The sequence below is a fragment of the Dipodomys spectabilis genome, unplaced genomic scaffold, assembly GCF_019054845.1.
Source record: "Dipodomys spectabilis isolate Male_0828 unplaced genomic scaffold, ASM1905484v1 ptg000379l, whole genome shotgun sequence".
Lineage (NCBI taxonomy): Eukaryota > Metazoa > Chordata > Mammalia > Rodentia > Heteromyidae > Dipodomys > Dipodomys spectabilis.
Genome location: NW_024871056.1, coordinates 893,596 through 963,634, shown reverse-complemented (window position 1 = coordinate 963,634; position 70,039 = coordinate 893,596).

The following is a 70,039-nucleotide window of genomic DNA, read 5'->3' as shown; positions in this document are numbered from 1 at the left end:
CAGATGTCCTGTCATAAACCAAGGGAGCAGACACTGTTACCCGCTATGCCCCGGGGTTCTGAGGGCGCCCCCGGTGGTGGCCGCAGCTGACCTCACCCTGCTTCCATTGTGTGTCTCGGCCTGTGGCCTGGGCCGGGCATCCCCAGGTCTGAGCAGGATAGGGCATCCATCCTCGGGGTGTCTCCACCTGCCAGGCCACAGCTAGAGACCAGCAGGGTGGGCCTCTTTCCCTGGCATCCGTGCCGACATGGGGCTGGGGTCCCTCATGCTCTCTCTCTCTCTCTCTCTCCCTTTGTCTTTTTGGACATCAGAGGGGGTGGGATGGCCGGCCGGCCGGCAGGAATCCACGCTGGCTTGTGGAGCAGCTCCCGGGAAGCCACTGCAGATTAAGCTCTGCCACAGGTCGGGAAGAACCGGCCCTGGGATCCGCACAGCTAAGGAAGTGTTGGGCATCCCCTGCGGGGCTTCCTTCCTGCCCAGGGGCTCTGCGGGCTCTTAGGAACTGGTGGCAGGGGAGGAGAGCCGGGGGCCATGACACAGGAACCGGAGGCAGCCTCTCTCCTCGTTCCTGTTGGGGCGGGACTTGAGGTGGCATCAGGACGGCTGGGCAACATGGCCCAGCCACGTCCTGCAAAGTCTAAGCCTTGAAGCTGCGGGGACTGCCAGGCACTCCTAAGGGGCAGAAGGTTCTAGAATGTGCCTGGTGACCCAGCACAGGAACCATCAGGGCAGTCTCTGCAGGGCCACACCAAGCAGCCACCGCACCCAGTGGCCAGACCTTCCTGGGTGGACAGAACCCAGATGCAGGCCCGATGCAGGCAGACCAAGGAGTAGGAGGTTTCCGGTGGTGCCGTGGATCTTCAGGAAACCACGACAGACTTCCGGGGGTGATCCTGGGATCCACAACGCTGGGGCATTTCAGTGTCCGGTGGCAGAAGACCGCCGGCTCGCGGAGGGGTCGCGGGCAGGGCGAGGTGTGGGCGCCAGAGTCTGTGGAGGAGCCTCTGTGCTCCCTGAGACTGGCCAGAGTCGAAGACAGAGTGGCCCTGGTGCATCCCATGCATGAGCAGCAATGCCCACTCTGCACAGCGCCATCTTCACACCAGGCATGGGTTCTGTCAGCTGATGGCGGTCTGAAAACAGGGAGGGCAATGGGCTCTCTGGGCATGGTCCGTGCCCCTTGTCTGTCCACTTGGCTGGGGCAGGAAGCATGGGCATCGCCGCTGACGGCTCCGCGCTCCGGCGGGCAGCTGGGAGCTGGCCGCCTTGCTGAGTACCAGTCTCACAGCGGGGACTTTCAGCTGCCTGTCCCCTCCTCCCCCCCCACCCCCCCCCCCCACCTCTGCAGGCCATGACAACACTCCCGGTCTGCAGACGAAACAGACTGAGGCTCAGGGTGCGGTCATCTCCTCCGCATCCAGGCAGCGCTTCAAACCATGTCCATCTGTTCACCAAGCTCAGGATCTTTCTGGAACTGCCCTCCCTCCCTCTGACTACCAGGGCAGAGAGAGGACAAAGGGCTCAACGTTGCCATCTGTCCAGCCGCAGGTCCGCAGGACAGCAACAGCGGAGGAGGTGTGCCCCTACTGCCCGGGGCCTCCTCGTGGCCACTGCAAGTTCTCCCGGGCCTGGACTGCCGGATGTCCACACTTATTTTTAAGAACTTTCTTGATATTGCTTTCGTTTCCCAAATGAAGACATTGAGTTGACATATTTACTCTGCCAAAACATATCCTAAGCCCTCATCAATCCTCCAGGACAGCCCTGTCTTTGAGATGGACTATTCACTTCAAGTTGATGCCTGGGCCAGGGTGGCTCATGCCTGTAATCTCTGCTACTCAAGAGGCTGAGATCTAAAGATCCTGGTTCAAAGCCAACCTGAGCAAGAACATTTTATCTCTAATTAACTGCTCAAAAAAAGCCAGAAGTGACGCTGTGACTTGAGTGACAGAGCACCAGCCTTAAAAGAAAGAAGCCAAGGGACAGGATGTTGGCCCTGAGTTCAAGTCTCATCACTGGCTCAAAACTAACAAACAAACAACTAAAGAAGCAAACAAAAACAAGCCCCAATGCCCCAGATGCAAGTCTGTGGGCTTGGAGAATGCACTTCCTCTATACGCACAGAAGTAAGCCAGTGATGTGATTTCACAGAGCAAAATTGTTTGGTTTCAAAGCAGCCATGAAGGTCTGCGGCTCGATCGATGCTCTGGGCATGAACCAGCCAGGTTGCTGAGCCACCGTGGTGCGGGATCGTACTGCGCGATGGGCGGGGCCTGGGCCTGGTGTTGGGGTACTCTTCTTCCCGGCCAGCTTTCGGCTAAGTAACCATCACACTGTGCGTGGGTTCAGGCGGGTACGCTCTCGCCATCTTTCATTCAGAAGGAAAGGAAGCTCCTGAGAGCAGGGAAGGTCCTTCCCTGGGAAGGGGACGTGCGCGTGGGGCCCCGCCGAGGGGGAGGCGTGCGGGCATGGAGGGTCTCCCACACGGTACCCCGTGGCACAGCCGGGTCTCCCCCACCCTGCTCCTGCCCACCTCTGCTGTCTGTCAGCCCTGGGGTGGGTCTGTGTTGTGTCACCAGTGCCTGCCTCAGCACCCCCCCCTTCCCCTCCCCCCCCCCCCGCCCCCGGCTCTCCAAGGCCCCTCCCCCCGCCAGAGCTGCTCAGGTCAGCAATGAACTGTGGAGCATTTGGTCAGCACTATCTCCAAGAACAAATAAAACTGCAAGCCCAATCCCACTCTCCCAGGCCCCCTCCCCTTCCTTCTCCTCCCAGATAGATTTGTCTCAGCAAAGTCCCTGGAACAGCTCAACGATGATCGGATTAATGAGTTGACACGTCCCTTTGCAGTCTAATGGCTTGTTTATTTCCCCGGTGACAGCTCCCTTCGTAATGGCTCTGAGCCCCCAGTGGACGCTGCATGAGCCTGACCAGGTGTAAGAGTAAGCATGTGTACTTAAAAACAGCACTGGCCTGGCACCAGTGGCTCACACCTATAATCCTAGCTACTCAGGAGACTGGGAGATGAGGATTGAGGTTCAAAGCCAGCCTAGGCAGAAAAGTTCATGAGACCCTTGTCTCCAATTAACCAGAAAAATGTTGGAAGTAGAGATGTGGCTCAAGTGATAAAGTAGCAACCTTCTGCATAAAAGCCAGGCAAGAAGCCAGGCGCCAGTGGCTCACACTCGAAACCCTAACTACTCAGGAGGCTGAGATCTGAAGATTGAGGTTCAAAGCCAGCCTGGGCAGGAAAGTCCGTGAGACTCTTATCTCCAACAAATCATTAAAAAAACAGAAGTGGTTCTATGGCTCAAGTGGTAGAGCACTCACCTTGAGCCGAAGAGTTGAGGGACAGCGCCCAGGCCCAGAGTTCAAGCCCCATGACCAACAACAACAACAACAAAAAGCCAGGCAAGAGTAAGTGTCTTGAGTTCAAGACCCAGTCTTAGCACAACACAAACCAAGACAAAAAACTCAGCACTACCCTGGAGACCACTCTGATTTCACGATGTTGGATGTAAACAAAACACTTAAACACACACATACACATACACACACGCATGCACATATACAGATGCACACACACGTATGTAGGCGTGTGCCAGCACCTGGGACCAGTGTCCTGTACTGCAGAGCTGCCCCTTCTCCAGTTTCTGAGCGATGAACCTCCCCCACCCCATCCCTACCCCACCTCCACCCCCTCCACCATACCCCTTCTCTCAGAAAGCGTCCTCCTGCCCAGCGGGCTGGCAGGCAGGCCCAGAGGTCCTTCTTGGCCAGGTTCAAATCCACATCCTGAGCTGGCTGGGAACTGGCTTTCCACAGCAGACTCATCGTGCTGGCTGCAGGCAACCACTGTGGACCTGGCTTTATTGACCAAACACTAGCTGGCCTGGGCGGGGAGCGGGGTGCTGCCGTGACAACTAAGCCCAGCTGCTGTGTGCCATTTGTCTCTCCGCTCCCAATATCTACCAGGCAGCCGCCGCATAGCAAGCATTTGCACTGGCCCCACCTCGGGAGTCTGGACTTGAACTTGGAGGTGGCAGGATGCACAGGCGCAAGTGTTAAGGTGCTGTGGAGGTGGGCAGGTGCAGGCGGTGGCCTCTGTCTGTGGACATTGAGTGTCAGGCTTTGTCCCCATGATACACAACCTGGAGAGGTAGAGGCTCACCTGCCCTGCCTTCTCCCCGTACCCCATCATCCTGCTGTGGCTCTAACTAGGGTTTTGGTCTCAGCTCTACCCTTTAATAATTGAGTTCCCAGAGTGCCCTGGGCCTCTGTTTCTCCAGTGAGGACCGGGTGTGTGTGCCATGTGCTTCAGAGACATTGTGAGCAGGTGAGGAGCTGGACGCCCAGGCAGGCAGCCTCACAGGGCACTCAACCAGGGCTGGGCATGGCCGCCGAGACCCAGGGAGGCTCCCGGTGCTGGTCCTGCCCTGGGGAGGGAGGCGTGGGACCTGTTCTTGCGGGGCTTCATTTCCTCCTCTGTCCCTGGGGGACTGAGCTGGGTGCTGCAAACCCCCTCCTCCTCTGATCAGAGCCAGGCCCAGAGGATGGTGGGCTGCTCTCGGTGCCCTGGGCAGGGCCATGAGGGCTCGGGTAGCAGGACGCTGCCTCGGACTGCCCGTCAGACTGACCCTGAGGGCTGAGGTCCAGCTGGAGTCCAGGCCCAGCCAGCACAGGGGCCGAGCCCACCAGGGTGGGATCTGCAGGCTGGACGTCCCTATGGGCTGGGCGGGGCATGGACCCAGCCTGCCTTCAAACCGGTCTCCTGGGATCAGGGAAGACCGGTAGGCATATGACCATTCCATCCCACAGTGCGAGTCCCGCAGCGGGCACGGGGCCTTGCTGGGGGCCAGGCCTGAGCTTGTCTGAGCGGCGCAGGGGCTCCTCTCTGTCGTGGTGCTGTGTCTGCAGTCCAGAGGGAATGGCAGGACTGGGGGCGTGGCAGGATGGGGGCGTGGCAGGACCCAGAGAGTGGCAGAATGGGGGCGTGGCAGGACCCAGAGAGTGGCAGGATGGGGGCGTGGCAGGACGGGGGCGTGGCATGGCTGGGGCGTGGCAGGACCCAGAGAGTGGCAGGATGGGGGCGTGGCAGGAGGGGGGTGGCATGGCTGGGGCGTGGCAGGACACTTGGGAAGTAGCAGGATGAGGGGGCGTGGCAGGTCTTATGGAGCATGGCAGGGTGAGGGGGCGGGGCAAGAACGGACGTGGCAGGGTGTTGGGGCGTGGCAGGGTGAGGGCGTGGCAGGGCGCAGGGGCGTGGCAGGGCGCGGGGGCGTGGCAGGGCGCGGGGGCGTGGCAGGGCGCGGGGGCGTGGCAGGGCGCGGGGGCGTGGCAGGGTGCGGGGGCGTGGCAAGGCTGGGGGCGTGGTAGGGTGAGGGCGTGGCAGGACGAGGGGGCGTGGCAGGGCACGGGGGCGTGGCAGGGCGCGGGGGCGTGGCAGGGCGCGGGGGCGTGGCAGGGCGCGGGGGGCGTGGCAGGGTGAGGGGCGTGGCAGGGCGCGGGGGCGTGGCAGGGCGCGGGGGGCGTGGCAGGGTGAGGGGCGTGGCAAGGCTGGGGGCGTGGTAGGGTGAGGGCGTGGCAGGATGAGGGCGTGGCAGGGCGCGGGGGCGTGGCAGGGCGCGGGGGCGTGGCAGGGCGCGGGGGCGTGGCAGGGCGCAGGGGCGCCCGGCGGGACGCGCGGCACACGGCTGGGCCGGTCCCAGGAAGCGGGGCTGGGCTGCAGGTCCTGGCGCTGTCCTCACCTTCGACTGGAGCAGGGGGCCATGCCTGCAGCAGCACTGCCTCTTTGTTTTGGGGGTGAGCACCTCTGTATCACCAGGCAGACACCCCTTCATCCTGGAACTCTGCATGCATCGGAGGCCCTGTTTTCCAAGTTGCCCTTCTCATGACTTCACGATCTCTGACCCAGGCTGTAAGCCTCGATTTAGGGCTTAGGAAAAGCGCTCCCCATGGGGCTGTTGGGGTTTCCCCGAGGCAGAAGCTCTCCCCAGAACTCTGCCAAGAGAGCCTCCTCTCCCGTGAGGAGCGGGCTTGGGGACGCCCAAAGACGGTTCGGAGGTGTCTGATTCAGCCCTGGCTTCCTGGAGCCCCCCTCCTGCCTGCCCGCCTCCCCTCACCCTTGGCTAGCAGCTCCTTTTCCCACTGCCAGTCCCGGTGGCAGCCAGCCCCGTGGGGCGCCCCCGGACCCCCGCCCGGCCATGTCCGTTCCCACTTGGCCAGGGAGACGGGGCCGCGGCCCAGGGCAGCCCAGGGCTCCGGGCACCACGGCCCTCTGTGTTCTGATGGCAGAAACTGGCCAGGGTTGATGGATGGTGCTCCTGAGAATTGAATGTGGCAGCGTCTTCAGCTCTAAATTAGTCATGAAGTTGGATCCCACCAGCACAATTAGAACTCTCGGCTAATGATTATTTATGGAGTTTGGAATGTGTGTTAACCCGATTATATTAAATATTAAACTCAGTTGTAATACTTCCATCTGTATTTACAGTGGGGGTGGTACGGGATGAACTGCCACCCCCACCGGAAATCTTTGAAAGGTTCGGGCAGAGCCAGGGAGTCAGGGCCAGCACCGGGCTGTGCACGCAGAGGCGGGGAGAAACAGAGCCCAAGCCCGTGCTCAGGACAGGAGTGCCTGGGGTTCCCCCTGGCTTGTGGGGGACAGGGGCTACATACCAGGAGAGGTGTGCCGGCTGCTCAGCCTTCCTGTGGTCCCTTCTTGAATGTGGTGCCCAGCCTGCCCAGTGTCCTCCTGCTGTCCACAGGCCCTGCAGATAGGAACGAAGCTGGCACTGCCAATAGGAAGCCTAGAAGCCAGGAGAGACAGGCCACCATCCCAGCGGGGTCTGGCGTTGGGTGGGGGTGAGGGGCCTCGGTCACCAGTCAGACGGTGGGGCACAATTGAGAACATCACAGGCTGGTGCCTAGACAGATGGCAAATGGGGGCAGGAAGGTGGGCAGCTTTGTGCAGGGGGGGAGGGTTGGCTGGAAGTGTCCTGTGGCCACCATCGTGAACTCCCACCTAGCATACTCCCGCAGGCCGCAAGCCTGACATCAAGGCGTCGGCCGGGCAGAGCTGTGGTGAAGGAGGCTGACACTCCTTGGCTTGCAGCCTCCTCGCTCTCATCCGCCTCCATCATCGCCTTGCTGGCCTCCCTGTGTGCATCTGTGTGTCTACCTCTGTAGCCACAGCTTCCCTTCTCAGAAAGATGCTCAGCACGGCTCGGCTTCATCGTATCTGTAAAGATGCTATTTCCCAGTCGGGCCACGTCTTGAGTTCTGGGTGGATGTGAGTGGGGAAGACACTGTCCAGCCCAGTGACACATTGAAGCTGGACAAGGACGAGGTGAGGACAAGGACACCGGGGATACTCTGTGCCCAGGAGACCAGCCTGGCCCTCTCCTCCCTGTGGGGGGACACCCGAAGGAGCGCCGTGGGCGGGAGAAAGTGGGGCGTCACCCAGGAGGGAGGGGGAGGGGGAGCCAGAGCCTCATCACCACACCATGGCGGAGGGGGCTGGGACGCACGCCCGGCCTGGTGCTCGTGGGTGGAGAGCTGCCGGGTCAGCAAAGCCAAAGTCAGTTTTAGTTCCCACGGAGACAGCCGTGGATTGGCCTGGTGGGGTGGGTGCCCAGAGGCCCCGCGCTTGGGCGAGCAGCCAGTCCTGAACTTGATGAAGGGCCAGAAAAAACATCCATGAGTTGAACTCGACCTTTGTGGTACAGAGCCCAGCACTCGGGCCAGCGGGGAAATCAGAAGACAAGTCTCCGCCATTCCTTAAAGAACTGTGTAATCAGTGAAGTTTCAGGAATAGAGGAGGGAGGAAGGGGAGGGGAGGGGAGGTGAGCCGGGAAGCCCTGAGGGCCACTGCACAGGCAGTTTGGAGATCAGGGAAGGTTTGGTGGAACAGCCTGTAATCCCTACCAGCCCCCCAGCGCACACATCTGCGCAGAGGCTGAAGAGAACCTGTTTATAACTAGGGGGCAGCTAGAAAACAAAACAGAACAATAAAACAACGTACACATACATATACACACACACACACACACCTACCAGGCTGTCAAGAAAGGGGGAAGCAAAGGTCTAGGAGAGAGGAGACAAAGGGGTAAACAGCCAGAGGCATTCCGACACAAGCAGCCTGAACTCTGTGGCTAGGAAAGCAGGCAGAAGCAGGGGCAGGCAGGAGGAAGGCACTTGGGAGCTCCGTGGGTATATGGAGGCCCCCAGAGGAGGCCATGGGAACCCCCCCCAAGGCTGGCAGCCTCTGGAGGAAGCAGCAGGGAGGCCCCCTCCCTCTTTCTGCATTTTCTGTCCTCACCCATGGACCAAAGCAGCCAGGTCTCCACCCCTCCTCTCCTTCTTCTGTGGCTCAGGGAAGGATGTTCTTCTGTGGTCCAAGGAGTGGGCTCAGCTCAGGTTCTAAGCAGGACTTGGAGCCCCCCGGCACCTTCTTCCGCCGAGTAAACATGAACTGAGGGGTCAGGGTCGCGATATTTCATAACAGAGAGGCTTTGGGCATCATCTGTCCAAACATACCAACATAATGGAACACTTAAGACCCAGAGGCCTGACAGGTCAACGGCAGTGGCTCACGCCTGTAATCACAGCTGCTTAGAGGGAGGAGGCAGATGGATCATAGTTTGAGACCAGCTTGGGCAAAAATGAATGGAGATTCCATCTTAGCCCACAGGCCAGGCATAGTGGTGCATGCTTCTCACCCCAACTACACAGGAAGTACAAATAAGAGGATAAAGGTCCAGGCCACTCTGGGCATAAATGTGATCTTATTGGAAGAATAACTAAAGTGAAGAGGGCCGAGAGGGTATGGTTCAAATGGCAGAGCGTGCCTAGCAAGCACAAGGTCCTGAGTTCAAACACCAGAACAACCAGTATAATTCCATAAGTTAAGTAATTAGCCAAAGCATGGAGCATCCTACACAGGGCCGAGTCTGGATTGCACGGCCACACCCATGCTGCCCGGGTGCAACTTCAGCATGAGCTGCCTGGGGTCGGGCTCAGATTTAGGCAAGAGGTTTTATCCAGTACCAGCCACCAGGCCTGCACAGCCAGGGCTCACTGTCCAGAACACATCACAGGACCCACGGGGGGCAGCGTTGAGCAAGAGGAGAGTCCGAGAGGGTGTGTGCAGAGATGCGGGTGACGCTCACCATGCAGTGGGTGCTCCTGGGACTCGGGGCAAGGGGGCAAGTTAGAGCCAAGCTTCCATCCCCCAGGTATGAACCATCCAACCACCGGCCACACAGGTGAGCTCCAGCCCCGTCCCTTCTTTGGGGCTTCTGGTCTTGGATTCCAACCCTCTGCTTACTGAGCAGCCCACATCCCACAGCCATCTGGTGGCTGTGGGGCACCAGAACTCGGAAGAACAAGAGGCTTGCCAGCTCTGTGCTAGGAGCCGGCTAGCATGCAATCCCCACAGGTCTAGGCCGGCAGCAAGCCCCGGGGCCTGAACGCAGCCAGAAATCCATCTTGTCCATGATAGCAAGGTCTCAGAAAGGTTCAGAGAGAGAGAGAGAGAGCTTGGCTCCCGGAACATTCTAGCGATGCACGGGGCTCACCCCTGGCTGGATAGGCAGGTGTGACACTAGCAGAGGACTCAGAAGCGCAAGGCCCCGGCCCTACAAGGGGCGGGATGTCCTCTAGAGCAGGGGGCCAACGCAGCTGGCATCGGTCTCTACACTGGAAGCTTGTTGGCTCTTTGCATGACAGCTTCTGCATAGATATGGGTGGGGGCAGAGACCTCTCGTGGGTTAGGATAAACACTGAGCTGCGGGGACAGTGGGGACTGGCAGGAAACTGGGAGACCAGGACCCCGGCACAGCCACCAACACCTGCAGTCCTGTCCCGGGCAACGGCTGTCGGGAAAGCCGGCTCTACCTGTGGGTAACAGTGGGACCGCATCTCTGCAGTGCTCAAATGCTGCACAGATTCAACTTCCTGCCCTAACTGATCTAGACATTGAGCCTCAGCCTTCTTGGTTTGAATTGTATGTGTGGGGGGGGGAGGAGAGCAAGGAGGGGGGTCCCCCACCCCAAGCCAGTCCCGAGTCACCTGCTCAAAGTCACCAGGAGCCCCGGGGGGGCTGTCACCGCCGGCCTGAGCCGGCTTTGCCGGCTCTGGGATCTGGGGAAGCAGTTTATAAGCTTACCTGCAAAACCTCAGCCCAGTAAATCTCCAGGATTCACCTAATGGAATTAGAAAGTCTAAAATAGCCGTGAGCTTGAAAGGCATGCGGAAACTAAGCTCTTTCTGGAAATTGGAAGTCACTAATATCAGCCAGGGAGATCCTGGAAATGACAGGCATGTGCCCCGAGGTAACGAGGTCAAACTGCGGCAGCCGGAAAGGAGCCGCAGAATGCTCTAGAAAGCAGCACCGCGCGGGGCCCCGGGGGCCTGGCCGGCATCATTTACCTGACAGCTGAGCCTTCTGGAGAGCGCATGGGGAGAGCAGGGGCAGGGCCTGACCCTGGAGGTGCCCCTCCCCCCGCCCCCACGCACAACTGCCCGAAGTCAGGTAATAAATGCGGAGCCCAGGGCCAGCTGCAGGGTACAGCAGCCATCACATTTTAAAACTTCGTAACTTGGACTCAATTTGCAGCTTTCCTACAGGCCAGAGGGCTTGGGTCTTTGGAGATGTTCGTTCTCTGCTCTCTTTCTTCCTTTCTTTCTTTCTTTTCGTCTTTTCTCGCAAGGGGTCAGGACACTGTCCAGGTCACCACACCAGGCATGGCTGGGCGCCCCAGCGGGTGGCAGGGTGGGCTCAGCTGGGGCCGGTGAAGCACTCACTACTTTCCTGAAGAGTCTACTGCTGTCTTTATCATAGCAATGAACTCTGATGATAGCAGTGAACTCTTCAAGAACTCGGGGCGGGGGGGGCAGTAGGTGACCCCCTAAGCCTCCAAGCTCCCCTGCGCTCCTGGTCAGTACCTTCCACATGAGCCAGAGGCTAAGGAGCAACGCTGCCATCAGAGCCTGTGCCCTGGCAGCGTCGAACCGGGTTCTCCAGCCGGTCTGTACCTGGGGCCCATCTTTGAGAGGGGATCCAGGATGAAACCCAAAGAGAAAAGAGGGGTGAGCAAGAGGAGAGCTGAGCTGCAGACCAGGGGCTTTGGCTGCTACAGCAAACACCCGCAAACTCGGCGGCTGAAATCCAGGGGACTGAGTCCCGTGCAGCTCCGCAGGGATTCACCTGAGGGAATCAGAGCCTGAAATGAAAGTGTTGGCAACGCTGTGCTCACTCCAAAGAGGTGGGGATCCTTCCCCCCTCTTCCGGCTTCACAAGCTCGGGGCATTCCTAGGTTTGTGTTTGGCTCACTCTCGTCTCTTCCTCTGTCTTCTTCGTGCAGCTTCTTCCCTGGATCTCTGCCTCCAATCCCCTCCCTGCCCCCATTTTCTTTCCTTTTTTTTTTTTCCCCCACCTGAAGAGGCCAGTTGTAGATCTCAGGCCATCCTAAATCCAGGATAATCTCGTTTCAAGATCCATCACTTAATCATATCTACAAGGAACCCCTTTTCCAGAAGGGTCATGGTGGCGGATTCCGGGAGCGTGTCCCCTGCGGTCAGTGCCGCTCCCTCCACCTGTGTGCTCGAGTTCATCTCCCACGTCTCCCCGGGGTCCTCCCACATCTCACACCTCTGGGGCCTGCGGCTGCGGTGACCATCCGCGGCCTCCTAGGTCCCAGGGTACTTCAGTTCTAGATAGCATCCAGGTGAGACTTACCTGTCCAACCGAGGAAGCAAAGAGGTGGTCAGCGTGGCCTGGGCGTCTAGCCCCACCCTAGCAGCTGCTCCCAATACGGGATTGCATGGCCCAGCTGGCAGAAACCTGGCCGGGAAAGCGTGTGTGAGTGTCAGTGTCAGCAGAAAACCCACACACTTGTCTGGGGTTCCAAACAAACAACATAAATTCAGAGCGCTACGGAATTTAGAAAGTGCCTATAAAACACCGGCATGCCCGTGAATTGCTTCTGACGGGTGCTGGCCCCCCTCCAAACACCAGACTGGGCTTGTGGAGCAGAAGAGAAAGCAGGGGACAGTTTGCTCTTCTGGAGTTCCTACTCTGGCTGTGACTGTCCGGGGTCCTAACCGTTCCAGAGCCTGGCGGGCCGCAGGGCACCAAGGCGCAGACAGAAGGTGGCCCAGCCAGCCTCGGGCAGTTCAGGAAGGGAGGTGGGGCACAGAGCCCCTCGGGCTGTGGACCGCCTCCATAGCCCCGATGCTCCACGAGACCGAGCTGGAGGCTATGAGCCTGCCCAGCCAAGCGGCCCCACACAGAGGGCCCCAGGGAAGGCTCACCCTGTCCCCAGCCAAGGCAGAAATGAGGGGAGACAGGCAGAGCTCGTGTTCACGATCGAGGAGCACCGAGGGGTTTCTCCTGCCTGGCTGCCCCCTGTGCGTAGTCCAAAGGCATAAAACGGCACCCACCCCTCGGGAAGCCCTGGTTCGACGGGACCGGCCGCCCCTGAGCCCCAGGAAGGGCTGTGCCCCGGCACCGAGGTGGGGGTGGGGAGGAAGCACAGGCCCTGGGCCCTCCCAGGCCAACAGTGGTCACCTGTGGCTTCCCATCCGGCCTAGGACCCCCTGCGCCCCTGGGGGCGTGGCGCAGAGCGTGGCGAAGGGGTCCTGACCCAGAGTACGATCCTGACCGGTTTGCCAGTGCGGTTCATGGACAGCTGTCTATCGATCGTTCAGAGCTCGGGGATGTGCGCAGACCCTGCCCGCGGTGCGGCAGGGAGACCACAGTGAGGGGTTGTGTCTGGGGAGGGTTTGGGGACGCTCCCGGATCACGGCTGGCTCCCAGGCGGGCTTCAGCCACTCCCCGCCTTTCTGGTTGACTGAAGTCCCTCGTGTACCACCCAGCTTGCCCCTGCCTGGTGCTCCACCAGGGTTCTGAGATGGTGGTCTCAGATTGTGGGCATCCTGGGGGGAGGGGGGGCTGAGGGCCGGAGACCCCAGTCTGGGCTCAGCCTGACCCTGCTTAGCCGTGTGCACAAACGTGTCACCGAGGGGGCGGGGTGGGGGGGCTTTGGAGCTGTCATTTTGGTAGAACACAGCATAGGCAGATGCGAAGAATGGCGGTGTAAAGCCAAGTTCTCAGCCCTCAGGGCCGGGGCACTCCCTGCCAGGCTGGGTGTGGGGTACACGGGCCCAGCAGAACCCCACCAGCGCCCCTCTGGCTCTGTCCCTGAGTCCTCCCACTCATTTTCAGACTCCCTAAGAAACTGCCAAGGAGTAGGGAAGGACGCCGTTTTGTGGGGGGCTCTGTGATGGGCCAGGGAAGCGGGGGTGGGGGTGGCAGGCCTTCACCGGGCTGCAGAGGCACTGTGGCGGCCGGGGGAGGGGAGGGGAGGGAGAGTTCTGCTACCTGCTTGCCTGGATTTAGCCCCCATGTGGGGGTGTATTTGGGGTTCAGGGCATGAGCTGCATCAGTCACTGACAGACCCAGGGGGTGCAGAGGGCCAGGCCTCCTGGGGCCTCGCTGGGCTGGGGATGGGGGGGTTCCCACAACTGACCGGGAAGCAGAAACGGTGAGGTGTGAAGAGCTCTCACCGCCATTTCCCCCCCCCTCCCTGCACGGCCTCCTTCTGGGATAAGCCCAGGTGGCCAACAGGCTGGGCCCTGCAGGTGGGCCGGAGGGAGGGCGCCCAGAGTCTGTATGCCCAGCCACCCTCTGGGGCCCACTTCCCCCTGCCCCGTACCCCCGGGGACTCTGGAGGGGGGGGTCCTGCCTCTTCCAGGACCCCAGGCAGAGCCTGGATGGGGCCGGGGCTAGGGCCTTGCTCCAGAGCGCCCTGCACCGCGCCTCTTCTGCTTCCCTCCCCGCCACCACCGTCCAGCCAGAGCTGAGGTCAGGGTCGATCCTGTGGCTCCTTTACCCCCTCCAGCTGGCTCCCCGCATGGCTGGCAGCCTTCCTCCTGCTAACGAGCCCCTCGGAGCTGCGGCCGTTGACCGGATTCTTGTGGGTTGGCCGCGGTGCTGCCCGGCTGGGAAGGTTGAATCCTCCCCCCACCCCCTCCCCGCAAGCCCGCAGCCATTCTGGCAGCTGTCCTATTGACCCTGGGCCCTTGCTTGGGGCAACAGCACTTGGAGAGAGAGAGAGAGAGAGAGAGAGAGAGAGAGAGGCGCCCTGGAGAGCCCAGACTGCCGTGCCAGGTACTAATGAATGTGTCATCACCAGCCTGCTGGGGCTGAGGGGGGGGGCTCATCTCCCATGGGCACCCTGGGCTGTAAGGGTTGGAGCAGCCACCAGCCAGGCCTGTGGATGTGCTAACACGGCCCCCCTGCAGCTGTTCACCCAGTCAGCCAAGGCAAGCCAGCTTCTCCCTGTCCCATCCCATGCATTGCTCCAGGTCTGGCTAACTTGCACCCTGCCTGCTCTGGAGAATGGGGGAGGCCCTTCCTGGACGTTGGCCTGTCTTTGCACCCCTGGCCTGGCCTCCAACTTCCCATGGGACTCTGGGTTTCAAGGTAGCAGCCTGGGCAGCTGAGGGCCTGGACATCGACTAGCTCGCGTGGCAGTTCCTGCGGGTGAACTCGGCTCAGACCCACACTGCTTCTCCTCCCACGCCAGCCTGCGGTACAGTCCCCGTGTGCCGGGCTGTACCAGACTGGCTCTGAGATGGGAAGGCCCCACCACAGAAAGAAAGGGTTTGGCACAGGCCACCAGCAGTGCCGGCTCCTGCAGACCCATCAGCCAGAAGTGAGGATTTGCAAAGAGGGAGTGTCGACTTAGAGCTAGGATTCCACGTGGTCATGAGCTCTGTAAAGCAGCCGTAGCCTTCACCAGAGCCAGCTGGGGGCTGTACTTCCGGGGTGGCTACCAGCCGTCGCCCCTCCCAGAATGGCTACATTGGGATAATCTGGTCAAGTTCAAGTTCAGGACAGCCTGGCTGCCTGCATCTTCTCTGAAGCCAGCGGGGCAGCGGGGCAGCAGGTGGAGGCTGTCCCTGCTCCTGCCCCAGCCCCCGGGGGGGGGGGAGGTGGGGGAAGACCCAGGGGGTGTCTGTGACACCTCATCATGGGGTTCTGCCAGCCATCCAGTGCACCTGTAAGCCTTGTGGGCTCTGCCTGGAGCAGGTCAAGAAACCAGCTTGGATTTATGAGAGACTGGTGTCTATTCCCCATGAGGAAAGAGGAGACAGAGACACAGGGACAGTCAGGAGAGCGCAAACCCCACACCCACCCCGAGAAGCGAATGACATGTCATCGGGGCCCGTTTCCACAACGCAGAAGCGAGGGCGGTGTGGAGCACGTGGCCTTTTCTCCCGTCCTGGGTTTGCAGCTCTTCCCGGAAGACGATGAACCTCCGGGGCCACGTTTAACGGTGCAGTAGCTGATGTCTGGGATGCCTGTGGGCTGGAGCTGGCAATGAGGGGAGACGCTCACAGTGGGACCCCTTGGGGGGTTAGACCCCTGCTAACTGGATGTAAAGTCACCCCCACCCTTGCCCTGGGGTCTGGAACCATGCATCCCTGCCCTCTCCCCCACCACTTGCCAGGCCCGGAGCCCCCACCGGTCCCCAGAGCCCCCAATTTATCCCTTGTTACCTCCAGCCCCCGCGGTCAGCACCCTGGGCTCCCCAGGTCCCCGCCGCCAGGCCCAGTGCTCCCGTCCGGTTCTTAGAAGGGGAATGTGAGGTCCTCTCTTCCCTTCCCTCCCAGCCTTCTCCTTCCCACAGCAGCGGCTCTGCCATTTACATTAAGGGCTATAACGGGTCGGAGTAAATGGAGCAGGTTTGCAATTAGTTTTCAAAGTACTTATCTCATTAAAGTAAATGAATTATTGATCTAGTGACACATGCTCTTCACTCACTCGGCCCGGCTCGCCACCGCCTCGCACACAGGCAAACTTGCTTTGTGTGGGTTTTCTTTTTTTTTTTTTTAATTTTAATATTTCCCTCTCGTTATTTAGCTTTGTAATTAAAGTGGCTTCACGTGAGACATGAAGGACTGGTTTATGGGGGCAAAGCCCCAGAGCCCATGTGTGTGCCTGCCGCCCTGGGGGCCAGGGCTGAGCCGAGGGGGGGGCGAGCGGCCTCCTGACCTCAACAGCTCAGGAAGGCTGGGCGGGTGCAGGGCCGCTCCCCTCCCGTGGCCGCCCTCACCCCCAAACACCTCACTGCAGCAGTTCTTGGCACTGGAAGGCCAACAGGAGTTGGCAGGGTTGATTCTGCGAAGGCAGCCCTCCTCCTCTTCCTCTTCCCCTTCCTCCTCCTCTGCCCTCTCCCCTTCCCCTCCCTCCCCTCCCCCTCCTTCTCCTCTTTTTCCTCCCCCCACTCCTCTCCCTCCTTCTGCTCTTCCTCTCCTCCTTTCTCCCCTCCTCCTCCCCACCTCCTGTCCCCCACAGTCCTCTCCGATTCTTCTACCCTGTTCCACATCCTTGGGCCCCTCTGGGCTGCTTCCCCAGAGGGACATAGCTGAGTTCTTGCTCCATGGAGGGGACGGCCAGGCACGCCGGTCCCCGTGGGACGAGGGTCTTCCAGTGCAGAATTCTCTGGAAGGATGGTAGTAGCACGAGAAGGGGCGACGCGAGGGGCGCAGCCCCCGAGGGTAGTGGGGTGTGGGCTGCTGCGCTCCGGCCGCCCCTGCCAGCGCTGCTGAGTCCGCACTTCCTCGGGAAGATGGAGGACCCCATTACAGGCCTCTGGCTCACGCTGGTCTAATGAACTTGGCCTTTTCTGCCCTGGGCACAGGTGGCAGGGACGGAGCTGGAGGGAGGGGGCGTGGGGCTGGGCCCTGGCGGGTGAGGTGGTTTCTCTGAAGAGTCCTAGCAGGGCAGGTGACCACAGCATAGGTCATTACTGTCAGGCCCAGGGCAGGGGCTTACCAAGATGGGCGCTCTCTTGCCTGCTCCATACCTTCCGTATGCCCCACTTCTGACATAGGACCATGCCCTGGCCTAAGCACTGAGCCTGGGCAGGGTCCACAGGAAGGCCTGGCCAGCAGAGGGGCGCTGCAGAGGGTCAGACAGCCCGCCGAGGAGTTGGCAGGGTCTACGCTGCCGCCCTAGGCTGGGCACACACGGGTCTACCCCCTGGGTACCCATGGGGAAGGGAGTTTTAGCCCCACCTGCTCCCCTCCCAAACCTCCTGTGTCCCTAAGCCAAGCTAGGGTAACACCAAAGGCAGCTGGACCTGGGGCTATCAGGGGCTCCTGGGCCTGCCCAGGACAGAGCCCACCGGGATAGCTACCTCACACCCACACCGCTGAGCCTGGGAGGTCTTTGCCCAGGCTGGGGCCCGTTAGAGGTCTGTTGACACTGCAGGGCGTGACCCTGAGCTGGCAGGGCCAACAATGGGGTCTCAGCAGCCCCACTGCCGGAAGCCCCATCTGCCCCTGGGGGTCCTCAGAGGAGACCCAGTGTGTGCATGCCCATCCTGGGGTCGTTCCGCCCAGCCAGGCCCGGCGTGGCATGACCCAGCCGGGGGTCAGCGGAGTCTGCCGGAGCAGAGCGGCTCCAGGAGACACAGAGAGAGCCTCCTCCAGGTCATTGGGGAGCCCCCGGAACATCTCCCCGACTCCCTGGGCACCGCAGATTCAACAACTGTGTTTCAGGGCCTTCTGGGCCTGGGGGTTGGGGACACCATGTCAGACTTGCTTCCCCCCCCCCCATCCCCAGACACTGGAGCCGTGCGTGACCCGCGGCGTCCCCACTGACCCCCGGGGGGTCCGTCCCCTTTCTGAGTTCATCCCCAGCAAGCGAGGGGCAAGTGGCAAGAGCTAGGGTGTGAGAATCTATCCCAGACCCCACCCACTCACGGGGGAGACAGTGACCCCTCGGTGGCAGTGTCTGGCACTTAGTAAGTCAGCAACAGCACCTCCAAGTCCCTGCGCCAGCCACAGCCTCTCCATCCCAACAGCCTGTGCTGCTGCTAACCGGTTCACACGTGGCTTCTACTATATATACATATGTGTGTGTGTGTGTACATATATATATATGTGTGCATGTATATGTATATCCATATATCTATCTATCTATCTATATATATATATATATCTTTGTGATTTAAAAAAATTCATTTAATTAAAAATGTTGACATTGGGCCTGGACCCCCCACCAGAGAAAATGGCTATAAATTAAACATTAAATCTTTAATGGTCCATAAAGAAATCTTGGTTTCTGGTTATGTATATCCTGGATATAAATAGATAAAGAGAGGGCTCTTTATGGGGAGGGGCACGTGGGCTTTCACTGGATAATCTTGTTAATAAGTGTAATTAAAAGTTAAATCAATCCTCATCCTCAGCTTCATGTCTGGGAAGAAGGTCGGAGGCGGGGAGCGTGGGCATCTTCCCCCCTCCCCCAGCCCCCCCCCGCCTCCCCCCTCCCCGGGCTAGGTGTGCGGCACTGGCAGCTGCTCACCTCTTCGTCTGCCATGCCAGCAGCACCTGGGCCTCTGGGATCTGCTGGGACTGGGGAGGAAAGGGATCCGGGATGAGTCCTGACAAGGCTCATCTGTCCCTGCCCCTCCCTCCCTGCCTGAGGTGACCCCAGGGCAGCTCAGGGTGTCCCAGAAGCAGAGGGCAACTTGACAGAACATGCTGGATCCTTTGTTCTGCCTTCAGGGCTTTGGGTCCTGGGGCAGCACTGGTTCTGTCCCCTTCCTGGACCAGCTTCTGTCACCCATCAGGGTCTCCAGGGGGCTGGGAATGCTGCCCCAGAAAGGCCCGCCCTGTCCTAAGTGTGAGCGGAAGGCTCAGCCCGCTGCACCTGGAAGCCGAGAGCCTGGGGGTGAGGGGAGGAGAAGACCTGGCTCTAAGGACCAAACCAGACAGGCCCCATGGTGTCCTGGGGGTCAAGTGGATAGACTCAGGACGGACTGGATGAGAAGATGGGGCGTGACCTCTGCCCTGATGGGGTGGGGGCCCCTGGGAAGGGGTGGGTCTGGGTTGGCTGGTTGAGGAGTTCCTGGTACTGCCGAAGGCTGCCAAGTCGGGTGTCATGGGCAACTAGCCGGAGCAGAGGCCGGAGTGTGAATGAAGTTGAATGGAGAGGGAGAAGGGAAGAAGAGGGGCCCAGGACGGAGGAGCTGGCAGGGGGCTGCGGGGAGGAAGGAAAAAAGATGAGGCGTGTGCGGCCTGGGGTCTGCTGTGAGGCCCAGAAAGGGACTCACCGAGGCCCTGCGAACCTGACTCGGCTGAGTGACCGTCTGTCATGTAGTGAGAAAGGAAGACCCAGAACACCACCGGGTAGAATGGGGGACTGGAGGATGCTCTCTTGAACCTGGGAGTGGCTCAGGATGGCGGCTGGGTAGGGGCAGAGGGCAGGAGCAGCCTGGAGAGCGGGAGGGAGTTCTGACGGAACCTCGCCGAGGGGGCAGCTTGTGAGCAGGGAGGGGTCAGGTCTCCGTGTCGTGGGTGGACAGCAGTGGACAGCAGGCTGCAGGCCGGCTGGACAGGATCGAGGACAGAGCTCAGGACAGAGCGAGGCGGAGAGGTGGGCGGGGGTGAGGGAAGGTGGCTGCTGAGGAGGGGGGCATCATGCAGCTCCCGGGGAAACCGGGAGGAGAAGGAGCCAGCTAAGATCCTACCTACGATCCTCACCAACCCAGCTCCCCACCCCAGCACGACGACAGGCTGCCCGGTCCCTGAGGCCGGTGAGGGACACGCGTGCCCGCACCTGGTGAGCGGCTTCTGTGGCTGCCCTCACCGGAGACCCCTCCGAAGTAACAGCCCGGAGAGTAAGTTCTTTCCATTATCATCGGAAGGCCCCGCAGTGGAAGTCCGGGCCCCGGGCCTCAGTCCCCCGCAGGGTGGCGTCCACACACGCAGGTTATCATGCTTGCGGTCTCAGCGGACACTGCCGCAGAGCAGGAGCCCAGGGCCGGTGGCCATCTATTATCAAATAAACGGAGCCGTTGATACGGGTGCCATCTGCACATTAGCTGGGTGTCAATGCGGGTTAGTGGTAGGTGTGAGGGGGACCCACCACCCCCTTTGACTTCGGAGGCCCTTCTGGTAGAAAACTCTAGAATCCGTGCACGGGGGGGGGGGGGGGGGGGGATGGGTTGGCTCTGGAAGGTAACGGATGAGCCCTGATGGTCTGGAGGTGGCTTTGGCGGCAGTGAGCAGGGTTGAGCTATGCCAAGCACTAACTCTCTGCCCCGTCCCCCTCAGGAAGCTCTGCATCACCCCTAAGATGCTTCCTCTTATAGGAGCAAAGGTCGAGGAGTACTGGGGTGGGGGTGGGGCTCCAGCAGGTGCAAGTAGGGCAAGGCTGGGTGCCCCAATTGGTGGTGGTGGGGGGGTGGTGTTGTGTGTATGTATGTGCTAGTCCTGGGGTTTGGACTCAGACTAGGCACTGCCCTTGAACTTGTTTGTGCTCACAGCTAGCACTCTACCACTTGCACCACAGATCCATTTCTGGCTTTTGGGTAGTTATTGAAGATAAAAGTCACGGACTTTCCTGCCTGGGCTAACTTGGAACCACCATCCTCAGATCTCAGCCTCCTGAGTAGCTGGGATGACAGGCGTGAGCTACGGGCCCCAACGGTGCTTTCATCGTGGAATGACTTGTGCTGGAAAGGCAGGAGGGGGATCTCTGTGCCAGGAGCACACTGGGAGGCACTGGGCGTGGTCAGGAGGCAGACGGACCTGGGGAGCCTGGACAGGAGCTGCCCTGGCCTCTGTGGGGAGGAGTGGGTGGGGCGGGACCAGCCGGGTGGGCTGGTTTGAACCATAAGTATGAGCCAGCTCCGGGCCGAGGGCTCTGGGCTGATATGTCTCTGGTATCTGATCAGGTGGACGATGGGGCGGGGTGTGGAACCCATACAGTAGATGGCTGACAACCCCCCTCCCCCAGTCCCAGGCCAGCTATCTGGGAATGGTTGGGGGGGGGTGGCGGACCCTCCGGGGCCAGCTGGGCTCAGATGTCAGAGCATGGAGCACAGGTGTGCTGGAGCCCAGCGGCCGCGGACATGCTGACCAGAGAACCGCACTGGCCCAAGCAGGTAGTGGGTACAAGTCCGGCATTGCTCAGCGTGTCTTGTGTCTGAATCTGCAGCCCAAGCACAAACAGCAGCTCAAAGACCTGAGTGCGCCCTGTGCTGCCCCTCCTCCTCCTCGGGTCCTGCCTCCCCCCTCCCCTGCCAGTTTGAAGGTTCTGGAGCCCCCGTTCTCGACGCTGCCAGAGTCCATGGCACTGCCTCTCCTGGCCGCACGTGGCAGCCTGGGGGGATACCCGCCTCCTGGCCCTTCCCCCTGAGACTGAACTCAGGACTCGCTGGGCAAGTGCTCTACCTTGAGACAGGTCCCCAGTCCTCTCAGGCTGGCTTCAGAGGGTGGATCATCCTACCTCTGCCTCCGTCAGAGCTGTGATAAGTCAGGCATGAGCCACCATGCCTAGCCTTCCTCTCTTGATGATGATGATGGCGATGACAATGTCTAAGTAGCTGTACAGAGGGAAGTCAGGCATGAGCCACCATACCCAGCCTTCCTCTCTTGATGATGATGATGATGGTGATGACAATGTCTAAGTAGCTGTACAGAGGGAAGTCAGGCATGAGCCACCATACCCAGCCTTCCTCTCTTGATGATGATGATGGCGATGACAATGTCTAAGTAGCTGTACAGAGGGAAGTCAGATTATGAGCACAATACCTCTTAAGCAGTGTCACCTCTCCCATCTTTCTCCTCTTCTTCTAAGGACACCAGTCATTGGATCTGGGGACCACCCTCATTCAGTATGACCTCATTTTAACAAAGGAAACTTGCAAAGACGAGATTCCCAGATGAAGATCTGGCTCTGAGGTTCTGGGTCGATTTGGGTGTTGAAAGGGAGGCAAAATTCCACCCTGGATGACTGGCATCTACCCCTGTGCTTGAGGCCACGTGGATATCTGAACAATTGCTAAAAACGGCCAGCACCAGGCCCTGGGCCCCGGGCCCCAGGATGCCTGACTGTGGGCTCTTCAGGAGAGACTGGCTCCCGGGCCTCTGGGCTCTGGGCTGCAGCCCGGCTGCGGCAGGGCCTCTGGTCTTCTCAGCTCTCTTTAGGAGGGAGGGAGCTTTCTCATTTTGGCCCTGTCCCGTTGATGCCATGTCCACCTTGGCTGAGCTAGCACAGGAGGAGGGTCTGGTGCAGGCGGGAGGGCCACGCCCAGGGGATCCTTGCTGGAACTTGGTGCTGACGTCGCGGGCTGAGCCTGGGCGGGCTCTGGACCCCTCGAGGAGCAGGCTGATCACAGGACCTGCCCCTAAGCATCGGGGTGTCTCGGCTCCGTCTTCACAAGCCCCCTCTGAGCAGAAAAGACAGCCCAGAAGAGCATGCCGAGAGACGCCTGCGCCCACCCCAGCTTGGACTGACCTCAGATCCTCAGATGTGTTCTCTGCAGACCGGATGGCCCCACGAGTGGCCTTCATTGAAATGAAATCACATGAGAGATGGAACCCCAGGCCAGCCCGGTCCCAACACTGTGCCTGGCCCCCGGGACGGGACACACAACTCCCCCCCCCCCCCCCACCGCTGTGGCCATCCACGCATGCAGAGGGCATGCCAGGCTCCACTGCCGTGAGACCAAGGCACGGGACCCTGGAGGGACCCTGAGGTGGGGCTCGGGGCACGGGACAGGACACCTGGGAGGCTGGATGCTCCAGTGTGAAGCCGCCTCACCCCTGCCCTGCGGCCCAGGGAGGCCCTGTATGGGACCGGCTTCCTGCACCCATGGATGTAGGCGCAGCTGCGGGCTCTGGGCCACAGACGGCTGAACCCTGCTGGAACTTCTTGGAGCTGCTGGTGGAGCTCAGCATCGGAGCCAGCGCCCACTCTCCCTGCCTCTCCTCTCTAAAGGTGAATCTCTTTTCAGAAGGAGGAAAAAACAATCCTAAGTTAATGTGGCTCTCCTGGGCAGGAATTCCACGAGGCCCTAAAAACCCACTGCAACCACAACCAAGATCCTGGCCTGCTGGAAAATGCAGGAGGAAAAAGGGAAAGCTGGGCGAAGGCCAGGAATTGGGGGTCCACTGAAGAACGGTGTCCCCCCTAACTCATACTCTTCTGCCGAGAGCCAGAGATGCCGCCCTGTTACCCGGCTTACTGGGTGCTTGCTGCTGGTGCCTGGCGGGGCGGGGTGGAGGGCGTTCGGGTCGCCACGGTCCCGGCCACGGTCCCGCCATGGTCCTGCCATGGTCCCGCCATGGTCCTGCCATGGAGGGACAGAAGAGCTGTCCATTCACTGAAGCAGCCGGGCTTGGGACATAGAAGGATTCCTTCCTCCTGGCAGGTCGTTTTGCATGATCACACTGAAAATGAGTCTTGCTAATAGAGATGTGTTCTTTCATTGAGGGTCACGCAAGCCAGCACCAGCTTAATTTCTGAAGAATAAAACGTTTTATGAGGACGGGAGAAGGGTTAGAGGCTCTGGGAGCGGGAGGCTCTTCCTCCATGGATTCTCCGGGAGCATTATAGAGGAAGGCCGGGGCCGCTGCTCCTGAGGGAAGTGCTGGTGCGCTGGACCCCAAGGTGACGGAGAGGGAAGAAAACCGGGGCATAGAGACGCTGGAAGAGGGTGTCCAGCATGGGTGCATGTGTCCACAGCTGGACAAGAGGAAATCCTCTAACAATGGATCCATGGAGGAGAAAGAATGGAGGTGTGAAATCCACCAAGATGCACTCACGTGTCCACTCATTGACTGGAGACTCCTTTGTACAACTATTTAAAGATAAAAAGTAAAATTAAAAAAGACCCCATCTGTCTCTTCCGAACAGGAGTCTACCTCTGAATGAATGAATGGTCCAGAGAGAACCAACATTTACCTGCGACTTCATTCATTCAGCCAACACCCATTGCCCCCGGTGTAGGGCAGCCGCACACCAGGATGTGGGGCTCCAGACGCATCTGAGACCTGGCCTTCACCTGTCTGTGCAGTGCCCTCAGTCCCCCAGGAGACACTGACGGGAGACCGGGACACAGAAAAGGGCGCTCATTCTACCAAAGGCCCGGTGCTCTGAGCGCTCGGAGGCAGAGCTGGAAGAACTGTGGGGAAAGGAACGTGGACGCCACCTGGGAAGGAGGGAGCTGGAGTCAGGAAAGGAAGGGGTACTCCACCCCCAGTCCCCTATTCGCCCTTTTTTCCTGCCACCCCCAGCAGGGCTGAGGACCCGTCTGATTCCCACATCACAGCTCCGGACTCGGCTTGCTTGGTGGCTGGCTGGAATGGATCTACGTGTTACTGAGTTAGCAGGGCAGCTCGCTTTGGTCATGGCCACCCAGCCTTGGTTCAAGTCTGCCCCCCTCGCCCCCACCCTGCTCCCCGCCCTTTTCAGTGTGGTTTGGGGAAGGTTGCCTGTGAACTACAAAGGCCCCATAGACTCCAGCACATGCTGGCACCCGCAATGAGTTCCCACTTCAGGGAGAGGGGGCACAGGGCGGGGGACCCCGGGAGGAAGGTGTGCTGGCTCTGCGTCTTGGGGGTAGATGCTGTAGTTGTTCAGGTCTCAGCTCTCATTGGAGGGGCAGAGCGCGGGAGCCCGTTCCTGGGGCACGGTGAAGGCTGACCGAGGTTGTGTCACCCAGTGTAGAGCGAGTGACGGCGGTGCTCGGCTCTCAGGGTGACGTGGAGGGAGATGACAGACCAACGTTCCTACCCCTCAAGAAAGAAGCCCACTCCCCCCGCCCTCCATCTCAGGAGCTCCTCACGTTGTCTTGCTTTGTGCTAACTTTTCCAAGTCTATACACAGGCAGACACACAGGCTCGGGCCTGTAACCCTAGCTACTCGGGAAATAGAGAGGGCTGTGGACCAAGGGCAGATGGGACAAAAGGTTCTCGAGACTCATTCTAGGGTCTAGGGAAGCACAAATAGGGAGATCACAATCTGGAATGGCCTCAGTTAAAAGAGAGACAGACAGACAGACAGACAGACAGACAGACAGACAGACAGACAGACAGAGACGGAGAGAGACAGAGAGAGCATTTCAAAAGTAACTAGACACAAGGAGCTGGAAGCCTGGTCTAGGCAGCAGAATGCCTGTTGAGCAAGCACAAAGCCTTCAGTCCAAATCCTAGTACAGAAAAAACAAAAAACAAAACAAAACAAACCTTAAGTCTACACACAGCCAGGCATAGAGGCTCATGCCTAGAATCCCAGCTCTTGAAAGGCTGAAGTAGGAAGATTGAGAGTTTAAGGCCAGGCCAGCCCATTTACACAGTAAGACCCTGTCTTAAAAAAACAAAACAAAACGAAAAGCAAAAACCAAAAGTGTGACCGCCGGCCACACTGGAGGGGCCCAGGCAGCCGCCTTGCTGCCTTACCCTGTCCCTCCCACACCCGGGGCTTCCCTGGCCTCCTGGGGAGGCGGGGGGGGGGGGCTCCGCGTCCCACCTACAGCCCCTCAAGGCGGTGCGCCGCGTTCAGATGTCGGTGGCTGGGCTTGTGATCCTCTCCGCTTTCCCGTTCTCTTTCTTAGAGAGCCCAGAGCGCCTCAGGGAAAATTGGCCGCATAAAAGGTATCAAGACTTTCTCTTTTCTTCCTGAATGGCTTTTGACAGATATGAGCTTGTTGAACATCTTGGGAGCTGCTGGTAATGAGCGAGCGCCAAGAAGGTCGGGAGTTCCCGTTTACTGGAGAGAGGAGAAGGCTGGGGACTGTGGAGGGAAGTTTGGGTGTCATTTAGCACCTCTGTGACATGTGGCATCTCCCATCTTGCCCCCCAGTGGACAGGCCCAACATGTACAGTGTGTGTGTGCGTGTGTGTGTGTGTGTGCGTGTGTGTGTGTGTGTGTTGTGCACGTACACACCTGTCTCAGAGGAGCCAAAAGAGAAGTGGAGAAAAGACACAAGGGCTCATCTCTGGGCAGCTCCTTTGTCCCAAGAAGCAGATTGGTTCCCGATTGGGCCCCCTCCCTGCCCTCAGCACCCCCCCCACCCCAAGGCACTCAGTGCAGGGCTACCCACCCCCCTGATCTGAGGACCCATCCTCTCCCCACACTGCAGTTGGCTTTTTTACAACCTTAACGGAATACCTGAGTGTTCTGGGTCATTAAGATGAAGCCTGTAATACCTGATACTCAGGAGCTGGGGATCGGGATGATTGCATTCTAGGCCAGCCATCGGGGCAGGGGATGGGGTATGGTCCTGCAGTACTTGACTGTTCCAGCTGCTGGGGAGGCCACAGGTAGGGGGACTGCAGTCTGAGGCCAGCCCTGGGTAAAAACATGAGACGCTATCTGAAAAATAACTAAGGCAAAAATGGGCCAGGAGTGTGGCCCAGATGGTAGAGAGCCTGTCCAGAAAATACAAGACCCTGAATTAAAACCCCAGGACTGTCAAAAAAGAAAGGCAAAGGGGAAGGAAGGGAGGGAGGGAGGGAGGGAGGAAGGGAAGGAGGGAGGAAGGAAGAAAGGAAGGAAGGAAGGAAGGAAGGAAGGAAGGAAGGAAGGAAGGAAGGAAGGAAGGGTTCCCAGTCCTAGAAGCCAAGAAGCCCAGTGTCGGTGTCCAAGCCTTCACAGCCCTCATACGGGGTCATCTCGTGAAAAGCCAGAAACACCAATTTGCCAATCTCCAGGGCACTGTCCTACCCACGAGAGCTTCCCCCTCATGTCTAACTGCTTCTTACTGCTTTTCTAGTGGCAGACTCTGACCCAAGTTTTAAAGGGCATGGTCAGCCTGGGAGCTGGTGTGAGGTCTTTTGTTCGGTGTTTTCCCCCAGCTGCCCTCAGCTCAGAAGCAGCTTGGGGCTGGGTAGGCCAGGGGCTCCCCCAGGCCCATCCTAGGGCTGCACGGCTGTCCTAGGAGCGGAAGGCTCAGCCGCGCTCGCTGGCCTTCCATCAGGACAGGACAGAGCACTGGGACCAGGGAGTTTCCTCCATGCGGCCGCCACTTCCTCCCCGCAGGGTATGCAGTGGCTTCCCACTCAGCTCAAGTTCGTGTCCGCACCCGCAGGGCCGCGCCCTTCCTCTGGTTGCCTTTGTAAAGCGAGCTGGTCCCTCCCACTCCATTTTGTAGCATGAAGAATCCATCTACATTCCAGGTAACGAAGCAGCAGAGTCAGGTTTTCGCGTGGTTTTTAGAACCACCTTCGTGATGTTTATGCACTTACAACAGGCACACATGGCCAGGTGCCCGTAGTTCCTGCCTGTAATCCCAGCTACTCAGGAGGTTGAGATCTGAGGATGGAAGTTCAAAGTCAGCCCTGACAGGAAAGTCCATGAGACTCTTATATCCAAGGAACCACCAAAGCTGGAAGTGGCGCTGTGGCTCAAGTGGAAGAGTGCTCGTATTTAGGGACACTGTCCACCCTGAGTTCAAGCCCCAGGACCAACACACACATATGTGTGTAACACACACACACAGGTGTGTGATCTGAGAAGTCTCAGTGCATCTTCACCACCAACACCACCCCCAAGATGGAGATGACGAGGCACCCTCATCCCCGAAGCTCCCACGGTCCTCTCCAACCTCTCTGTACACGGCCGCGGTCCCCTCCTCGAAGGCCAGCACCAGTGTGCATCAGACTGCCATGGACAGTTGGTGTTTTCTAGAGTTTCTATAAACAGAATGCTGTGGTACAGCTGCCTTCTCTGTCTGGCTGCTTTCACTTGCGCATACTTGCTGTGAGCCCCGCCCGAGCCGTAGAGGGCAATTCGAGGGCCACCACGTGCTTGTCCTCAGGCCTGGAAGGACATCTGGGTGGTCTCCTGCTTGGGCTAGTACACGTAACGCTTCTATGGAAATCCGTGTGCCATTGAGTGAAATCTGGGCCCTCTGCCCCTTCATGTCCCCCACTGATCACTCAACCCCACCCCCAGCCCCACTGGGTGGGCAGGAGGAAACTACGTCTGCATAATGACACCGTGTTGGGAATCCGCGCATCTACTCACTGTGCCCCGTCCGGTGACTCTTCTGGTCAAAACTTAGCCTAGTTTCTTTCCATTGAGTTGTTTTCTTATTCTTGGGGTTAAGGAGTTTCTTACGTAGACTGGCTTCAAGTCTTTTACAGACACGGGATTTGCAAATACTATCTTCTAATTTAGTTGTCTTTTTAGTCTCTGAAAAGTTGTCTTTTGGAAAACAGAACTTACTCATTTTGATGGTGTCCGGTCCTCACCAGCCCTGCCTTTGGACCTGGAATCTAAGAAACCTCAGCTGGACCAAAGTCACAAGGACTTTATTTATTTATTTATTTTTGCCTGTAAGCTTTCTTCTAGTCACTTCACAACAGCTTTGGGCTTTGGCATCTAAGTCTGTGATTTATGGTGGGTTGGTCTTATGTGCGGCATGAGACGAGGCTTGGGGCTTGTTTTTCTGCATGTGTATATGTGTGTGAGAAGACTTCAGTGTTGTTACAGAAAAGCTGTGTTCTCTTCTTGAATTCCCTTTGCAACCTTGTCAGGGAGCATTTGTCAGCCAGGTAAGCACTGGTGGTTCAAACCTGTAATCCTTACTACTCAGGAGACGCAGGGCTGAGAGTTGAGGCTCAAAGCCAGTCCCAGTAGAAAAGTCTACAAAAATGCCAGACTGGAAGCATGGTTCAAGTGGTAGAGTGTCAGTCATAAGCAAAAAAAAACACCCAAAAAACGAATTGAGAGCTCAGGGCCCAAGATCAAGCCCCACTACTGGCAAGAATAGAATGAAGGGCGGAAGAGAGACAGGAAAAGAAGAAAGGGAGGGAGGGAGGGTAGGAGGGAGGGAGGGAGGGAGGGAGGCAGGAATGGAAGGAGGGCGAAGGGTAAGTCAGTTGTGGTATCTGCAGTTTTGGCTTTCTGCTCCATTGATTAGTTTGTTTCTCTTGATGAATTAACCCTGAAGACTGCCCACACTGTGGCTTTACGAGTGAGTTTTAAATCACCTTTCTTGTTCTTTCTCTCCTTCTTCCGTAGTCCTACTAGCTAATCTAGGTCCCTTACATTTCCATGTGGATTTTAGAGCCAGTATATGAATTTCTGGGGGACAAATATGCCTGCTAGGATTCTGACCAGGACTGCATTGAGTCTGTAAGTCTGTTTGAGAGACCACTGAGCTCTTAACACTAGCAAATTTCTGATTCATAAACAAGATGTGTCTTTCATGTATTTAGGACTGCTCCTATTTCTTTTACCAGTGGCATGCGGTTCTTAGCATATGGCTCTTACATATCTTCTTCTAATTTATCCCAAAGTACTTCCCATTTGGATGCTCTTTTACGTGGCATTTTTCTGATGTTTGTGGCTAGTTCACACTAATACCATAGACCTCTTTGTGTATTGATCTTGTATCTTGCACCCTTGCTAAACTCGGGCATTCTAGTAGCTTCTGTCAGGCTTTCCATATAGAGAGTCATGTTGTCTATGCAGGAAGATAGTGTTGCACTTCCTGTTCAACGTGGACATCCTGTGGATGCCAGACTGCCACAATGAGACCTGGACAGAGAGTCTCCTCGAGAGAATCTTGACAGTAAAGAATAAGAAGAGGGAGGGAGGAGAGAAGGGAGGGAGGGAGGGAGGGAGGGAGGGAGGGAGGAGAGACAAGTTCTCAAACAGGCAGAGGCAGACTGGAACCTGGAGGCAGGGAGCCCAGAGTACCAGCCATCCCAGCTAACCTCACGGTTAGGGGTATCACCAAGTATCATGGCCAGCACCCTTGGGGCCGCCAGTAAGAATAACTGAAGAGCTAGGTGCCAGTGGCTCACTTGTAACCCCAGCTACTCAGGAGGATGTGTTCTGAGGACCTCAGTTCGAAGCCAGCCTGGGCAGGAACATTTGTGAGGCTCTTACCTCCAATTAACCAGCAAAAGGCTGGAAGTAGGGCTGGGAAGGTGGCCTGGCATGCATGAGGCCCTGAGTTCGAGTCCTCAGCACCACATAAGCAGAAAAAGCTGGATGTGGTGCTGTGGCTCAAGTGGTAGAATGCCAGCCTTGAGTGAAAAAGCTCAGGGAGAGCTCAAGGCCTTGAGTTCAAGTCCCAAGATCAGCAAACACACACACACACACATACACACTACTACTACTACTACTACTACTACTAATAATAATAATAATAATAACTGAAGAGGCGGCTTTGGAGCCCTATGTCCCAACGCCCATTGGACCAATCCAGGCACAACCAAGCCTCGCTCCTGACTCTGTGACCAGGTCACCAGGGCCCTACAAGCCGGTCATGGACAGCCACACCTTTCCCTCCTTTGACCCCTAGAAGCCCAAAGGAGGCCAGAGCAGAGCTGTGGGCCCTGCCTAAGGCAGGGACGCCGGGGTGTAGCCGGCTCAGTGACTGCCTGTACCTGTTGGTTGCCCGCACTTGTCCTGGGGCTGAGGACTTCCTCCAGGAAGCTCAGCCCATCTGGTAAGAGGTGGACACTTTGGGCTTACATCTCTGGGCCCTGCCCCCTCTGGGCTGCATTCTGGACACAGAAGGAATTGGCAGGCCAGAAGGGGGACTCGGAAGACATAGCCTTGCCACCCATTCCCAAAGGTTCTCTTGAGGGAGAGTCCATTTCTGTGGACAGGGCTCTTGGCCATCTGTTTTGGAGGATATAGAGTTGTGCTTTCTGCACAGCAAGTTAAATGACATCAGAGCTCGGAGCTGATGGACACAGGTGCACCACCGTGTTTGGACCCCAGCATCCGCAGGCTGTCTTGACGGGGAAGTGGGAGGAGGGAACCCTAGGATGCGGACTGAAAAGGGTTAACCCAGCCTTGCAGTCATTTGTGAAGTCTCAGGCGCAAGCTGCATGTCTCCCCCGTGGAATACCGCCTGCTGGAAAATCAGCTCCCAACATTCACGTCCCGCCTCATGGAGCACTGCCAGGGTCCCTGGGGTCGCCCGCGGCTTTCTGGCTGTCTCCAGCTGGGTGATTTCGGGCTGCCCGTGGAAGGAGCGGGGCGTCCCGCGGCTGGGATGGGATTGGAGGGCACCCGGAGGAGGAGGCCGTGTGCACACACGCCTCGCAGAGTGTGAAAGCCAGAGCCTGTGTTTCCCCCCGAGTATTAATTACAGCTGGAGAGGAGGCTTGTCCGGGCGGGTTCTGGTTGGCCGGAGTGATTTATCATGGGTTTGGGGAGCAGGAGGTGGGTCACGGTACAGAGCAGGGCCCAGCCTCTCAGGCTGCAAGGCCTCCTTCTGCTTCTGAGCGCACAGACCGGCGAGGATGGGAAAGAGGGGGCTGCGCAGACCCCGTCCATGTAGGGCAGATAGTGAGAAAAGGCCTCCAGTCCCCTGGGATCAGGTGCAGGGGAGGCCAGGAAGTCGTGAGCACTGGTCAGCCTGGCCACCAGGACCGACTCCCTTCTGATCCCACAGCCTTCCATGAGGCTGGCTCAGGATGCACATCAGGACCACAGAGCAGGCAGTTTGCCCTCACTGATGATGGTTCAATACTTCTCCACTCCCTGAGCAAAGTACTGGGTGGGACATCAAAACCAACAGAGAGCCACACACCAGCGGCTCACACCTGTAATCCTAGCTACTCGGGAAACAGATCTGAAGATCACGGTGTAAAGCCAGCCTGGCAGGAAAGTCCATGAGACCCTTTATCTCTAATTAACCAGCAAAACGCCAGAAGCGGAGTTGTGGCTCAAGTGCGAAAGCGCCAACTTTGATGGGGAAAGCTTAAGGACAGCATGCGTGCCAGCCCGTAGCTGTGTAGGGCAGGTATCCTGGCCTGTCTGATGGTGCAGAAGGGAGCTGGAAACCTCAGGACCTGCCCTCCGCACCCCTGCCAACCCCACAGCTGTCCATCAGTCCCTGTGGCAGTGGCATCTCAGCTATGCATCATGGATGGAAACATTGGCCAGGGATGGGACTCAGGTTTAGCCTGGCAGCAGCGTGCCTGTCTGTCTATGAAGAAGCAGGCAGATGGGTGCAGGGCCTTTGAGCAGCCCGTCCTGCTTAAATGAATGTGTCAGTGGGAATAGATGTGTGTGTGGGGGGGTTGCCTATGGGAGAGAGAACACATCAACATGCATGACCTGAGGAAGAGGAAGAAGGCTGACCCTACAGAGCCTGGGACATTCATTGGTGGCTCCTTTGGGTAGGGATTGCATGGTGGTGATATAAGGGGTATCCAGAATTGTTTGAACCGTGCGTCTGGTTGGGAAGGTGGCTCAGTGGTAGAGTGCTTGCCTCGCATGCATGAAGCCCTGGGTTTCATGCCTCAGCACCACATACACAGAAAAAGCTGGAAGTAGCGCTGCAGCTCAAGTGGTAGAGTGCTAGCCTTGAACAAAAGCTGAAGCTCAGGGACAGCGCCCAGGCCCTGAGTTGCAGCCTCTGGACTGGCAAACAAGCAAACGGTGTGTCTAAGGAGTTCTGGCTCCCAGGGTGTCTCTGATACTGAGCCAGAAGGCTCTGTCCTCAACCCTCTCCCTGTCACAATTGATGTCAGACTTCCCGAAACATTTCGTCGGCGTGGTGATCAGATTCTGGTTAATCTGAAGCTGAAAGAAATAACTAGTAGTTGGCATCATTCATCCAGTCTCCTGGCGAGAAATAGAGATGAAATGTCATGCAATGTAAAATCTCGCTGGGCACTTTGACTCACACCTGTAATTCCAGCTACTTGAAAGGTAAGAGTTGGGAAAACGGAGATCACCCAGGGAAAATAAAAGTTCACATCTCAACCAATAGGCTGGCACCATGGCACAATTCATCCTCCCCGCTGCTCAGGATGAGTAAATAGGAGGACTGCAGTCCAGGCCAGCCTGTGTGAACTAGCAACAGCATAGAGGGCTCGGGGAATACTTCAAGTGGTCTAGTGCCTACCTAGCAAGTACAACTCTGAGTTCAAACCCTAGTAAGTACAAGTAGAAAGGTTCTGGGACTTTCCTTAGAGGTATGTTCCTGGATGGCTGTTTTGGGGGGGTCAGATCGCATGGGCCGGCTTCACCCACCTGGCTTTCCATGCAGAACTAAGATCGATAGGTGTCAGACGGCTCGGAGGAGAGCCTTTCCAGGGCGGACAGCCGGCAGCCAGCCGTGGGGGCTGCCCAGCTCAGCTCCCCACCTGCGGACCTTGCATCGGAATTCCTGGACCCGGGGAGGGCAGGGGCCGAGCGGTCATGTCTGGGCAGCCAGCACTTGGCCCTGCCCAGAGAGGAGGAACCTGCCTAGTGACACTGTAAATCAGAACACAGGCGGAGCTGGCACACCACGGTGTCCTGGCCCCCTCCCCTGCTCCTCCCGCCCGCCCCCAGCACGCTGCTGAGGTGCATTTTCCCTCCCAAGTCCCCTCTCGCGCTGCTGAATTATTGAGAGTGCTGTCTGCTTTATGGCCGGGCTGGAGGGCGCTGCCGCAGAGCAGCTGAGCTTGAGCGTGTCCGTGGTCCACGGGAGGGGTCACGACAGGCCTGAGTACCCCCACTACAAGGGGAGGCCCTCCAGCCCTCCCCAGCCTCCCTCCCTCTACCATTATTTATTGATAAGTGCCAGCCTCTGACCAGAGGCTCTGCACCTTCCCTGTGACTCAGGCTGTGGATTCTGTGTGTGGCCAATGTCCCGGCCTGGCCCAGACCCAGGGTGCAGTCCTCATGCTGGGGTCTCTGGAGGGGTCCCTGGCCGTGGCAGGCCCGACAGTGGTCTACCTCTGCAGGGGATGGGCCCAGTGTGTGTGTGTGGTACGTGGGTGGAGGGTGGTATGTGCGCAGATGGCGTGGGAGTGTGCGCAGCTTCAGGTGTGGGAGGAGCCCGTGCTCTGAAGCATGTGTGTCCACGGGTTCCCTGTGTGTACAGGTATGAAGTCATGGGCACGTGCTGTGTGGGTACAGGTGTGCATGCGTGTGCGTGCATGTATGTGTGTATGTGTGCCGGTGTGCAGGTGCTCATAAAGCCAGGTGTACCCATGTCCCGCTGCTCACGTGTATGCATTCAGGTATAGAACTTTAAAAAGGAAACCCAAGTTTACCTTGACAGAGGCTCCACCCACCTGATTTTCTGAGATAGTCTCTACAGTGTAGAGACTGCGGGAGACATGCAACTGTTTAGGGGACTGCCGGCTTTGGGGGAAAGCCCCCCGGGTCTGCAGAAAAGGGGTGAGCAATGGAAAAACTCAGAAGCCCACACCTCACCCTCATTCCCCAGAGGCACAGTGCGGAGGGCCCAGGGGACACGTGGCCGGGTCCCCAGAGACCAGACCACATAGGCAACGCTTCTTTCTCTCTATAACCCTCCCCTCCCCCGTCCTCCTTGTGAATCTGCCCACCTGCACTCAGCAACTCTGAAGTTTTCTGCTGATGGGCAACGCTGTACCCCGGGCACTCTGCTGCCCACCCTGGACTTGACAGGAGTGGCCTAGCCCCAGCCCTCTAGGAGCTGGACGGGACAGCCACACGCAGTGACAAGGTCTCAGGAGTGGGGCAGGAAGGAGGGAAGTCAGGGCCACGCTGGCAGGCGCTGCCGTTCCTGTGCGCATCCTGACCCTGAAGCCCAGCCCCTTGGACTTTGTGGACGCAGCCAGGAGGAAGCGTGGCCATAAGCTAGCCCTGAGTACCGTGTGCACCGGGCATGGCTGCCCCCCGCCTCCCTGACAAGGATCTAGAGTGTGAGGCCCAGAGTCCCCGGGGTCTCCAGCCCTTGGAAGAGCACAGGGCCTTCCTCAGACCACCAGATGGCAGGATATGGGGTTAAAATAGGGAGATTTTCCACAGCACAACCTCACTGATCTGTGGGACAGTTCAGCACCACAGTCCTGCCATCCCGTTGAACCCTGGGGAAACTGAGGCTCTGAGCAAGCGGCTCACAGCAGATGCAGGGCTGGGAACAGAGGGCCGGGCTCAGGTAGAGCTCAGGCCTCTGGGCCTGCTGAAGGCGAAGCTCGCTCTTCAGCATAGGCAGGCCTGCAAGTGCTTGGCCCTGGGGCCACAGAGGTCCTCAGACCTGCCAGATATTGATGAGATTTCCCCAGGAAATTGGCCACAGTGAATATCCCTTTCTTATCCGCTAATGTCCACAGCACATAAAAGTTCTAGAAAGCCTACTGTGCTTGCTCTCAAACGCCTACCCTCTGAGCCCCTTTCTCACAACCCATCCTTCCCACCAGAGCCCTTGCAGCCTTCATCTCTGCAGAACAAGCTCAGCCTACGGCCACCTTCCTCCTCCTCCTCCTCCTCCTCCTCCTCCCCTCCTCTTCCTCCCCCTCCTCCTCCCCCTCCTCTTCCCCCTCCTCCTCCTCTTCCTCCTCCTCTTCCTCCTCCTCCTCCTCTTTCTCCTCCTCTTTTTACTCCTCCTTATCCTTCCTGCTCTTCCTGTGTTGGTCTGACCTCTACACACACAGTTTTCCTGCTACCTGGAACTCCATTACCTCCCCTTCCTGCCTGTCCTCCAAGTTCTCTTCCATGGCCCTAGCCTACATCCCCCCTCCCCAGCCTGCACAACCCTCCCCAGCCTGCACCCCCCTCCCCACCCTGCACCTCCCTCCCCAGCCTGCACCTCCCTCCCCAGCCTGCATCCCCCTCCCCAGCCTGCACCTCCCTCCCCAGCCTGCACCTCCCTCCCCAGCCTGCGCCTCCCTCCCCAGCCTGCACCCCCCTCCCCAGCCTGCACCCCCCTCCCCAGCCTGCACCTCCCTCCCCAGCCTGCACCTCCCTCCCCAGCCTGCACCTCCCTCCCCAGCCTGTATCCCCCTCCCCAGCCTGCACCCCCCTCCCCAGCCTGCACCTCCCTCCCCAGCCTGCACCCCCCTCCCCAGCCTGCACCTCCCTCCCTAACCTGCATTCCCCCCTCCCCAGCCTGCACCTCCCTCCCCAGCCTGCACCTCCCTCCCCAGCCTGCACCTCCCTCCCCAGCCTGCATCCCCCTCCCCAGCCTGCACCTCCCTCCCCAGCCTGCACCTCCCTCCCCAGCCTGCACCTCCCTCCCCAGCCTGCATCCCCCCTCCCCAACCTGCACCTCCCTCCCTAACCTGCATTCCCCCCTCCCCAGCCTGCACCTCCCTCCCCAGCCTGCACCCCCCTCCCCAACCTGCACCCCCCTCCCCAGCCTGCACCTCCCTCCCCAGCCTGCACCTCCCTCCCCAGCCTGCATCCCCCTCCCCAGCCTGCATCCCCCTCCCCAGACTGCATCCCCCTCCCCAGCCTGCACCTCCCTCCCCAGCCTGCAGCCCCCCTCCCCAGCCTGCACCCCCCTCCCCAGCCTGCACCCCCCTCCCCAGCCTGCACCCCCCTCCCCAGCCTGCACCTCCCTCCCCAGCCTGCATCCCCCCTCCCCAGCCGCCTGGTGGCCTCTGTCCTCATGCAGGCCACATTCTCAGTCCCTGGTTTGAGCATCAGTCCTCAGCAAGGCTGAGCTGTTGTTACCACTCAGCAGTGACATAGTTGGGCACCCAGTCAAGGCCAGACCCTGGCCTCCAGCTCCAAACCCCAGGCAGCCGTGTCCTGACCTTGCTGGGCCAAGGACTCTGGCAGGACTCTGACCGGTGGCAGGTGACAGGGCAGGGGGCCGGGCTGGACTCCTGAGAGACGCCAGCGTTGTTGATCCTGTCCAGCTCGCCCAGGCCTGCAGCCGTGGAGCTCCTCCTTCTGGCACATGCTCTGACCTGCTCAGGAGCTTCAGGACAAAGTCCAGAAAGCTACCACCAGAGTCCACAGCCCCAGCGTGGCTCCGCCTGCCCAGCCATGGCACAGACAGCCAGCACACCACCCCTGCTGGCCAGTGCCAAGCCGGCACTGGAACTTCTGACGTGTGGCTTTTGTCCATTGGACAATGAAGGAAGTAGAGCCAAGGGAGGGCCATCCAAACACTGAGCCAAGACACTGCCTCCCCCAAACACCAGCTCCGAGGTGCCTCCGGCAGAGGTCCCAGGGGCCTTGTAGCTGTGGGGTGCAGCCCCCGGCCTGCCCACTCAGCCTCAGCAATGCTGAGCTCAGCTCTGGCACACAAGGGCAGCCATTGGAGAGGCCACTGGAGGGCCAGGAACCCTGACACACACCCATTCCCTAGAGATAGACCTATCGAAACAGCCAGGGCCCAGGGAGCAGATGGACAGATAGGCTGGAGGGAAAGGACAGTGCCAGGGTGGCCTGAGCATGTGTCTCTGCCCACGAAGAGGAAGGACAGAGGGAGGGACTTCCTCATTGGCTCCCGCCTGTCCAGGGCATCAGGAGTCTGAGAGCCAGGGCCTAGGGGCCCCCACCCGTGGGTGACTTCAGAAGTGACTGGTGGCAGGCAGAAATGCCAATGCAAAACACCTCCAAATTAGCAGTAATTGCAAGAGAAATGAAGAGCAAACAGGGCGCTGAATGAGGTTTTCTATAAATATTATGTTTTTTAAAGTTTGCCCTGGAGTAATAGAAGCGGTTTAAACGCTAATATCCTGTCTGTGCATTTAAAAAGCCTGATAATGAGGATTTAGGTCTATGTCCCAGGGCTGCTACCACTGGGTTCCTCCCCTCTGCCCGCCCCCCCCCCCCCCCGCATCTGTCCCCAGCCTCCTCTCTACACCCACCTCACCTGGTCTAGACCAGCCTTACCCCTGCCACACAGCCTGGCTCCTCCCCAAGTAGCCAACATCCCCTTCCTGCTTCCTCCACATGCCCCCCACCCCCTGCCCAAGCCCCCTTTCCCACACTTCCCCCCCAACAGCCAGAGACCCCTTCCTGCCCTTCTCCCCCTCAGACAACCAGAGCCCCCCTTCCCATTCTTCCCCCCCAGGACAGCCAGAGCCCCCCTTCCCCCCCCAAGGACAGCCAGAGCCCCCCTTCCCCCCTTCCCCCCAGGACAGCCAGAGCCCCCCTTCCTGCCCTTCCCCCCAGGACAGCCAGAGCCCCCCTTCCTGCCCTTCTCCTCCTCAGACAGCCAGAGCCCCCCTTCCCGCCCTTCCCCTCCCAAACCAGCTGCTGCTACAGCCGGGAATCAGGGGTCCATGTCACTTAGGTAAGAACCACCCTCCTGCCCACCTAGACCAGCCCTCTCCCCAGCAGAAAGAGGGCAGTGTGACCATTCTAGGACAAAACTGGAACTTGGGATCTGGGGACAGTTGGGGACATTTGTGATTCCAAAGGAACCTGGGACAGCCAGGCTGCCATGGTGGCTGACACCCTCAGGGCTTGGGACTTTGGCCTTTCTTGGGAAAAACAAACCACTCTGTAATCCAGGCTTTGGAGCTAATGATGAGTGAAGGGTGAGGAGCGGCAGTGGGGGCCAGGTGCTGAACTCTGACCTTGCAGAGTGGGGGTCCTGTGGGAAGCAGAGACTGGACAATGAGGAGATCGGGGCTGCAGGATGGATGTTACGGGCGGGGAAGGGAGGGGGAGGGCTTGGTGGGATGCAGGCAGGGCCCCTGAGGTTGTACAGAGCCTATGCAGAGGTGTCCAGAGGTGTTGAGGCCCTGGCATGATGAAGGATCTAGAGGATCTAGCAGGATCTAGAGGGATCTAGCTGGATCTAGTGGGATTTAGACGGATCTAGCAGGGCCACACCTTGATGTTGGTCACTAGCTGGGGACAGACCCTGGCTGTGCGGGAGCTGGCACAGGCAGACCCTGGCAGGCCCCCTGGGGAGGTCTCCCTGCAGGCAGCAGCCTCGTCTTCCTGGCTTCTCCACAGAGCGGCGCCCAGGACAAGATGGGTGGCCGCCAGAGGTGCCAGGCAAGGAGTGGGGTGAAGCAGTAGGGTTGAGTGGGGCACTGGGGGGGGGGTGCCAGCTGGGCCAGGCATCACTGGAGCCACCTTGACCAGCAGGGGGCAGTGTGGCTGGAGACAGGTCTGGCACAGCCCCGCCTGCATCTGGGGGTCTCACCCTGGGGCATAGAGGGCTGCACCCAGGTCTGACCCTAGAAGGAAGGCAGCCCTGACCGTGGCGGGCAGAGGCTCTGAGAGCCGTGGGCAGGAGAGCTATGTCCTTCTGTCTGTAGGGGCTGACTGAGCGGTCCACAGAGTGCCACCCTCAGTGGCCGCAACCACCAAATGTCATTAGAGAAAGAAGCTGCAGTTGAAGAGTCCTCTGTTTATCTTCCCATGGCCATGGCTGGCCTGCAATGTGGACTTGGGGAGTCCTGCCGATGGTTCTGACATGTCCAGCCCTGAGCCTGGCCAAGACAAAAGCCACAGCGCCCCCTCCCCCCTCGCCGGGAGACTGAGCATCCCCATCCAACACCAGCCTGCATCTGGGTGCTTTGCTGGCCATGAAGCCTGTATTCCCACAGTCTCTCCACAGACCTGGGCGTGCAGGCCAGTATCATGCCCCGGAGAAGCCCAGGGTGGGCCCTGGCTCTCTGGAGGCCTCGGGTGCAGCTGTGCCAGACCCCACTCCCCCCCCCCCGCCCCCCACTCCTAGGACTGTCACTCAGGAAAAGAGCTCCAATGGAGAATAAGGCTTATTGAAGCACCAACATATCTAAAGCAGCAGAACCAACTCCACTGGCCCCGGCCACCTGCCCAGCCGCCAGGTAGCAGCTAAGTAAATGATGTGGCAGCCCTAGGATGGGATATTAGCAGCCTCTGGAGCTCAGAAGGTGTCTGTGAAATGCCGTGAGGTAAAGAAGTGGGACGCTGGACCAGAGCAGGTAAAACTAGAGCCAGAGGGAGGTCCAGATCACAAGATCTGACCCGCAGCTAGAAGGGAGAAGGGGCTACCTGGGTCCACGAGCATCTGGTTCTCAGATGTTGTCCCAAGAAGTCCCAGGTCCCTGTGGGATGTCCAATGGGATGACCTCACAGCCCATCGGCTGAGGAGCTCAGCTCCGGCCTGGTCACAGAGAACAGCCTGGACAGTGTCCTGGCTGAGGCCACAAGTGATGCCTTCATCCGTCCAGGCCTCCTCACTGGGCTGGTGGACGTGGGACAGGGTAAGCCCCTGGGCCGTCTGACGGGGATCCAGGCCATGGAGCGGGCGAGATGGAGGCGGCTGAGGCCTGGGGTCCTGTGGTGAGCCGGGGTACAGGCTGAGAAAGGCAGAGCTGGCACTGCTGTTCACAGCTCACCTGTGAGTCCAGCAGGACCGTTAGAGCCCAGGCGACAAGCGTCAGTCCCTTCCATCCCCCAAATTAAAAAGCACCTGCTAGTTTCGATATGAAGCCGCAGAAGCAGCTGTAACTCGATAAACATTTGAAATGCTGAGGGCCGTGAGGGAGACGGGCAGGAAGAGCGTGCTCCAGCGGCTCTTTTCTCAGTCAGAGACCGATTCAAATCTTGGCTGTTTTAGTCCAGGAATTTCCCCCAACGAGGAGGAGATGCAGGGCTTGCACACCGCGGAGTTCTTTGGAGGATGGTTCTGAAGGAGGAGAGGCAGGGCAAAGTGACGTGGGAGGAATGAGCCCATTCGGGGGTGTGAAGAGCCATCAGGCAGGGGTCCCCAGGGGTCTGGTCCATCAGAAAGCCTCCTAAGATTCCTTCAACCCAGCCTGATGACCCAGGCTGCCCAGGGGCCAGCCCAGCCCACGAAGCCCTTCCTAGCAGCTTCCTCCCTGGTCTCCCCGGGCACCACAGACACAGGTGTATTTGGGGAAGTGCACAGGCCTTGGAGGTCTCTGGAGAGAGGAAAACAGGGGGAAGGCGAGCCGTGGAGCTAAGTCCACAGTAGACAACTGAGGTCTGGCTCCCGAGGGCCCCTGGGATGCCCCGTGGATGAGTGTCTGGTCCATGTGTGGGTTGGGGAGGGGGGCAGGGCATCCACTCCTGTGAAGCAGACCACATGGGCTCAATGCCTCTGCACTTACAGAGTTTCCCACGTGGGCATCTGTGTGGCTGGCTGGGGTCAGGTGAAAAGTGAGCGCCGAGGGCCTATCAGAGGCCAGCCGTGTGTGCTGACCAGCTCCGCAAAGGCCGGAGTGGAAAGGTGGCAGGAGGCGGGCCCAAGAGGCGCCCGGTGTGGGCAGTCGCTGCAGGTGCCCGGCCTGGTCCGCCTCTTCCCTGCTGTGGCATGGAGGAATTGATGGGCACGCTGCCATCCTGTCGTACGAGTGCCGTGAGAGGCCGGGTGGCCTCCTTGTACGCTGCACCGCTCCATCTCAGGAAGCCATCTGCAGCCGCCCACGCCCCTGTGTCCGGTGGGATCGGGACACAGCCCCCACATTGTCCTGGGACCGCCTCACCTGTCCGTGGCACTCTGGCGCCCTGGCTCCTCCTCTCTGCCCCACTCCCCGGGGACAGAGGCGCCCATAGACTATGCCTGAGGGAGCCCAGCCCACCCGAGACCGGGGATGGATGGTGTTCCACAGTCTCTTCTCTGCCCGCTCCGCCCCCAGGCTGAGGAAACCTCGTCATTACCTTTGAGCACAGCCGGGGGCACAGGGCGTTCTCTGGGTAGCTTTCGCAGACTTGACAGCTCTGGTGAAGCCCATGGCGCCGGCAGCAGGAGCAGGAGCACTGCGGGAGGAAGCCAAGCAAAGCTGCTGGGGTGGGGGTGGAGGTACACAGAGAGGAGGCCTGGAAGTTGGAGGCAACTTTGAGCAAAGTTAAGGGAGTCTGCCCCAGGCGCTTTGTCAGTCTTCCCAGCCTCCAGTGGAGCCGGGGAGGTGGAGAGAAGAGGCAGGAGACTTGGGGAGGCGTACCCCAACACAGCACCAGAGGGGCGTCCTGGTGGGGGTGGGCTCCAGCAGCTCAGGGGTGGAGGAGTTGGTGGTTATTATAAAAGATCATCTCATCAGATGCATTTTACATGTCCTAGAAAATACAGGGGGGTGGAGGAGACAGAGACAGACAGGATGACAGCACCCCTGGAGAAGATGGAGCAAAGTCACAAGTACCACAGGGTCAGGGCCAGATCACTGTTCAACAGTACCCAGGGTGCACTGGGCATCTATCAGGGCTGACTACCTTCTAAAACCCAGCTAGTACTCGTGGGAGGAAGGCTATCTACCGGTGTCATCTGCTCCTCTGGGGGTTCCGTAATCAAAGCACCCTCAGGTCCCCCATTCCGCCTTTCTTGTCCCGTACTGCCTCCACAGAAGCCAGCTGAGGAGCTGGTGTATCTGTCATGTCTTGTGCAGAACAATCTCTGGGGCCTCATGTACCCCACCCTGTGCCGGGGCCTCTGCTTGCTGTGCCTCAATTGTGGCTTCAACTGAATCAGGACAGTTCCACACCTCCTTCTGTGGAAGATGGTGATGCTTTAAACACATACACAAGAGCCTGGGCATGGTAGCTCAAACCTATAATCCCAGGTAGTCAGAAGGCAGAGAGAGGAGGATCCTCATTTGAGGCCAGACCTGGGCAGAAAACATGACATAATGAGGGCTAGGGGTGTGGCTCAAATGGCTAAGCAAATATAAGACCCTGCCTTCAAACCCTAGTAGCACGTGTGCATGCACACACATGCACACACACACACTCACACAGAGAGTGAGAAGGCATTTCTTGGGGGCTCAGAATGACATTGCAATGGCCTCCTTCTGAGGGAAGGGGCGTAGCCTCTGGCTGCCCACCTCCTGCAGGCGGTCCAGCAATGCAGGAGGGGGTGGAGGGCTGGGTGGACACCTTTTCCCCTGGCCTCCCCATGTGGCCCAGTGAAGGGAGCCCCATGACTCATTTCTGTACGAGGAAGGGAGCAGGGGGTCTCTCTCTCTCTCTCTCTCTCTCACACACACACACACACACACACAGAGCAGTCCGGTCTGCCGGCTTTGTCTCCTTCCTCAGCAAAGCCTTGCTCTGGGTGCATAGTCCTCTCTTGCCTTTCATGGCTGCGCTGGTCTGTGGGTTTCTGCCAGCCCAGTAAAGCTCTCTTGGCTTCAACAATTCCCCATGGATGTGGTCAATGAAACCTTGAGGCCCGGCCTGCCAAGGCCTTTCCTCACCACTTTGCTCTGGGCTGCGGGAAGCCAGCTGGGGATCTCCGGCCTGCTGCGGCCCCTCTTCAGTGCAGCCCTGTCTGTGCTGTTCAGGGGCACCCCCCCCCAACCTGGGGTCTGCCCAGCTTGCCCGTCCCCAGCCTAAGTGGGCCCCTGAGGACTGGCCATGTGTGATGCCCGCCATGCCTGCCAGTGGGCTGGGTTTGGGCTCCCTGGATCCTGGGCTCTGGCAGTTCCACAGCACTCAGGGATGGCCCGTGACCCTGCTCACCTACCTGGGGATTCTTGAGCACCAATCCCGAGGCCCCTCTGTTCAGGACACGTACCCTCGACTTTGGCCGTCGGCCATCTCGCCAGGCCTTGGGCAGCCATTAGGAAAGGCATTTTTTTTTCCTCCCTGCTGTCACAAGAAGGGAGCGTGGAAAGCTTTGCAGTAGGACCGTCCGCTGGAACTGTGTGTGACAACGTGCAGGCTTTGCGTCTTTGTCCACACATCTCAGCCACAGCCACTACTCAGACCAGACAACACGGCCAGGGCAACCGAGGGGAGGAGGCTTCTTGCTTTGCTTCCTGGTTAATTAAAGCTTGGGGGGCTGATTTAAGAGTGTATCTAATTACTTCCTGAACTTGGACCAAACCCGTCTGTTCAAGGTTGCCTGTTTTCCTGCAGAGAGGTCGTGGACATCCCAACGGTCTATGGCTGGGTGAGACAGGCCAGATGGCCGGCCTTCACCTCTTCCTCAGATTGCAGCTGGATTAATTTCCTCCCTGGAGAGGGTGTAGTGAGATCTGCAGCTCATGCAGGAGGAGTTGTGGGGACCCAAGCAAGCCCCCTCCCCTGAGTCTGTGTCCCCAGGGCAGCCATGAAGAGTTCCAGGGAGAGCTGGGGGTGGGGGCGGGGAGGGGGGCGGCCCAGCACTGCTGGGTGGTACCACTCTGGGTCCCCAGTGGCTGATTACAGCCTGGCCCAGAGTCTCACCTCTGAACTGTGGACCATTCCCTGCTTCGTGTGCTTGGCATCTTTGTAAGAGAAAAATACACGAGTTGACTATTTGGCATCAGGAAGCTCCAAGGCCGGGCAGCTACTAGCACGGCTACAAATCCTCTGCAAGGCCTAGATGGGGAGTTCTGGAAAGCCCTTTCCCTTCTCCAGGCCTCGGTCATCCCTGTGGTGCCGGTTCACCTCACAGGTCACATAGGCATGCAGATGACACAGCTAAGCACGCACCGAGGCCGTGAGAGCCTGGAGGAGCTCCTCCGAGTGACCCCCCCCCCCCCAGCTCTCCTGTCTACACCTGCGTCAAAGCAGAGAGTTTTCTAGAACCACTGGTCATCCAGAGTTTGCTTGCCAGCCTAGTCCAGGGGAAAGAATGTTCAAGTGTTGCCTCTGGCATGGAAGCCCGTATCCCATGTCTCCTGGCACAGGATAAAGTCCTCAGAAGACGAGCTCCTGAGCAGGCTATAAAACGACGGGCTCATGTCCACGCCACAGGCAGACGCCACCTCGGGTGTCGGGCGTCGGGCAGGACCTCTGTCCCATGCCCGCAGAGCTTCACGGAGTGGCGGCGGAGTGGGCAGTGTCCACAAATTACGGCGGGTTAGTTGGGTTTCAGGTTCCCTGACTGACAAGTGGACGATGCTGGCTTGGTGGCCGTCTCTCCTCTTTCCCTCCCTGCCCTGCCAAAAGGCCTTTGGTAGTCAGAGAGAGGAGTGGCTAACTGGCAGTAGAGTGACTCACGCCTGTAATTCTAACTACTCAGGAGGCTGAGATCTGAGGACCACAGTTCAAAGCCAGCCCTGTCAAGGAAAGCCCATGAGACTCTTATCTCCACTTGACCACCAAAAAGCTGGAAAAAGAGCTGTGGTTCAAGCCCTAAATCTGGCACAATAAGAAGGAAAGAAGAAAGGAAGGAAGGGAGGGAGGGAGGGAGGGAGGCAAGGAGGGAAAGGAAAGGAAAGGAAAGGAAAAGAAAGGAAAGGAGGGCCCATGGGCCACAGAAGTCTACTCTGAAAGGGCAGGACCTCCAGGCCCTGGCTGGATGGAAGCTATGTGCGGAAAGAAACACCTGTCTCCTGCTTTGGCCTCTGGGAGCAGAGTACCCCAGGGAGAAAGGCTAGAGAGTAATGGATGCACAGAACAGATTTACAGAGACAGAAAGACATGGAAGGAGAAAGCCGCAGACAGGGACACTCCCAAGGGAGGACCACAAGTGTTTGCAAAGCTTTGCATTCCCACTTCCCGCCCACCCCACCCCCCAGGAGAGGAAACACCTCCCACTGATCCAACAAGCCTAGCCGACTGTGGCCGCCCATGCCCACCTCAGCAGAGCCCTAGAGCAACTCAAAGTAGCCCTGCACTCACAGCTGCTTTGCAAGGGGCCTCAGCCTCCTCTCAGCCCCGGTGGCTGGTCTCCTCCTGGAGGGTCTCCGGGGACTACCAGGGCACGCCCCTCTCCCCTCCACGCCGATCAGCGCAGCTTCTGAGGATGCAAACACGTTTGAGCATGAGCCAGAACAAACAGTAATTAGGAAGGTGAATCCGATGCAAAAAATAAGCGTAATGCATTCCAAATTCAAATAAGAAGTATTTGTGGACTGTGCTCTTCCTGAATTGTCAGTGGAACGTTCCACTCCATTTGCATAGATAATTGAGAGTTCACTGTACTTTCTGTACCAAGGCCTGGGAGATGAACAGGGCAAATTCCATCCATCCAGGTAGGAGGAAAAGAGATTCCCTTGGCTGTCTCATTTGGCTACTGCAGAGAGGAGGGATCTAGAACAAAGCCAGGCACTCTGAGGCACTCAATAAATATTTGTTGAATTAATTAACATGAGTTATTGAGCTTTACTGTGTGCCAGCTCCTTTGTCTATGAAATGAGACTTGGGTTGAAAGGAGGCACATTGTCCCGTTCTTACAGAGGCTCAAGATGGTCAATGACTTGTCTGGAGTCTGAGACAGACAGGTGGGACTGCAGGCTCCAGTGTGCAGCTCTCTGGCTGACAGAGAGTGCCGGGAAGAGCTACCGTGGGTGCGAGGTGGAAGGTAGAAGCTGTAGTAGAACGGGTCAGCTTACCGGTTCAAGGCCATCCAGGCTCAGCCCTGCTTCTGCTCCTCAAGCAGGAAGCACAGTGACTCAACTCCCACACCCCAAGGGAGTCAGCAAAGCCTCTCACTCTTACCCTGGGAAGGGAGGAGACTGGATGAGCTCATCCGGTAGCCAATCACAGACCAGCCCATCCCTGGGAGCTAGTTGCTGAAGCCCAGGCAGGTGAGGAGGTCCCTGTGAGCTCAGCCCAAGGGCCCAGTGAGGTGCTGGCCCCGGTGCCATCCCGGGCAGCTCTCACCCACTCCCGTCTCCAGGCTGCACAGCACGGAGGCCGACAGTGGGCATGCCAGATAATGCTAGGGGAGGGACGAGAGCAGGAAGCTTCAAGCCACTCTGGGGCCCAGCCCCATCCATCCAGGAGAGGTCCAGTATAATCTGCATCCAGGAACTTGGGGCTTTGCTGGTAGCCACGTTACAAACACAACTAGTGACGTGGTTTTCAGTAAATGTACTGAATGTAACCCAACACAGCTACAATGTTGCCATTTCAGCTCCTAACGGGCATTGTTTTCCATTCATCTTAGTGCACCCAGTCCTTCAGCTCCAGTATGTGTTTCCCACACCATCAGTCTCTTTGGACGAGCCCTGATTCAGTGCTCCATGGTATAGCAGCAGGTGTAGATGATGACACTCAACAAGAACTAGGTGGCCTGAGACCCCAGGCAGTCTTAGCTCAATTTTACTGCTCCCATCTAGACCCCGACAGGTTCAGCAACTGGGATCCTACAGAGATGTGGCCGGGAGGACGCAGCCAGAGCCCTCAGTGGTAGTAGCAGAGTGGGTGACACCATGTGCATTCTTATGATAAAATGGACTCTCGGCTGGGTGCAGGTGGCTCACACCTGTAAACTTACCTTCGCAGGAGGCTGAGATCTGAGGATCACGATTTAAAACCAGCCTGGGCAGAAAAGTCCGAGAGGCTTTTTCTCTCCAATTGGCCATCAAAAGTGGACCTGAGGCTTAAGTGGTAGAGTTTAAAAAAAAAAACAAAAAACAAAGTTAAGGGCCATCCAGGCCCTGAGTTCAAGCCCCAGTAGTGGCTGGCATACATTACTACATTCCTAAGGTCCTTTGCATTTCAACCCAAGTTTTAGAGGGGAGTTTACCCAGAGTGGCATTGGGGAGGGGGCGTCAGACTTGAGACTCTTGTCTGCCTTCTGCCTCTGACATCCGAGTGGCAGGGTCTCTTCCTCTCTGGTGACAGTCCTTCTTCTGCCCTTGCTTTTTCCAGTGCAGGCTGGACGGCCCAGGGGCTACCCTCTGGCTGAGACCTCCCACCTGCCCTCCTAGTTTCTGTCCACCCTCCTGTGTGTCGGGGGGGGGGGTGGCTCCCCACCTCCATTGACTCCAAACGCATGGTGAGACAGCTACTTTCTCCTCGAGAGAAGAACTCGATCCGCTCGAGGGCCCAACGACCCTGTCCCCAGCATCTGCTCTCAGAAACACAATTCCGATACTGTAAAGATTCCAGTCTCCCGGTGTGGATTTCCAATTACTCTCACCCAGCCAAGTGGTAGTCACTTCATTATAATTCTGTAATTGCCATATAGAATTCCTATAAATTTGCTCTTAATTTCTAACCACTGCATCCTTCTCTTAGAAAGTGTAGCAATAATTTGAAAATCTATAGGTGATATTTTAAGTGGATGGAGACCGAGGCAGGCAGAGAAGGAGTCCAGCGGGGTTTGGTGTAGAAGGGCGGCGAGTGTTGGGCCTGGGAAAGTGTGCGTCTGGGTCCCTCCAAACTTTGAGGTGGGTTTCCTCCTTCACCTACAGTGTGTTGATGGTGGCAGCCAGGGCTGATCAGCCAGGTCCACAGAAATCTGGCTCTTATGAGAATGGCTTTTGTGCAGTGGGTCTGCTGTTAACTGGCGCCTTCCCTCAACCCCGTTGGGAGGTGATTTACCAGCCTGGCAGCTCCGAGTTGAATCTTTCTGCACTGTACTGTGCTGGGAACTTCTCCAATGAAAACACAGACCAGGTCTTAAAAAAAAAAAAGAGGGTTGGGAGGAAATGGCAGCCACCGAGTTCCCCACCCTACCCCTGGCCCCCACCACGCAAGCCCACCCCAGATGCTAGGCCTGCATTTCGGGAAACACCAGGAAGGAATGTGGAAAGGGAGGAGGATGGACTCACAGACGCCCTGGTTGTCGGGGAAGTGGAGAAGATGGCCGCGTTGTGGTCCTCACCCAGAGCACCCCGCTGCTCCCCGGGAACAGGGTGGAGGTCGTGTTCAGAGAATGACAGACTTGGGATCTAGGTAAAGCCTAGGGGGAGACTGAGTTGGTATGCCAAGCCCTGAAAGGTGGGGAGGGAGGACAGATCAACTTAGCTGGGGAAGATGCCTTGTGGATGTGGACACCAGCAGGGCTGGCCGCTGGTCACCTCCAGCAGCACACAGAGGTTCTTGTACCTCCTCCTTTCATTCAGTAAAGGCAATGCCACACTGGAGTCCTGGGGGAGAAAGAGACTGAGACTGAGACTGGCTGGCGCTGTCCATGGTGCTGACTTGTGCTCCAGGTAGAAACGCCAGGTCCTTCCGGCTCTTGCTTCAGCTGCCAGGAAGGTCTCAGCCACAACCATCCCCAGGCAGCCCCGAGCCCACCCTCAGGAAAGAGAGTGACCAGCTGCAGGCAGAAGCAGGGATGAGAAATTGGGCCACAGAGCGATCTGAAGGTCCCTGTGTTTGATCTACGGCGGGGCTGGCTTCTCACAGCTTTGCAGCTCCCGAGTCTGGTGACCTGAGAGAATTAAAGCTGCCTTAAATACAGTATCTGTTGGCTGTATGTTAATCAAGCAGAAGTCAAAAGTTACAGTATCCCAGGGAAGGAAAAAAGGAAAGGAAAGAGGAGCAGACCCCCACCCCAACCTCCCATAACGCCGCAAGTCTCAGCAGGGCTGCTTAGAGCAGCAGCGGCCTGCCACTGGCTGCCAACCTCCCCAAACCTCCTTGCCAGTGAATTCTCAGAAACCTCATGCCTTGGAACTGGAGAGCTGTGTCGGTGCCAGAGCATGGCTGGACCCCAGGGTTGGAGGAGGTTGGAGGAGAGGGGGACTTTTCCCCAGAACAGAGAGGGAAGGAACGGCAGGGGGGTGGGGGGAGCAGCGGCTCTGTATTGACATCAAGGTGCGCTCCCCATACCTGTCCAAGGTGCATCACTGTTCTCTCCTGACTGAAAGTGGAAAGGACCCCAGTGCCCGCTGCCCCTTTCTCTGCTCATAGTTTGCTCATACCAAGCAGCAGGACACATAACTTCCCCCCCATGCATTCTCAGCTTCCAGGCCGAACGGGTGCTGGCCGCCCACTCCCTGAAGGTGGTCCCTCCCCTCGAAGCTTGAGGAAAGACCTCCTGTTGCTCTAGAGGCATGGTTCTGCGGGGTAGCATCCGTGTCTGCTCCAGACTGTCCCCACTCCTCAAGTCCCGGGACAGGCCTACCTCCCACCAGACCTCACAGGAAGAGCCTCCACCACCACCACGCCCCCACCAGCCACCACTGGCTCCACTGCCCTGCTCCTGTCTGCAGCTTGGCACTGGCTGCCTGACACTGTGCACCGTCTCCCCAGGGCTTCGTGTTTTGCCAGGACAGTGCTGCCTCTCCAGGCCTCCGTGTGCCTCGGGCTCCTAATGAGCTTTTAATGAGCTGATGCTTTGGCTTTAGGGGGCAGGAAGGGGCAGGGGATGAGCAGAGTGCCAACCTCCTCACAGCCTGCTTCCTGTGGCCTTAACATTGCTTTTTAACTAGCTGTGTGCTGGAGCTGGGGCTCCATGGAGATGCTTCCTCCAGGCTGGCTCAGCTGGGAGGAACTCACTTCCAGTCCCTAGCCAGGGGCCCAGACCCCCTCCCCCCCACTGCCCAGGAGTCTCTGCTCAGCAACCATGGATGCATTATTTCCACAGTTTGATGTCCACTAAGCTGGATGCAAACTCACTCTGCTGCCAGAAGGGCAACCGTGTGTGAGCTCTGAGTCCCCTTTTGCAGGCTCCTGTCCAGCATTTGGTGCTAGGCAATCCTTCCTCGACACACAGCTCTGCTCTTCAGGTTCTGAAAAGCGACCCCAGCCTCCCCGGAGCATCAGAGGAGGTGACAGTGGCTTCTGTCGCTGGCCTAAGCATTCCCTAGCGCTCATCAAGACCTTCACCTTTTGAATGAAATTGAGATGGAAAGGTTTGTCTGAGACACAAGGCACACTTTCTTGACAGGGTGATAAAAACCTGGACGGGCTCCCCGGAGAGATGTCAGATGCACTCCAAAGAATGCATCACAGGAACAAAGACAAGAGACAGCGCCTGCCCGTCCTTGATGGCTTTAGTGCCTGCTGGCCGGAAGACAGGGGAATGGATGCCACAGTCCCGGATTCCCTTGCTGCCCTGCCTTGTGCCTCTGAGCACTCTTTCTCTCTTTACAGTCACTTCCCTGGAGAAGGAAAGAGAAAGGAGCCCAGCGAGTACGCTGGAGCTGGCCCTGGTGCTGAATTTCCTTGGCTGGCCGGGGAAGAGGGGAGAGGGGGGAGGGGGAGGGGGACAGGTTGAGGACTGAGGCTTCCCAGGCCAGGCTGGGTAGAGCAGTGAGTTATGCAGACTTGCGGCCTGGGTCCTGGGAAGCCAGAGGCTGATAAATCTGTAATGAGAGCCCTGTCCTGGCATGAGCAAAGGCCATCTATCCTCAGTCCTGTCTGCAGCAGGGATCTGAGCATTCAAGGGCATTTCACCCACGGCCCAACTGGAGCGGGGGCGGGGGGGGGTAGGGAATGGTCTTCATCTCCAAGCAGACACATGACTTCCCACACCTCTTTTCTGGAGGTCCTTTGAGGTCTTGGCACAAAGGCACCAAGTTGATAAGCATAGGCTTAGGTGGGACAGGAGGGGTCCAGGGTAGTGGGAGAGCCCAGGGTGGGGTGAGCTTCCAAGTTGCGCACTGTGAGCAGATTGAGAAGATCCTGCCGATGGCCCACCTCGGTCCAATGGCAGCTTCTCTCCCTGGCTTCATCAAGAGGGTTCAGCGACCCACTGAGTTCCCTCGACCTCCTGCCTAATGAGAAAGAGGAAATTCAAGATAATTGCCACACAGACCAAGCAGCAGTGCGATTAGTAAATGCCCACACTATGGCCAATGACAGCTCCACGAACAGATCTGGCTGGGGGTTGATCCGGTGAAGAGAGGGCACCAGGGGCTAATGATGGGGACGTTCACGGAAGGGCCTGTGCCAAGCACAGCCGGCAGAGAGGAGCCAGAGGCTCCCAGGAATCCAGTCACAGCCCGGTTTTCCAGCCTTGCCTCTGCTTTGAACTAGTTGCATAACCGTGGGTCACCTGTGTCACCCTAAGAGTGTCATCAGACCACAAATGGGCTTCATTAAACCCTCCTTACCTGTCTTGCCAATAGTCAGGTGAGAAGAGCTATGGCGAAGCCCTCTGTCTAGCTTAAGAAAGAGCAGCAGAAATGCAAGGTATCGTTACAGTCAGCAATCAATACGATAATAAATCACCATTTCATCCATCCCCAGCTGCTCCTGTGCCTGGGAAGTTTCAGCATACAGTCAGGCCCTGGAGCCTTCAGATCAGAGGCAAAACTTAAAAGGCTGCCCCTCCTCTCTTCTGGCTGCTGTGGAGGACTGGGGCACAGTCATTGAATGGCGGCTCAGCCACAGTTGGCACCAAAGAGCCCTGGATCTGTTCCTCCGAGTCCCTGCTGCCTAGCCAGGAGCACAGGCCCGGATGCAGCAGGAAACTGAAATGCTGTCCAAGGCTGCACTGCCAAAGGCTTCTTCCCCAACAAGCCCCGAGGTCCGGCATCGCAGTGCCGATTTCAGATGCTCCTTCTGCTCCTGCTGAGTTCCCCCCTCTTCCAACAGAAGAGAAGGGAGAAGTCCTGGGGGCTCATTTAAAATAAATGTCTTTGGCAACGGCGGTGCCGAGCAGAGGCATAAAAGCAGAGGCACCCATAAGCCCCTCTGTGAGCGCAGGCCTCTGGCTCCTGAGCCGCCAAGGGCAGAGAAACTTGCAAAAGAAAGATGTCCTGATAACTGCACCCAGTGCAACTTCTGGCTCTGCCCATATATCTCAAGTGTGCCCTTTGCTTTCAGTCTCCCTGTATTTATTATGTTTAATTTTGCCGGGACATGGTTGTAAGTGAGACGGATGGACCCGAATGTGGCTGGAAAAAAAAAAAAAAACGCCTCTTAATTAAACAGATAAATAAACTTCCTTTGCACGCAGATTTGTACTCTTGCTGCAGTCTGCTGGGGCCAGGAGGGACAGTCTCAGTGGGTGGGGTCCTCACAAGCTGGAAGCTGGCCCCAGCAGCCTGTCCCTGGCAGAGAGGAGCTGGGGACCCCACCCCCACCCCCACCCCAGTAGGAAGGGGAGCCTCTGGCCGGTGTGAGCACGCCCCCTGCTGGATGCCTCCAGCATGGCCTTGTCCACCGGGCCGGCTCTCCATCCTGCTTCTCTTTCTGTAGGGGTTGCTCTGCCAACTTTTGTGCCCTTCTGGAAGCACTAAGCCTGGCCAAAACACAAGCGTAACACCCACCCACCCCGACTTCCAAGACAGGGAGCCTTTACCTTTGGGATCGGAAGCATTTCTAGGTATAACATTTAAGCACAAGCATTTCCACCCACCTGACACTGCTCTGCAGAGTCTGCTAGGCAGCCTGGAGCTTTGGGGCGTCACCGCCTTTCTCTTGGCTATTGAATCGTGTCATCATTTCCCTGGAGGGGTCCGGCTGGGTCACCCCTGAGCCACTGGGGATGGGCCACTCAATCCTGTCACCTACCGCCTTTGTCCTCAGAGCTCATGCCAAGAACCACAGGGCTGGGACAGAAAGGCCTGGCTTTGCAGCACGCACGGGAAGCGCCGTGTATTTGGACACTGCAGCTCAGCCTGGCCAGGCAGATCCCAGCTCCAACCAGACTGTGAGCTCACCCCTCGTCCTGTCCTAGGGTGCTGGTGCCAAGCCCCACACTGCGCTCCTGCCTAGAAGAAACCTGAGGCCTAGCACAGTCAGCCTGGGAACTCAGGAGGAGGAACTCACGATCCCACCCGCCCTGCCCTTCGAGGAGGGCAGGCAGAAGGGAGGGGTCCTTCCCTGCCCCCCCCTCCCCAGAGCAGGCCAGAAGCCCTCTTGGGGATCCCCACAGGATGTTGTCATAGGCTGTGGCCCTATAAATCATTTGGCTGCAGACAGAATTCACCAGCCCACTTTTTGTTAAAAAACACAAGCTATCTTGGACGGGCCAGATCCCACCAGACACATTCTCCAATCTCACAGAGGTTGACTCAAGAGTTGGCTAAAGACACAGCTCCAGGGAGAGTGGCCCAGACAGACCCAGTTCGTGGCAGGAGGGAGCAGAGCCTGCAGCCATCTGCACCCCTTTTGGGGAAGGTGACCCAGGATGAGGGCAGGAAAGCACCAAGAGAGCTCAAAGCCGAGCCACCCAAGCTTTTTGAGGTGCCTGATATTTATAGTGGTGCCCAGGAGCGCAGAAATAATTACAGCTCAGTTCCTGCTTTCCTAACAAGGCCCTTCTCAGATTCAGGGCGAATGGGATATATATTTTTCCTCCTTGGCTCTTTTTTTAAGTAGTGAATGTTTGCGCTGGATTGACAGCTGTTCTCAGTGCTCAGCCCACCTTCCACGGGGGCAGGCAGCGCCTCCAGGCAGGCTTTCCCCACCCAGGGCCACCCTCCCTCGCCTGTGACACACCAGGAGCTCAGGAGGTTGCCAGGGGGTCTCCAAGGCCTGAGAAACTTTGCTCCCACCCAGTGCCTGGTGCTGGAGCTACAAGGTGAGGAGGGACATGGCTCCTGCCAGACAAGTCTGAAGGGATGGGCCTGTGGGGCAGACCTAGAGACCATCACCGCAGAATGAGGGCTGCGGTGCGGAGTCCCCGACTGCTATCAGAAATCACACATCTGGAGCATGAGGTAGGAGACAGTGCACCTCACCCTGTGCCAAAGAGTAAGCCAGTCGGGTACCCGTGGCTCACGCCTGTAATCCTGGCTACTCAGGAGGCTCAGATCTGAGGACCGCAGTTCAAAGCCACCCAGGAAAGAAAAGTCTATGAGACTCTTATCTCCAATTAACCACGGAAAAGTCAAAAGTGGAGATGTGGCTCAAGCACCAGCCTTGAGCCAAAAAAGCTAAAGACAGGGCCCAAGTCCTGAGTTCAAATTCTAGTACTAGCTTGAGTGCACACGCGCACGCACACACACACACACACACACACACACACACACACAAAAGAGAAAAGAAGAAAGGATCAATCGATCTAGATGCATTGTTCAAAGTCCCCCCCCCCCCAGAGATTTCCTTCTAATTTTACAGTCATCTTCTCTCTGAAGCCTGGATATAACTAGCTGGTCAATGGACAGGTGTCTAGACCCGTCCCCCACCCCGGCCACCTGATACAGGAAGCTGCATGCTTGCTTCACCGGCTTGGTTTCCCCTCCAGACAGTGTGCTTACTCCAGGGTAGAGAAATTCCTCCCTACAGCCCAGCACCTAGTACACTGGGTGCTGATGCACTTGAAGGGTTCTCAGAAAGGAGAAATGAGAGCATCTGCACTGTTTGAGACGCACCCCTGAATCCTCTGAGAGGCCTTGAGCTTTGGCCAGTGATTGACAGCCAATGTAAAGAGGGAATGATTCACAGGCTGAGGTGACTTGGATCCTGGGGCTTGGGCTCCCCAAATTCCCTCATGTCCTTCTGAAAAGGGGCAGCAGGAGGGCAGATCTGTGCGGGATCCCAGGGCAGCGAGACTGTGGCGGCTGGGGGCGGCAGGCTCCCCCAGTGAGCAGCTGGGCCTGCTCTGGCTGTGCTGCACACTGCAGAAGGCTTCAGCTCACCAGCCCCAGACGTGCTTGGCCTCGACCCGGGGACACTCCACGCTGTCAGGGCCTGGAAGACCAAGTTTATAACTTGTCCGGCCCAAAGGCAACAGTGACCGCGGCAGGTCCACCGCCCCCACTGCGCCTGTACCGTCCGGCTGGGAAACGACAGCAGGGCTCATCTCCCAGCTCTCCCTTGACCCTCGTCCCTTCTGCCGGCCTTCCTCCCAGATCCCACACCCCCTTCTCAGAGAAGACAACGCAGCTCTCCGAGCCTGTCTGCCTCGCTCCAGTGTGCTCAGACAGAGGCCATGCAGAGCCCAGTCTCCTCTCTCTACCTCGGCCTCCAGTGCTCACTGGCAAATGCTCTGCACTGGACCGTCACATCCAACCAACCCCCTGCTGTGAGAAACCACCGCCCAGAGAGGACAAGTGACTTTCCTGAGATCACACAGCAAGGGAGAGGATCCCCACGCACACATACACACCCCTTACACTTAATTTCCCACTGCCACCGTGGTCGCAGGCCAACACCACATCACAGGTGCCTCTGGGGAAGGCTGGGCCCCAGGTCCGTACTGGGTCTGTGGGTCTGTCCCTCCCAGGGGACGGTGTGGGTGAGCAGGTGTCCTGCAGGTGCCCCCTGGTACAGTGGCAGTCCACCGGGCCAGCTCACCTGTGGCTTGTCCTGCTGAGCTGTGATGGGGGAAGGGGGTACCTGGCAGGTGTGAATTCTGCGTGTGGCCGGGGGTGGGAGCTCCACCCGCGTCACAGCAGCATGTCCGGCGCCATCTGGGGTTCGGGCTGGTGTGGACACGGAGTGTGGGTGTGGGGCAGGGAGGGGGCTCGGTGGCCTCCGTGCCGCCCCCCCCCAGGTAGGCGCGGGGCTGCTGCGCTGTCACCCCCGGGGTCGGGGCCAGCCGGTGGCCGGTTCCCCAGGCGCCCTCCCCGCGCGGAGGCCTCTGCGTAGAAGCCCTCATTACATCACCGACCTCGGCCGCGAAGCGGAGCCGGGCAGGCCGGCCTCCCTCCCGAGAGGCGCGCGGGGCAGGCCGCCGGCGGGGCCGCCCGGGGTCGGGGGAGGGGGCGGACGGGGCGTGGGGTGGGGAGGGAGGGGGTGAGGCGCCCGGGCGCCCGGGGCGGCAGGCCCGGCGGCGGGCGGCGAGGGGTTAAGCGCGGGGCTCTCCGCCCTGCGCGCCGCGCGGGGCCGGCCGTGTGCGGTGCCGGAGTCCGCCGGGGCCTCCCCCCTCCCACCGCCACACACGCGCGCCCCCGCGCGCACTCACGCACACGCGGCGCTCGGCGCGGCCCGGGCTCCGGGGGCTCCGAAGTGACTGGCCCGCGCCGCGTCCGGGCGCCCCGCGTCCTCGCGCGCATCTCCCGGCCGTACTCTCGCGCGCTCTCCCAGCCTCCCCGCCCGCCCGCCCGGCCTGGGCAGCGCCCGGCACCGCCGCACCGCGCGCCTCCCCATGGCTCCGTCCTAAGGAGCGCCGCGCGGGGGAGGGGCGGCCGGGCGGAGGAGGAGGAGGAGGAGGAGGAGGAGGAGGAGGAAGAGGAGGAGGAGGAGGACGCGGACGACGACGACGAAGAGGAGGAGGAGGAGGAGAGACCGACCGGGAGGGCGCCCGGGAGGCAGGGCGCGCGCACACACCGAGGGACGCAGCGGGCGCGGAGCTGCCGCGGCCGCCGGGCGCCCCCCTGCCGCCCCATGCTGTGCTCCATGGCCAACTCGGGCTGCCTCCTGCTGTCCAACTCCGGCAGCATGCTCCCGCACTCCATGCCCTGCCCGCCCGCCTTCCTCTACCTCCAACAGGTAAACGGGGGCCTCCCCCTCCCCGGGCCTGCCGGCCCCGGGCGCCCCCCGCGCACGTGCGCCCCGCGCTCGCCGCCGCCGCCGCGGGTGGCCCGGGCTGCGCTCCCCGCGTCATGGCGCCCAGGCTGGGGGGGGGGGGACTGCGCCCCTGCGAGGGACCTGGAGGCGGGGGGATCGGGGAGCCCGGGGCGCCGGGCCGGGCCGGGGTGGGGGGGCCCGGCTGGAGTTTCGGGCGTCGCTTGCAACTTTTCCGAAGGCGCGGGAGGGGGCGGCGGGCGGAGTCTCGGGGGAAGCCGAGGGGCGGGGGCGGCGCCGGGGTCACTTCGGGGGAACTTCGCGCCCGGCCGCTGGGGGGGGGCTGGGGGCGGGCAGGCCGGGCCCCCTCCCCGGCCGCGTCGGGGATGCCCGGGGGCGGGGGCGGAGGGGGCGGCGGGGGCTCCCGGCTCTGCTGCAGCGCGGGCGGACGGCGCGCCTGGTCTCCGGGGAGGCGGGCCTCCCGCCTGGTGGGACTGATGGGGGGGGTCCCCGGAGATCTGGCCTGGGAGGGGGCTGGGCCCCGACTTCTCCAGTACGTGGGGCTGCGCAGGAAGCTCGGGCAGGCGCGGGGGGGGGGGGGGGAGCAGGCGTCCGAGCGACTCTGAGCGCTCCCCCCCCACCAGCAGAGGCTCAGCGCCCGCGCGCACGCGGGGCCCGGCTGCCCAGAGCCGGGGTCCCGCCATCCCGGAACCCAATGCGGAATCAGGCCGGCCCCAGGCCTGCGTCGGTGCGGGGCAGCGGGGCGGCGGGGGGGGGGGGGGGGGTTCCCGTGCTCCCCAAGCCCTCGGGGCTGCGGTTCCAGGCGCCCGCTCGGCCCGGCCGCCTCTGGCTGCAGTACCCTGGACTCACCCACTCTGGCCTCACCCACCCTGGCTGCCCACACCTCGGGCCTGCCCTCCTTCCCGGCCCACTGGCTGCTGCCCTCTTCCCCCGTTCACACCCTCGCCCTGCGCTCCAGCCTGCAGAGGGGGGAGGCTTGGTGGGGCTGGGACAGCGTCTCACTGCGGGGTGCCAGGCCTGCCCATGAGGCCCACCGAGAGGACTCCACACACCTCCTCTGCACCTGGGGTGGGTGCAGAGGCAGACGGTCCGGTCCCGGCCAGCCGCGCCAGGCCTGACGCTTGCTGGTCAGGGTCCAGGTTAAGCCAGGCAGCATGCCCTCTCCCCCCTCCCTAGGGTGCTCTGGGCCCCACCCCCACGCACACCTGCAGGTGCAGGGGAGGAGTGGTTTCGTGCATCCTGGAGGCTCCTGGTGGTGGGTCTGCGCAACGGGGCTCTTAGCAAAGGGGATGGTAGACATGGTAGACACTCCCACACCCAAACTACAGCAGAGCACCAGGGTCCCCTCCTGTGGCAAGGATTGTCAGATATATTGCTCACTGCAGAGAAAAGACCAGACTCTGCATGATGGTCGGAAGTAGATGGCTGCACATGTCTTACCTAACCAGAGCCTTGGGCCCTTAGTCTCCTCTTCCTCAGACCACCTGTGACATTTGGGGATACTTCAGACCCTCCAGTGGGCAACTCTCAAAGCTCAAGCTATGGTGAGCTCCCCAAATTGCCATTTGAGTCATCGGCAGGATCACAGGCAATTTGCGTGGGTCGCAGAGGTCAGTTCTGTCCCTCCCAGGTTTTCCTAAGCACAGGAAATGTTTGGGGCTCCCTGGCCGAAGAATATGCATTCTGGAAAGCTCCCAAGTAAGGCCACCCAGGGAGCACCACAAGGCCAGGACCTAGGCTCCACAGCCCACAGGCAGGCCCTAGGGGCCGTGCTGAATGCAGGGGCTGAGTTAAGGTGGAGAAAGGCAAGCCACCCTTGGCACTGTCTTGGTGGAGTCGCAGGGGTGTTCGTGGTGGGGGTGAGTGGAGATGGGGCGGGGGTAGACACCTTGGATTCAAGGTGTCTCTGACCGGGCATGATGTGTGAGGCTCTCCGTGGGGGGCAGTGGGAGGGCAGGAAGGCTCCAGATGCACCATACCCAGCTCAAATGGGTGTCAGCTGTGGGCAGAGCGCCTCGAGGCAAACCAGCGCAAACCCGTTGCACCAGGCTTTGAAGCATCCAGTTTCCTTTGCCTGTGTGTGGCTGTCTGCAGGGGTAGCCTCTCTACTGCAGCCATTTCCGGCCGTTTGTGAGGTGTATCTTGTCAGGAGCACATACACAGCTCTGATGGTTCAGGACCATTACAAAACAAATGATGGCATTCGATTGGGGACCTGGTGTATCCCAGACCACCATTGGAGTGAGATGGTCTACCTTGTTCCCCAAAGGGCAGGTCACGTTAGGGGGCTGACCTGCGGCTGCACCTGACTAGGCCTTTAGCCATGAGAGCCAGCCCCTCCCCCAGCCTCCTCCTGGGGGCTGCGGGTCGGCTGTGTGCTAGTGTGTGTGCGTGTGCGCCGGTGCCATCTGCGGGTGGCGTGTTCAGTCTGAGCAGCACATTTGATATCAGGAACAGGAGATGGGAAATCAAGCAAGACATGAGACGTAGCTTGAGGTGCAGTGAGATGCACCATTTGAAGAAAAGCGATGGGAACCTCACACTCCTTACTTCTGTTCCCTGGGGGCATTATTAACCCTTTCCTGCTGGGAAGGATCATATCCCAGGTAGGCTAAAAGTGGGGCTGTGTCCTCTCTGAGAGACAACGGCTCTATAGTTAGTTAGAGGGGCCTGGTGCTGTCGTCTTTCTCTCTGCAGCGGTGGTGGTGTTTTTGAGAACCCTGACCATCTTTGGGACAACTTGAAATCCTCCAGCACTGGGCGACTGTGCTGTTAACTGGGCTCTGGTATTTGATAAGCGCTTGTGGGAGGTGGTCCCGGGCCACCTGGCCTGGCCCAGCACAAACCCCACTTAGTGACTGGCATGGGGTATTTGTTTTAGATCCCAGTGAGACTGCCCCAGGCCGGGGTCTCCCGGTCTGATCACTCCCAGAGACCCCGAGTCCATCCGCCCTGATGCGGTGCCACCAACCTGGGATGGAGCCAAAACCGGTCAGCACTCGGGGCAAGGAGAAGGACTGCACTGAAACTTCAGGCACCAGCCACAGTCTGGGGGGGCCCCAGGCTGGACACCCAGGGAGGCAGATTTCAGACTAGCAAGGATGAGAAATCCAGCCCCACAAAAGGGGATTTTTTTTTTTTTTGGTCACAGGAATTATTTGATTGTCACACTGCGGTGTCCTATAAATGGGCATCTTATCATTTTGTCCATTGCCAGGCCGATAAATGGCTTAGGATGGGGCAGATTATTGATGAGAGGGAAGAGGCCGACGCCTTGGTATGGCGGAGAGGAGTGGGGGTGTTGGCGTTGGGGGGTGCCTGTCCTGGAGAGTTGGAGGACCCAGACCTTCTCGAGTTCTGTTGGTTTTCCTGCCTGTGTGTACTCAATCAGGGTGAAACCCCAGAGAGCCCCCATCACTAATCCCGGAACTTTCTGTGGGGATGTGGAGGTCCCATCCCACGTCAGGGTGCTGAGCGAAGCCAGCCAGCTGCTTCTTGGGGTGGTTGAGAACACCACATCCCCAGGAGATGGGGAGCCCCGAGGCTCCTCCGAGGGGCCGGGCATGCTGGGGTCTGTTCTGAGATTCATTAGGAAGCTCTGTTCTGATTCACAATTCTCCCTTTGCTCTAAGGTAGGAACTCTGCTAATCACAGCAATTTTTAATAAGGACTAATTACTGTAGCGATCGTAACACTGTTTCTGACACCCTCCACTTGGTCCTGGTGTTTTGCCTCTGTGCCCTGGGCTGTTGGCACGTTGCTCATAGACTTGCTGTGACTCCTATTGAGACACATTGGCTCACGGTGACACAAGGTGGGTCACAGTGGAGGGCCACCTTGTCTTGGGGGGGAGTGGTAGGGGCAGATCGGGTCCCTAACTTCACCAGACAATTCAGCCACCTGGTGACAGCCGGCAGGACCGCAGACAGCACCGTGTCTTACCTACACAGCCTGGGGGTGTCCCTGGGGACTCGGGAAGCCATGTTACCCTGACATCATTGGCTACTGAAGTGACTCCATCATGTCCCTGGGATCTGCCCCAGGTCTTGAAGGCTCAGGCTTGTTCTATAGTCTGTTACCCCCATGCGTGCTCATGCCTGTTTAACAGTTGGGGAAATAGAGGCACAGGCTAAGTTTGGCTTCCATCCCAGGCAGCGGTGGTGTGAGCGGGTCTCCTGTGCCGGGTCATTGATGAAGGATGCAGATGTCCCTTCTCCTCCCAGCCACCTTCTCAGCCCTGTGTGAAAGCGCCGGCGCCTCAGCCGCAGGCGCCGTGGTTCTTGGCTTCCCTGGGGATCTGTAGGCTGGCTCTCCAGCACCCTGACGCTTGATGGTGTTTAAGACACTCCTCTTGTGTGAGGATGCGTAAGCGACGCGTCTCGTTCGCTGTGGTGACCGGGAGCCTCTCATTGTGGTGCAGGGAATGTTGTGTGGCTGGGCTAGAATGGATGGGGGGGCGGGGAGGCACAGGGCCTGCTAGAGCCTGGGGATGAGGCCCCGAAGACTGCTCACAGCCAGCAGCCGTGGACCTCGAAGGCCCCCATGGAGCATCTCCGCTTAGAGGCGGGGGGCAGGCGCCAGGTGTGGAGGTGGCGGGAGAGCAGCTTCCTGTGCAGGCCAGGGTCCGTAGGATGTTCCGGTCCCGTTGAGGAGACCCACAAACCCTTGCGGTGTGGCTGAGTGTCTAAGGTTCACCGAGGGGTGAACCTTAGGCGGCTCCCCTAACGTCACCAGGCAACGCTCAGCTCCCCAGCACCTCCTCCCGCCATGATTCTCCCGCATCCTGCACGAGGGCTCTGGGATGCAGACGGGGAAGGCCAGCCAGTCCTCCCTGAGGACCCGGATTCCGGGGAGGGGGGCAGGGCAGCCTGGGCAGGGCCTGCTTCCTCCCTGGCTCTCTAGCTGGTGTGGAATGTCCACAGAAGCAGGTTTGGCTAGGTAAGACCATGCCATCAGCCAACTGGCGGGCTGGACGGTCTAGAGTGCAAAGAGCAATCGGGGCCACACGGAGACCCTGCCCATAGTGCCATGGCCTCCCTTCCCACCCTGGCCCCATGGGGTACCTCCCCCCTGCTGGACCAGCAGGGCCGCGCTGAGCTACACCACTTGGGAAGCATTTGTGGCCACCATCCTTGGAGAAGGCTGAGGCTGAAATCCCAGGCTGCGTGCCCCTTGGTCTCCCATCCTCTGTCCCTGGGACTGAGGTGGCTCAGGATAGACTATGGGATTCCTGGGAAAGGGGCAGGGGATGGGACCCGAGCATTGGAGAATCTTCCAGGTTCATGGTTCCATATCCTAACACGGGCAGGGCTGGAGAGGGCTGGGCTCAGGGTGGCCGAGAGGCACGGGCCTAGAGATGGGTAGAGGCAGTTTTCTCCGCAGATCAATGTTGGTAGCTGGCCTTGGACCAGCTCCAAGAAGTTTCCTGCAACCCTTGGCACCCAACTTGGCCCAGGTCTGGGTCAAAGGAAGATGATCTCTCTGCAGGACATTCAGAGGGAGTCACAGGAAGTGGAGCCTTGTGAAGGCCCTGAGTTCAAGCCCCTGTACCTGTGTGTGTGTGTGTGTGTGCACGCGTGCGCACACACACACACACACTCACACATTCATAACACATTCATAACAGAGCGAGTCCACAGCTTCAGGTAGTGTAGGGCCCAGGGACCCTTTGAGGTGCAGGAAATGCTAGACCCCATGAGGCAGGAAAGGGATTCTCAGAGGAGATGACCGCTCTCTCTTTCTCCTTTTCCCTGTCTGTTGTCTCCCTAGCATTTCCCTGCTTCTATGCCTCTCCTCCTCCCCTGCCTCCCTTCTCTGCCTCATTTCTCTCTTCCATATTCATTTTCTCTCTGCGCGTCCCCTTCGATCTCCCTCTTTCTGCAAGACAATTCCTGGTCCCTTGATCTGGTCCCTTGGATCTGGCTGGCCCTCCAAGCTTAGCTGACCTGTCCACGGGGGGGGGGGGAGGGGAGGGGTGTCCTCAGTTCTGGAGCTTTATCAGGACTGCAGATCGAGGCTACTGAGACCAGCAGCCCTGACTCCAATACTTTGCGTCACCCGAGAGGCTGGGAACAGACCCTGGGCCCTTTAAGGGAGCAAGTCACATTCTAGAAGCAGACTCAAATGGGGTTGAGACTTGGACAGGAAACTGGGCCCCTAGGCTGACTCCACAGCCTGGGGATGGGGGGTTCAGCCCACCTGCAGAAAGTGCGGTCCCTGACCTGCTGAGCTGAGCCCAGCAGCCTCTGAGGAAGGACGAGCAGATGAGGAGATCCTGGGGGCGGCAGTGGGTCTTTGGCCACGTTCCCCAGCCCTGGATGGACAGCTCAGGGCATAGACAGAAGGCAGAGAGTGGGCAGCATCCTCATACAGGACCAGCGTGTCCACAGCTTACTCCTCAGGCTGCCATCTGTGCCGGAGATGCCCTGTGTTGCCCTTTCTGGGTCACAGACTCGGCCCAACCCCACATATTGAGGACCGTAAGCACCCTTCTGCCCACCAGAGCCCACCTGCGTGGATGATGGGCAGATGGGAGGCAGCCGACTCCCCCTCTTCTGTGCGCAGCCTCTGGGGCCGGGTTTCATGTCCTCCCTGGAGACCATGAGGTTGTGGGGAGAGACAGCCTGCCGCTCCTGCCTGCACTGCCCGCAGCCAGGCTGTGCGCCCCGTCCAGCCTCCAGCACAGAAGCCGCGCCACACTACAGTAACGGCTCCGCCAGCCCAGCTCCATTGCGGCAAGGCCACGCCCAGCATCTGGCTACCAGGAGCTCATCCAGGACGGCAGGGGAAGACAAGGAGTGGAAGGGGGGAGGACGGGAAGGAGGGAGTTGGTCTGGTTCCTGCTGCCCCTGGACCCGCCGTCCTGAGACAGGAAGGAGACTGCACACTCCTGCCACCCGAGCACCAACATAGAACACAGACAGGGTCATGCTCCCGGGACTGAGCACCCCCCCGCCCACAGAGGGCGTTGGGCAGAGGGAGAGTCTCCCCAGCTCTCCTATGCTCAGCCCCGGGTCCCTCACATTCAGCCTTGATGGGACCCTCTAAAGAAAGAGGAACTCGATACACAAAGTCCACTCCGCAGCACCGGCTGCGTCAGGCCCAGGTTAGACGCTGTTCCTGCCCTGGGGAGCTCTCGGGCTGCCGCAGAGAGTGGCACCATAGGCATGCGCGGGTGCTGGGCTGCAAGAAGGGCAGGAAGTGGAACAGAAGCAGCTGGGAGGCTAAGTACTGCAGGGTACTTCCTGGGGCACCGGAAGCCTGGAGCAGGCTGAGGAACAGCCCCAGGCAGAGGCAGGGGTGGAGCTGGAGGGGACTTTGTGCTGCGCCTCACCCCGCCTCACCTCTGCAGGAGGAGGCCTGGCTCTGTTGCCGGAGTCATAATCCCATAGGGCCACGTGTGACCACAGCCAGGCCCTGTGCTAAAGAGGGAGTAGTGGTATATGTGTGGTTGTATGGTACGTGTGTGTGCATGTGCGTGGTCTCCTGGATATCCCATTTCCCCTGGTGTCGATGAGTAGGGTGAGACTTCAGAAGGAATTATATGTGGGCACTGGTGGCTCACGCCTGTAATCCTAGCGAATGAGGAGGCTGAGATCGGAGGATTGAGGCTTGAAGCCAGCCAACACAGGAAAGTTCATGAGACTTATCTCTAGTTAACCACCAAAAAGTTGGAAGTTGTGGCTTAAGTGATAGAGCACTGTGAGCAGAAGCCTAAGGGACAGAGCTCAGGCCCTGAGTTTAAGCCCTAGAACTGACACAAAGGAAGCAAGGTAGATCAGGGACAGTCAGGCAGTGGAGGCTCATGACTGTAATCCCAAAAGCCAGCCTGGGCAGAAACGTTTGCAAGAGACTCTCTCCAAACTAACCAGCAAAAACCAGGACTGGAGAGATGGCTTAAGTGGTAGAGTACGTACCAGCATGAGTAAGCAAGCTTGAGGTAGAGTTTGAGACCCTGAGTTCAAGTCCTACTTCAGGCAAAAAAAAAAAAAAGCTACCAGGAAAATCTGAGTTCTTCCTGTACCTGGCCAACCTCCTTGGCTTTTCCCCCTCATCCTACAGCAAGCAAAGAGGAGGGGCCCGTTCCCCCACTGACCCACAGAACCACAGGGGTATGAAGGACGTGTGGGTGAGGATGTACTTACCATCTAGCTGTTATCACCGCCACAGTCGGGACAGGGAGCCCAAGCACCCGCAGCTAATGGTATCAGGGTACTCACAGGGTCTCGGCCGGCCTTTTTCTCTCTGTGTGGGAGAGAACATGGGCCCTTCTAGCCCGGACACATAAGGCAGAGCAGAGGGCTGGAACAAAAAACAAAACAAGGGTATTTCTAGAGGTGATGCTTTTTAGTGTTTAGATGCCAACGTGGTGGTGATTGGCAGAAGAATCCAAGGGGCTACCTGCCCTGGTGCCAGGCTCCCGAGAGGCCCTGCTGGGAACACAGTGCCAGCCCGTGGGCAAGCTGTCTTGTAGCGGCCACTGAGAAGGTGAGGTGCGTTCCAGGAACATACTTGATTTAACCCAACCTGTCCCGGAAGTTGTTGGTCTCAGCCAAAGTGAGTTATTCCCTATCATCAGCCTCGCTCTGGTGTCTGAACTCCCTTTGTGACATCTGGAGCCGATTGCACACTTAGAACATTTTGGTTCAGACTAGCCATGTTTCGAGAGCTGATGGCTAACCCCTGGGACATGGGCACCTGGGCCTCCGTACTCAGCCTGCTTTTTGGCTGTGTGGAACTTCCCCGTGCAGCTGCAGTAGAGAACACAGCTGCACACCCCAAAATATTTGTTCTCTGGCCCTTCATAAGAAAGCATCACCAATACTTGGCCCAGGCCAGCGCTGTCCACAGAAATAGCACAGAGCTAAAGCAGGGGTGTGTGTGGGGGGTGGGGGGGGGTCTTTTCTGATCACCATATGCAGGAAAGCAAAGAGGAGACACATCTTAATGATGTATTTTATTTAACCCTGTCCTGAGAATTAGAAACATGGCTGAGACATGGCTTTCTCTAAGCATCCTGAAGACTTTTCGCTCCTAGCCGGTCTCAGATCCCACCAGCCACGTTTCTGATACATGGGGCTGGTTGCTGCTTCCGTCACTAGCTCAGAGCTGCAGGAGCAATGCTTAGCCCCTACGGGGTCTGGACAGGCATGCACGGGACAGACATCTGGCTGGCCAAGAGTCTGGGGGAAGGATCATCCCAAATGGAGGTGGCAGTTTCTGTGATCACCGGACAGGGTGGATCCTGGAGTACCTGGTACCTAGGAGACAAGAGCATGGGTGATGACTAGACTGTTCAGAGTCCAGGCTGATGAGTTCGGGCTTTTCTTGGGGACTGTGGGGAGCCATGGAAGGTCTTTGAGTGGCCAGGCTGGATCTACAGGGAGGGGACATTACAGACCAGAACATAGCTGGACAAAAGCTTGGAAGAGGTGGTGAGGCTGGATCCCGGGAGCAGGCAGGGCAGCAAATTGAGTGAGGGGATGGACTTAGCAGAACGGGTGGACGCCGGGTGGCTGTGGGAGGAGGGACAGTGCGGTACTGGTTTCTGCCTTGAGGATGGTACTCTGTGTGTGTGTGTGTGTGTGTGTGTGTGTGTGTGTGTGTGTGTGTGTGTGTGTGTGTGAACTTCCCCAGACCTCACACCCTCAGTGCTCTTGGACTTACCTCTGTGGGAAGGACGCCTTCCCTCTCCCAACTTGGACACCAGAAGGGCTTTGGGCACGCTGACCCTGCCTGGCCAGACCAGGCAAGTACCTCATCAGCTGGGACCCCCGGCCATGCCCTTCTGGAAGCTCCCCCTCACCCTGCTGCTCTCCGAGCCCCTGTCCTGAGCTGCAGCCCCGCTGGGTCCCACCCTCCCATCCCACCAGACCAGCGCCAGCCGGCTCCGGTGCCCACTGCAAAGGCGGCTGGACTTCCGCTGCCCCCCCCCATTCACACCCAGCCCGTGTCCTGGGTCACTGTCATAAACAGCTGGCCGTGCCTGGGCAGGAGCTCGGGCAGCTGGCCTTCTCGAGATGCCCCTGGCACCGGGTGAAGGGTGCTGGGGAGAGACTACCAAAGGAGAGGAGCCGTCCGCTCACTTAGTGCCCCCTTGGGAAGGCCTCCAGGACCAGAACACCAGGATGACTCCGGGCTGGGATAGGCAGGGACGAGGGTCTGGGAGAGCGGGGCGGGGGGGGCAGAGTCACGCTAAGGTAGGTGGGGTGTACTCAGCCTGGCAGAAGGAAGCGAGGCGCCCATCGGGTACCCTCGACCTGGCAGTGCCTGCTGCTCCCTCGGCCCCTCTGGACCTGCCACCTGCTCCCCACTGCCGCCAGGCTTCACCGCACCTCCTCTCAGGAACCTCTTCCTGGCAGCTGCCAGCGTTTGGAGTTGTGGCTGCCTGGCTCCCCCCGCCCTCCCCCCCCCACTGCGTCCCCTGCTCTATTTTTCTTCTTTGCATTAGTCGATAGCTGACACAGGATATGCTTATTTGTGTGCCGGGCCCCCGCTGCACCGGGGGGAAGGACTTGCTGTCTGGTTTGCTCACTCCTGTTCCCCCAGGGCACATAGTAGATGCTAAGTAAGCAGCTGGAACATGATGGAGCCTCCATCCTTGGCCCCGTGGCGCCCGGAGAGTAGATGGCACTGTTTTCTGTCTTGATCGCGATCTTACCTGGCTCTCCCCATGGGGCACCCTCTCTACACCCACCAGAGGGCCTGGGCTTCTTTTCTTAGACCTCAGGGCGGGGCCCTGGACAGCCATGCTGAAGGTCTCTGGGTGAGAGCCTGTGTGTAGACGGTGGGATGATTTTGTCTCTCAAGGTGCACGTGTGTGTTGTGGCTGTGTGTCGGGAGTCCTCACCCTGTGGCTGAGAATCTGGGGCTCTGGGGGACCCACAGGGGGTTGGGGGGGGGGCCAAGGGTCACAGGTGACAGAGGTTAGGGAAGAGAAAACAGAAACCTTACTGCGCCCTCCTCCCCTTCCTTTTGATCATTTATATCTGTGGCTATCTTTTTTTATTACCGTCACTATGATTACCTTTAAGTAGCTGTGCAGAGGGGTTTCAGTCCAACATGTTGGTTTAGGAGAACACTGCATTTTGCCACCAGTGTCGCCCCTTCTATCCATCTCCTCCTCCCTTTCCCCCAGCCCCCGCCCCCTTGAGTGACCCCGTTCCGTTTTCACGGAGGTATACTGGATGTTGTGACTGTTCTGCCCAGCCTTCCTCTCTCCTGTCTGTCTGCCCCACCTCCCCCACCCGCCAGCAGCGCGCATCCCAGCTTCTTGCTAGGTATGCTGTTACACTGTAAGTTAGTTGTTCGGAGGAGTCACACCCTTTCCAGCCCTCCCCGGTCAGTTCACGTGTGCATGTGTGTGCGTATGACCCTTGTGTGTGTCGCTATGTGCTCCACACCTGAGAGAAGGCGTGTGCCCCGGGTCTGAGCCTGACTTGCTCGACGTCATTTTTCCAGCTCCGTTCATTTCCCTGCACACCACGTGGTATCGTTCTTCCTGACGGATGAGCACGGATCGGTTTTCCTGACGCGCCTCACGCATTGTGGGACACCTGGGCCATGTCCATCGCTTGGCTGGGTGAAAACGTGGGTGTGCGAAGGGTCCTTGGCTCTTTGGGGGATAATCCTCGTGTGGCGAAGCTGCTGCGCCGTCTCTAGGTAGACACGCGGGTGACTATGTCCCCACTTCCTGGACATTTGCATCGCAGTACCTCCTGGTGGCGGTCTTTCCTCTCCCCGCCCTGTCCCCCCCCCCCCCCCCCCCCCGTCCCTCCTGCCTCTCTTGCCTGTTCTGGATATTTGGTATCAGCGGATCACATGATGATTTGAAACATAGTGGGGGGGGGGCTTCTGCTCTACCCTCCAAGACTGCAGACCCGTGAGCCAGGCGGGCTTCCTGATCCCAGCCTACGGGTGCCCAGTGGTGGTGTCAGCTTGCTGGGCCACAGATGGGCCTGGAGGAGAGAAGTTTGCCTGTCCGCCTGGCACACCGTGGCATGGGGAAAGGATCCCTGGCTGGCACAGGGGTGCCTCTCCCACCCCCACCCCCCCAGTGTGGGTACTCCACATTGCTGCCCTCAGGTCTGCGCTCAGGCCTTGTTCTGATAGGTGATAGGCATGTGGGGCTGGCCACTTGGGAACAGAAGTGGGGGTCCCAGCCCTGGCGTCTCAGAGCTGGGCTGACAGCTGCCACCCCTGTTCCCCGCAGAGCTCAGCCCCTCAGTCCACAGGGCTCTGCGCTGGAGCTGAGCAGGGACCTGGGCGGCCATTTTCAGGGTCTCTGGGCCAGGTAACCTAGTGAACCCAAGGCACAGGGCTGAAGTCTGGCTGTGTTTGGAGCTGCCACTGTGTGGCTCAGAAGTGGGGCCTGTGCATGCCAAGGAGGGACGCAGACTGCCACTCCCCACACCCACTCAGAGGTGCAGAGCACACGCTGCATGACTTGACTGGCTTGTGAGCCAACCGGAGGACAGGGCCAGCTGGGAGGCTGACTAGCAGGTGGACCACACCCCCAAGGAGGCAGCTGGGCTCCAGGTCTGCTAGTCCATCATCCTTGTCCCGTCCCCAGGGCTAGAGGTGGGCAGAGCTGCCCCACAGAGCAGCCCCAGCCCTCATTTGTCCCCTAAGTCAGGCCTGCCTTCCACACACTGGCCAGCATTGACCAGACAAGACCCAGCCAGCCCTGCACCTGCTCAGCCGCTCTGGTGCTTCGCTACCCTGTGCCTCAGTTTCCCCATGATTGGTGGGGAAAGGGTTGACCTTCTCTCCTTGATTCTCGAGAGAATAAAGGACGGAGAAGCCCAGGGTGGCCAGGGCTGGGCTCCAGTGGGGTCTGACCAGACAGACACTGGCCGCTCCGGCTGACCTGAACTCCAGATCTAGTCAAGCCGGAGAAGAGATTACTCAAATAAGGCCATAAGATCCATAGTTGGTCTTAAGCATTTCCATTTGGCAAATTAACAGGTTCAACCCACACTCAAAGAAGCAAAAAGCATTTGTGCCCCTGACAAGGTGAGTTGAAGATTGTGTATGGTGGAGGCCCCGCCCCCATGGCCAGCCCCAGGGCCCTGGGTGGGAGCGGGCACTGCAGAGCGGCGGTACCCTCAAGGCTGGACGTCCGGAGCCCTGGGAGCACCCTAGCTCTAGGCTGTTGTTCCTAGCTCCTGTTTCACCCTCCCCACTGCCCTCCCCCAGGCCTGTGGCTGGGCTCTGGGCAGGCCTTTACTCCGCTACAGTTGAGCTAAAGGGAAACAACTTCCAACCAGGCAGGGGAGGCCTAATTCTTCCCCCCCCCCCTTCTTCTCAGGAACCCCTGGTAGCCTGCCATCCCCTTGGAGGGTTCAGCAGTCTGAGGGTGTCTCTCCAAGACCTCTGGCCCCTCCAGACACCATACCCTGACTTCTGGACAGACCGTCTGGGCTCTGAGTAGGGCTGGGGTTAAAGGGAGAGGTTGGCCTAGAGATCTAGGCAGGAGGGTCACCTGCTATTTGCCGGCTGGGGTGAAAGGCCCAAGGGCTCCAATTAATATGCAGTGGGCTTAGGTCCTTCCTGTGCCTAAGTTGGTCACCCAGGTCAGGGCTCCGTGACACAGCCAGGAGCTGG